The 68,288-nt window shown below is 41.2% G+C and overlaps 1 protein-coding gene and 1 long non-coding RNA gene across 3 annotated transcripts; one reads left to right on the top strand and one right to left on the bottom strand.

Moving 5' to 3' along the window:
• Window positions 1–7,670: 7,670 nt before the first annotated feature.
• Window positions 7,671–37,651, bottom strand: LOC122100114 (serine/threonine-protein phosphatase with EF-hands 1-like). The gene is made up of 15 exons (XM_042670531.1): window positions 37,554–37,651; window positions 35,409–35,469; window positions 31,360–31,523; window positions 30,684–30,798; window positions 28,397–28,443; window positions 25,364–25,530; window positions 22,519–22,555; window positions 21,470–21,619; window positions 19,859–19,996; window positions 17,661–17,846; window positions 16,465–16,607; window positions 13,306–13,412; window positions 10,746–10,909; window positions 9,287–9,371; window positions 7,671–7,837 (listed from the first exon to the last, which is right to left on the bottom strand). The coding sequence occupies exons 1-15, from the start codon at window positions 37,557–37,559 to the stop codon at window positions 7,671–7,673; spliced, it is 1,737 nt and encodes a 578-aa protein (XP_042526465.1). The 5' UTR covers window positions 37,560–37,651.
• An 8,215-nt stretch (window positions 37,652–45,866) lies between these two features.
• Window positions 45,867–65,528, top strand: LOC122100116. 2 transcript variants are annotated; one of them, XR_006146099.1, is made up of 3 exons: window positions 45,867–45,884; window positions 57,075–57,078; window positions 65,433–65,528. It is a non-coding gene; the product is annotated as an uncharacterized LOC122100116 (long non-coding RNA). The 2 variants fall into 2 exon arrangements; XR_006146098.1 differs by lacking the exons at window positions 45,867–45,884; window positions 57,075–57,078 and adding exons at window positions 56,248–56,268; window positions 57,760–57,762.
• The last annotated feature ends 2,760 nt before the right edge of the window (window positions 65,529–68,288 follow it).

Raw genomic sequence — 68,288 nt, 5'->3', positions numbered from 1 at the left:
ACTACACTCATTTCTTTTACTCAGTTGGTTGCTCCAAACACCCACATGAGGTGCTTGTGAATCTCAACTCCGCACAAAGGGGAACCCCAAGAAGCAAACGTACCCAGCAAGCACGAGCTTTTCTCACTCATTTTGAGGGGTCTAGTCTCTGGCTGAGGTCGCAGCAAAAGTGGCCCACTGTGTGAGATGACCAGAGGCGCCTGCAGGAAAGCATTCCCAGTGTCCTCTCTTGCTGGGAGTCAGTTCATGTGGTGCCACACGGGGGGCGAGGGCCGGTGCACTTTGGAGACTCACCGAGGCAGCCGCAGATCCGGGCTATAATTAAACCAGACTGTGAACATGTTGTTCACGCAAACCTTAGCAGAACATGAGTCATGCTGGTGAAGTGAATCAGAGTCTCAGGGTTTCCATTTATATTTGCTGTATTTGGAGCTTTTATATCTGGACTCAGATTTAAGCCCCCTCCCATTTACTCTCTCGGGAACAAAGCCTCGAGGCTGGACATAGCTGAGGGCCCAACTGGGCAGCCAGGAAGGAGGAGAGAGGGGCTGGAGGCTACGCGGGCACCAGGTTAATCATGTCACCACAACCAGGGACACCTATCTCTCCTTAGCAGATGCTTCTGGGCTGTCAGGGACCAGAACAAATCAAAGGAAACAAAATCTGGCCATTCTGAATATTGCCACTGCTTTTAGGAAAGTAAAATTTGGCAAAGGGAAGAAGGTTGAAACTCGGGGTTAACATAAAGTCTCATGATCCTTGTGTAGCATTTGTCTGAGTTCCTAGGACAGGTACCATCTAGCATAAGCTACTGACCCACCCCTACCCCAGCCCTCAGTGACTGACCCAGACCCAAAGCCCTGCCTAACCTCTGTCTCAGTTTCCTCCCTTGTGGAATAGGAGGGATAATGATCCTCTTTCTCTCCTATGGTGACAACCAATGCCATCATGGAAAAAAATACTCTCATAATCTCATCTAGTCATAATCTAAACCTGAAGGCCCCTCCCCCAAGTATTATAGACCTATGAATTTGGAAATTCGGATTCTAACACATGAATTTGGGGTAGGGGGATATAATCAAGCCACCATACCATTTCTATAAAAACCAGAGCCAAGCTGGGTGCTGGTTGCTCACACCTGTAATCTTAGCTACTCAGGAGACTGAGATCTGAGGATCATAGTTCAAAGCCAGCCCAGGCAGGAAAGTCCATGAGACTCTTATCTCTAATAAACCACTAGAAAACCAGAAGTGGCACTGTGGCTCAAGTGGCAGAGCGCTGGCCTTGAGCTGAAGAGCTGAGGGACAGCGCCCAAGCCCAGAGTTCAAGTCCCAAGACCGACAAAAAAACAAAAAAACAGAGCCAATACAGCTTACTGGGCCTTCAGGTAGCTATTGTTTGGTTGAGAAAAGTAAAATGCACAAAATTACACAAATTCATTTTATACAGTACACAATAAAAGCACTTTGTGTAAATGTATGCATATATGTCTGTATAGGTTTATGTGCAGACAAGTGAAAATACCCAAGGCTACACAGCAGGTAAATATGGCTTCCTTACATGCAAGAGAAAAGAAAGGCCATGCGAAAGGTGGGGAGGACAGGTGAAGAAAAAATAGATGGCCATGTTCTTTAATGAATGTATAGGCTGGGCTCTAGTGCTCATACCTGTAACACTAGCTATGCAGGTGGCTGAGATACAAGGATAGTGGTTCAAAGCCAGCCTGATCAAGAAAGTCCATGAGAATCATCACTAATCAGCAAAAAGCTGCCACTAAGGTGTGGTTCAAGTGGCCAAGGGTCAGCCTCAGCCTTGAGTCAAAAAGCTAAGCAAGAATTCAAGGACATGAGTTTAAGGCCCGGTATCAACAGGTGATGTTGAAAAATGTCTTACTGTCCTGAATAAAATATTAATTATATTTAGGTTTTCTCAAAATATCTTCCTTCTCTGAGTGATACACATTTTTTTACCAGGGATACCAAAATTTGGCCAGGGTTACATAATACAGGAAAGAAAGCAACTTCTCTTTCCACATGCAGGCATTGACATTGTACCCAAATGATAATATGAGAACAATGAAGAAACAATGAATGGAAGAATAATTAAAATTAGTAAGCGTAGAATAAACCAAATAAAAAGAAACTGAAGCAAGAGAGTGAAATGAGAAATTGAAACATACTCCTAGACAAACATATATGCATATGAGTGTTCTGAGCAGTGTTACTCATAACAGCAAAACAACTAGAAACAAAAATTAAAGCTCATGGCTGGGAAGGTGGCTCAGTGGTAGAGCGCTTGCCTTGCATGCTTGTGGCCCTGGGTTCGATTCCTCAGCACCACATAAGAAAAAAGTGGCACTGTGGCTCAAGTGGTAGAGTGCTAGCCTTGAGCTGAAGAGCTGAGGGACAGCGCCCAGGCCCAGAGTTCAGGCCCACGACCGGACCCCAAAAAAACAAATTAAAGCTCATGAGCTGACAAAGAAATGTATATTCATACAATGGGATACTATAAATACATGCTAGAACACAAATGAATGTCACCATTATATTCTTGAGTAGCTATGATCATCTTCAATGTACCTTTATACTCATATTCTATGAAAAGATTTTTAGAGTACTTGAACACCATTTATTCTCTCTCCACATTTATTTAGTCTTTGTAAACTTTACGTTACTTGTAAAAACTAAATAGAGAGACATGATGGAAATAAGTACTAAGTTAATTAAGGTCTTTTGACAAAAGGGAAAGAAAATTTCTTCAGGCAGAGGAGAAGGGTTGCTTCTTGGAATGATGTAACTCAAGAGTTTAGGGAAAAGATGTGAATCATAATCTGCCCAGGGGTCCTCATTCCATTCTTTCCCTTAAACGAGAGACTTCATCTTCGTTGAGCTGGTATTAACAGAAAACCAGATTGAATAATTAATACACAATAGAAATATATTTGGCTCACAATTTCATCAATGGTAAGTCCAAAAATGGTACAAACATCTGGTGAGTACTTTTGTGTTGCACTAACCCTGGCAGAAGAACAAGCAAGCACAGGTGAAGCAGAGAACAAAGTCAGGCAAAATTCACCCTTTAAACAGAACCTCCATAACAGCACTCATAAAGGCAAAGCCTCCAACTCTCAATTGCCTCTTAAAGGTCCCACTTCTTAACTCTTACAATGGCAATCACATTTCAACACAATTGGAGAGGACAGTCAAATCACAGCAGAGACCCTGTGGGGTTGGGAATTCAATTTGTATTTTCATTCAACCATTCACAGGCTGAGACTTGGGGTTTGCCTTTCAGAAACCTCAGCCCTCTGGCTATAGTGTCAGAGTTTCTCTCAGGGTAATCATAGAAACTTTCAGCTGGGAATTTAAAGCCTTGTACTGATCACTTGCTTCAGTAGCAATCAACCAACCCAACCAAATGTATTTTAACTAAAATACTCTTAAGGTACCAAATATTCAGTCTCTCAGTGTCTTGCCTTCTGTGGGTTCTTGATTAAAGGTGATCATTTGAGTAAACATTTTGCTCCTTCCTGCCAAGGACTACGAGCATGCTCTTCATTTGTGGAAAATGCTTTTAAATCTAATCATACTTGGGAACTAGTTCCAGAAAACCCAGGACAAATACAGAACACTTATCCTTAAGGTCTGTTGTTCTGAAACCATTCCCAGTACTAAATTCTGCATTTGTGATAGTCCAACCACAGAAGACCAGTAGGCAATAGTCATGTGGCACATGATTACATTCGGTCAATGATAGACTGCACATATGGGGCTGGGAAGGTGGCTCAGTGGTAGAGTGCTTGCCTGGCATGCATGAAGACCTGGGTTTGATTCCTCAGCACCACATAAGCAGAAAAAGCCAGAAGTGCTAGCCTTGAGCAAAAAGAAGCTTGGGGATGGTGCCCAGGTGCTGAGTTCAATCCCTAGGCCTGGCAAAAATAAAATTAAAACAAACAAACAAACAAACAGACTGCACGTATGATCTTGATCCCATAAGATTAGTGGTATTATAGCTCTTAGTTTTTATAAGAACACTGTGAGGTTCACACTATCATGAACTCATCTAATCATGAATTTCTCAGAATATATCCATCATGAAGTGACATATAAACATGATTCTATGTGAGTGCGCATGCTCACATATTCACTGACACAGATTCTGCATATCTAGTAGAAGTGACTTCTGTAAGCATGGAAGACAGTTAAGCAGTCACTGTAAGGTTGTGGTCTCTATATCTGCTGTTTGCATAGCAAGCAGTCAGGTAGATCGCAAGCCAGCTGAAACCCACATGCATGCACTGGCACCCATAGTAAGATACTGAAGCTTATAGCCATTCTTTTGCCTCTGACCTTCATGATGGGGATGTCATACATCATGGCGTGATGCACATATACATAGCCCAGAAATCAAAGAAGCTACAAGGGTAGAGCAATTGCAGGCTATTTCTCGTCTCATGCCAACAAGGTCAGTCCGTAGATCAGTAGGTGTGAGTTACAAAAAGACTACTGATTCCCTTTGCATTTTCAAATCTCTCCAAAATTTCCCTTGTGGCCCACCCTAATCAAAAACTTGTAAGAAGAAAATTCTAAGTTTGTCCTGGCCATAATGACTCACTATAAAAAGCCATCTTGCCAGGAGCTGGTGGCTCATGCCTATAATCAGAAGGCTGAGATCTGAGGATCACACATCAAAGCCAACCTGGGCAGAAAAGTCCTTGTGAGAATCTCATCTCCAGTTAACCACTGAAAAACTGAAGTAGCACTGTGGCTCAAGTGGTAAAGTGCTACCTTGAGCACAAAGAGGCTTACAGACAAGGCCCAGGCCCTGAGATCAAGCCCCCTAACCAACAAAAAAGCCATCTTTTATTTTTCAATGGTTGTACTATTTCTTCAGATTCTTTTGTTTTTGACTTTGCTTTAATAAATTATGTTTTCCCAAAGAAAACTGTCCAGTGACCTAGTTTAAAAATGATTGGCATCCTATTATACCCCTAATACATATATAATTTTAAATTTTTCATTAAAAAGTTGGCATAAGCCACGGGTCAGTGGCTTATACCTATAAAATCCTAGCTATGCAAGAGGCTGAGCTCTGAGGATCAAGGTTCAAGGCCAGGCTGGGCAGGAAAGTCCATAAGACTCTTATCTCCAATTAACCACCAAAAATCAGGAAATGGTTCTGTGGCTCAAACTGAGCCTTGAATACAAACATTCAGGGACAGCACTCAGGCCTTGAGTTCAAGCCCTAGTACCAGCACAAAAATAAATCAAAGCTGGCATAAATTTATTCACAAGATTCCTGTGGGGGCTGGGAAGGTGGCTCAGTGGTAGAGCACTTGCCTTGCATGCTCGAGGCCCTGGGTACGATTCCTCAGCACCACATAAGAAAAAAAAAAGCCAGAAGTGGCGCTGTGGCTCAAGTGGTAAAATGCTAGCCTTGAGCTGAAGAGCTGAGGGACAGCACCCAGGCCCAGAGTTCAGGCCCCACGACCGGACCAAAAAAAAAAAAAAAAAAAGATTCTTGTAAAGTACTTTTTTCTGTTTTTTACATTTTCTGGTAGAGCTACAGTTATATTCCCTTTTCATTCATTTATTAGGAATTACCTTCTAATATTTTTAATTTGCATTATAAAGGGAGAATATAAAAGCTTTTGTTATTTGGTATTTCTTGTGCATTTAAAAATATGTGGCTGGGCACCAGTGGCTCATGCCTGTAATCCTAGCTACTCAGGAGGCTAAGATCTGAGGATCGTGGTTCAAAGCCAGCCTGGGCAGAAATGTCTGTGAGACTCTTTATCTCCAATGAACCACCAGAAAACTGGAAGTGGTGCTGTGGCTCACGTGGCAGAGCACTTGCTTTGAGCAGAAGTGCTCAGGGATGGGCGCCAAGGCACAGAGTTCAAGACCCACGACCGACAAATAATAAGAGTAATAATAATAATACTAATAATATGTAGTCAGGTATCAGCGGCTCACACCTATAATCCTATTTAGGAGGCTGAGATCTGAGGATTGTTATTCAAAGCCAGCCCAGGCAGAAAAGTCCATGAGACTCATCTCCAATTTACTTCCAAAAAGCCAGAAGTAGAGTTGTGATTCAAAGTGGGATAATGCTAGACTTAAGCCCAGAAGCTCAGGGACAGTACCTGGAACTGGCCCAAAAATGTAAAATTTTAAATGCAAAATTCTATCAATGTGTATATAAACACACAGTATTCTTATTTCTACATATTACCTACTCATAGCATCAGGTATACTAACTGCTCTATACAATCTTGCATACATACACTAATTTTAATTTTAATGTATATGATCAATTACTAACAAAGGTATAACAATTTTAACTCATGATAGTGTTGTTTTTGTATTACCAATTTTAGAGCATTTATCTTATTATTAGATATATCTCTTAATTATTTTATTTTTGTGGCAAATTATTCCTTCTAGCATTTAGTAATCATCTTTTTTATCCCCAATTACATACCTTCCTTAAAGTCTGTTCTGCCTTATTTTAATATATGCATAATAATCATCTTAATTATATCTTCTATCCCAAAATGTTTTTAAAGTTGCTGTTATGATTTAAGAAGGACATTTATTATAGTTTACTCACTATTTCTAGTGTGGGTAATAGACATGTTATAGGATCTGGTCTGTGTCTAGATCGTGGTATTTAGAACTTTCAAAAAAAATGAAACCTGACTGTTCGGAAGGCTGAAATCCTAGAATCATGGTTTGAAACTAGCCTGGCAGGATAGTCCATGAGCACAAAAAGGTCAGGGACAGCACCCAGGCCCAAGTTCAAGTCCCAACAATGGCACACAAAAAAGAAAGAAACCTGAGCTAGGCACTTGGTGGCTCATGCCGTAATACTAGTTACTCAGGAGGCTGAGATCTGAGGAACACGATTCAAAGCCAGCTCAGGCAGACTTTGAACTGAATTCAAGTTGTAGAACCAGAACTCACAAAAATCTATGCTCTTCAGCAGAAACATTACTATGTTTGATATGTGATCAGAATAGCAGAATACATGATCTGTGGATGATCAAGATCCTATCTTATCAACAAAGTTGTCAGACCATATTCATCACAGGGATCAATCGGGATGTATTGACTTTGCATCTCCAACAGACAAGAAAAAGTAGGGCTGATTCTACAATTTCCCCCCCAAAGATTTGATATGCCTACCATCATATTGTGGTTTCTCCACAACTGAGGATCGCTGGCTTGTGGAATCTCCAAAAAAGATTACACTTTAAAGATGGAAATAGTTTATTCCATTAAGAGTTTGGTATTCCTCCTCCCACCCCTCAGTCCATTGCGCTCAATAGTTTTCTCTAAGGCTCTGTGGGATCTTTTGCAGTGTTTCAAATTTGCTATCTCCTAAAGAGACCTCCGAGAAACCAATGCTAAGTTCCAACACCTATTTCTTACTGGTAATGAGTAGGCCCTAACACTGGGGGCAAATTTTAACAGCTAATATTTAACTTATTGACAAGAACAGTTGGTAAAGGACTTCCAATATTCATATTGACTCTGTTTGTGGTGTGAACTGGAGTCTACTTTTCGCTTTCATTAACTATGGATTTTGAATATTCTCGAAAAGACTGCAATTTTGATTCCAACAAGCCTGAGAGGAACCTTCATTTAAAGTTAGTAAACTTGGGCGTTTTATGTATTCAACTTGTCATGTTTATGCACTACATAGAACGTCTTAAAAAATTCATTTAAATCCATTGTGTTGGCAAGCTCATCAACTTGAAAGTCATCAATACAAACACTGTAGTGAGAACTGAAAATTTTCCACATGGCCAAAAATGTTTTCATGGAGATTAGGCCTAAAAGAATATAGGAGGGGCTGGGAAGGTGGCTCAGTGGTAGAGTGCTTGCCTTGCATGCATGAGGCCCTGGGTTCGATTCCTCAGTACCACATAAGCAAAAAGAAAAAAAGCCGGAAGTGGCGCTGTGGCTCAAGTGGTAGAGCGCTAGCCTTGAGCTGAAGAGCTGAGGGACAGTGCCCAGGCCCTGAGTTCAGGCCCCACGTCCGGACCCAAAAAAAAAAAAAAAAGAATATAGGAGAAAGCATTGAGTGTTTATTTAAATACCACCTAAGGGAGGGCCTTGGAAGCCACACTAAATAGTATGAATTAGAAGCTCTCTAACATACCAGACAATCAAGATACTGAAAGAAAGAGAAGAAAAAGGTTGTAAGTGGAAGAAACAATGTATCACTTTTAACTACTAAGAATCCTAAGATTATTCTAAAGCCACCAAGAGAAAACTCAAGTGAAAAAAACAAGAGAGGGGATAAAAACTATAGGATTAAATGTGGTATGAAAACCTTTCAGTCAGGTGCCAGTGACTCATGCCTATAATTCTAGCTCCTCAGGAGGCTGAGATCTAAGGACTTCGGTTCAAAACCAGCCTGTGAGAACTTCATCTCCACTTAACTACAAAAACAGCAATAAAAAATGGAAGAGGGTCTGTGGCTCAGGGATATCAGCGAGGCCCCATGTTCAAATCCTAGAACCGGAGTGCACACGCCTACATTCACACACACACACACACACACACACACACACACACACACGCAAATTACAAAACCTAAATAAAATTCAAGTATGATAGAAAGATGGCAGATCAGAGAAATATCAAAGCAGAGAAAAAAAGCACGCTGGAAGTCAGTAAGAGAATTCCAACCAATAGTCAGTTGCCTTTTAAAGTCAACAATTAATCTTAATGGATCAACCACTCACTGTTTGATGCTTTTTGGTGTTCAAATATCTCTGCAGCAGAGGAATTTCTGATTTATATGTGTATGCATGGTTTCACACACAATACTGGAGAGGGAACCTAGGGCTTCATGCATTCTGGGCAAGCACGCTACCACTAAAGCTTCATTTCTAGCTCTGATGACTGCCTTTTTAAGTTTGAGAATAAATGTGCATCAGAACTAAATACATAGTTTCCAATGTCTAAAATAGAACCACAATTCTAAGAATAACTACGAGTAACTAAGATTTTAAACTAGAATTACATTTTCATCCCTGCTGGTGATTTATAAATGGATCTGTCCCAGTGAGACCAATGGATACACAGACTTATTGTAGAACTCTGTGTTCTTAAATTTGTGGCCAAACTAAAACATAAATAATGTTAAAGTTTGTCATTTCAAGTTTCATCAAGTTTGGATGAAGAATGAAATAGGTAAAAATAGAATTCTGATTTTGGAGAAACAGACTGCTTTGCTTTATTTTCTACTACTGAACTAGTGAAAGTGTACTTACCTGAGTGATCGCAATGAATGAGATTGAATATTAGTTTCAGATCAGATCGGTACCTGTACATAGTTTCAATTAGAGGCGTTTTCATCTAAAATAAAGATTTTTTTTAAGTGTTAAAACTTTAAGAATTAAGGACAGAGATCAATTATAGCAATTGTAAAAAACACAAAACATCCCCACCAACTTCTCCTTTCCATTTGTCTTGTCCCCTTCTTTTCCTCTCTCTTTTCTCTCTATGTGTATTATGGTAGAAATAGAACCCAAGATCATCTTGTATCCCTATTCTCCAACTGAGCTATACAACAAACCCACCAATTGCAATGATGGGGTTTTAAATCAAATTCAAGGCAGCAAGCTTTCCTTTGGCCCAATCAATCTTCAATCACACTAAGGAGCTTGTTCTTGTGCTCCTTAGGAGAACAATGTAAGGAAGCACTAAATAACAACTGCCAATGTTTACAGAAAGCTTGTGTGGATTATTTCATTTGGTCCTTTACAACCCTAAGGAATAGGAACAGATTGTTTGTTCCATCCTACAGACAAGAAAACATGAGAGACAAATAACTTTACCAACAGTCATGTAGCTATTACATGAGATTTGAGTCTCAGCATTATCAAGCCAATCCCTATGATCTAAATCACTATGGCAAAATGGCACTGAAGTGAAGTTAAACACCTCCTTCCTGGGGATATTTTAGTTTCCAACCATACCATTTTATTTCTCTTCTCTGTTTTTCTCATCAGTCCCCAAATGCTCACAAGTCCTAGCTCCAACAAGCTCAGTGTTATAATTAATTGCTGATGAAATGCTCATCAATAGGGACTGGAATCCAATTACTCTCCCTGAGATACTGACATTTTAATAAGGTACCATACATTTTGAAATTTTTTAATGCATAGACTGGGTTCGGCAACTATTACATGGTTAGGAAATATGTGAAGTATTTCAAATGTGTGTGGCACAAGGAAATAATGTCACATCTGGACAAAAGTTAAAATAAGCAACTCAATGGCAGCGATGGGAGGGAGGGACTGAGTGGGAAAGAGGGAACAGCTGACACTAAGCAAAAGGAAAGAACTGTACATATCACCTGATGTGGAAGAAATAACTATTATCAAAGCTCATAGAACTCAAACTTTATAGACCACAATAAAGACAATTTGCAATCAATAAAATCACAATAAAAAATTTTCTATAAAAAAAAAGAAAAAAAAGTTAAAATAAGAATCCTCTATTCAGCATGGGCTTGCTTTCATTTTCCATGTTGCTCATTCTAGAGAATACATACATTTCCTAAATAGGTCACCATGGAGACACCTACCTTGGTCTTGTCTTTGCCTGCCATTCCCATCCATTACATGAGACCAGCTCTCAACTTTTCAAAGCCTTATGTTGCTTAGAGCTTGTCCAAAGTGTGCATTTCTTACAGCCAGATTTTATCTTATAACAAGTGATACTTACTTTTTCCGGAGAATTTTCGATTTTGACATCCTCAAAGCAAGACATGTAGTCAACATTTCCATCGCTGTCTATATTCACCAGATGTGGACTAAGAGCTCTCCAAGGCAAGTTCAACCCCAAAGTGTTTTCCACAGTAAAAGCCCACTGGGCTACTGAAATTTTTCCTGACAACAGCACAAAAGCCCGTATTATTTGTATAGAATTTGAAAGGAAACATGCAAGCTATCAGGTACAGCCAGAGGCCTAGCTTTGGGTTTGAGACCAGGGAACAGGCTGTTTTTCATGATCTGTCCTGAATAAATAAAGACAGGCTTTAATACTCCACAAATTTTACCTTTCCTGTCCTGTGTAAGAAATCTCATTTGGGATATTTGGGCTATGTTTCTTTTTTCTGATTAAGGGGGAAAAGTTATGCTTATTATAGAACATTTGAAATCAACAGAAGACATAAAATATATATGTGCATACACATATATGTGCAATTTTTATTTCTAGTAATATGCATTGCTTAGTTTATTCTGCTTGCTGTTAATGGAGTTATTCTGGTTTTGTTAGTGGATTCATGGTGTTCTTATATAGTAACTATATATAGTAAGATTTGACTATCTCTTGGATTCTTTTGCAATTGAATAATCTATCAATCTACTATTGTGTCTTTCTAGCAATATATGTATATCTGCTTGCTTTTAAGAATTCATTTTTGCCATTGTAGCTTTAGTCTAAGTGCACATATGTGTGGACTTAATTTTAATATTACTTCTCTTTACTATTCCGAAATTTTCATCAGTTCTTGGATACTCTCAAGCACTCTTATTCTTATGTTCTATTCTCTCCCTAACACATTGATTAGATGTTTGCTAAACTTTCTCATGTTGTTCATATCTCTTTTCAGTTCTTTGATTCTGTTGCTCTTCCTTGGTTTGGTTTTGTTTTTTTGTTTGAGGAGGGGTCTGGCAATCTAGACTCACTGTTTCAAGGCTTTCTCTTTTTTTGTGTGAATATTGATAAGCAAGCAGGGCTATGCCCTAAGCCCTTTGGTTTTTATTTTAAAGACATAGTCTTCACACAATCCTCTTGCCTCTCCTTCCCAAGTAGTTGGGATTACATGCATGTGTCACTATGCCTAGCTCTCACTGTTCATAATGCTTAATCTTTTTTATTTTTGTCGGTCATGGGGCTTGAACTCTGGGCCTGGGCGAGAGCTCTATCACTTCAGCCAGAGAGCCACTTCTGATTTTCTGGTGGTTAGTAGAAGAGTCTCACAGATGGTCCTGCCTGGGCTGGCTTCGAACCGTGATCCTCAGATCTCAGTCTCTTGAATAGCTAGGATTACAGGCATGAGCCACCAGCACTAAGCCTTTTATTTCTTTAGATAATTTATACTTTGTGTTTGATGATCCCAACATCTTATGGCATAGGGGAGCCAAACATCATGTTTTTTTCTAATGACTCTACTTATGTTATTGTTTGTAATCTTCGTAGGTTATGAGAACATGAGGGTTGATCTTAAGTTCTTGGATATACCAGTGCCTAAAATTAAGAGATATTCCCATCAAAGATAGATTTCTTTGCCAGGGGCATTGAGAGTAGAGACAAAATGTGGAAGTCCAATGCAACTATCCCATCTTTCTACTGTATTGGAGTTTGTTCACAGGATGAATCCATAATTATATTAGCAATTGTCACAGGATAATTCAGCTTTGTGTGCTTGTTTGTTGCTCCATGCTTCCTCATATGGTTAAAATCTTTTTTTTCTTCTTTTATTTTACACTAGGTCTCATTATGTCAGACCGACTGTCTGACCCTCTCCATTGCCAGGATTACAGGTTTGTATCACCATGCCTTGCTCAAATAATCTCTTGTAGGAATGGTGATGCAGCCAAAAGACTGACCATACTGTGAAGCTGATAAATTAGTTATAATTCAGCATCTCCCAGAATCAAGCTAGTTATTAATATTCTTCTTGAGGTCTAACTCAGGAATGTTATTCACTTTGAGTTAAAAGAGGCTTACTGAAAAGAGATATATGACTCTTTTGAATGAATATTAGATTAAAAGAGAGAGTATGTTTATACTGGAGCCTGAACTCTGGGCTTCATGTTCATCACTCAACAATCTTTTTTCTAACAGAGATGAAAAAATGAAATTCCGGGGGCTGGGAAGTTGGCTCAGTGGTAGAGCGCTTGCCTTGCGTGCTTAAGGCCCTGGGTTCGATTCTTCAGCACCACATAAGCAGAAAGAAAAAAAAAGCCAGAAGTGGCGCCGTGGGTCAAGTGGTAGAGTGCTAGCCTTGAGCTGAAGAGCTGAGGGACAGCACCCAGGCCAAGAGTTCAGGCCCCACGACCGGACCCCAAAAAATAAAAATAAAAATAAAATAAATGTACAGGAAAGAGCTTAAAATTACCATCATTGATGCAGGAAAAAAGCATAAAACCCTGAGTTCAAATCCCAGTACTGTCAAAAAAAAAAAAATGAAATTCCAAGGAAGCAAAGAAAATGAAAACCAATCTGTATGTAACCTAATATTCTAAGAAATAGAAGAACTTTATAATTTTATCACCTGATTTACTGTAGTCTCGAAGATAGAAGGCAGATATGAGGTCAGATCTTCGTGAAATTATTTTTGCTTTTAATATCCGGATGGCATTTCTTTCCAAAGTATGAATCCTGTAGGAAGTAGAACAAAATTAGGTGGAAGTTACATAAATTACCCTGGTATGTTCTGTTACCATTCCCCACTTTATAAATTAATCACCTTAATTTATACATATCAGATCACTTTTCAGTGCACGTACACGTGTGTGTGTGTGTGTGTGTGTGTGTGTGTGTGTGTGTGTGTGTGTGAGAGAGAGAGAGAGAGAGAGAGAGAGAGAGAGGGCATGTATCTGCATAGATTTTCTGAATTGTTTTCCTAAGTATCCCAAGCTCATCTGGAACTCACAATCCTATGACTTCTGCTTCCTACGTGCTGGGATTATAATCTCCCATTTTACACCAACATTTTAATGTAAAAATTTTATAATACCCATGTTGGTGGCTCATGCCTGTAATTGTAGCTATTCAAAAGGCTGAGATATGAGGACTGCGGTTCAAAGGCAGTCTGGGCAGGAAAGTCTGTAAGACTCATCTCCAATTAACCACCTAAAAATCAGAAGTGGAACTGTACTCAAAGTGGTAGAGCACTAGCCTTGAGCAAAAAGAGCTAGGGACAAACCCTGAGTTCAAACCCCATGACCATCACCACCAACAACAACATTTCGTGTTACCTCAATTGAAGTGGAAAAGCTCTCAATAGTCAGTCATAGACCTTCATTATCATCAGCTGTACTTAAATGATTATGTGATCTGTTGAGTGTTTCCCTGCCCTGCAATTATGAAATAAACAACCCCAACAGCAAATGGTGCTAAAAAAGCAACGTAAAAGTTATGGTAATCCTCCCAGGCCAAAACGGGCTTACAATGTAAGTAAATTAAGTGACAGAGTGAAGTTTTTAGATTTCTTGAAAGGCAGTGTGTCGTTAGTGGAAATTGCACAGCATCTGGGAAAAGTGAGTCAAGCATCCACAGTAGAGTACTGAACTCCATACTCCCTGAGCATTCACAATGTTTCCTAATGGTGGTTCCCTAGATGGTACGAGGGATATCAAAGGTCTACTGGATAGAAAATCCCAAGGAATTCACTATAAACTAATAGACCAAATCAGTATGTTCATTAAGATTGCATAATATGAGATTCATACATGAAAGTCTCTAGATACTGGAAATGAACAATCCAAAAAGAAATTCAGAAAGTAGCTCTATTATAGCACCAAAAGAACGTTTCGAAAGAAATTTGGAGGGTATATGAATGGGGAGAAGAAGTGGGGGAGAATGTAATAACAAAATTCAATATATATCCCACAAAATTAAGAAAATTGAGGGAAGAGGTGGGGGTGGGAGGAATGGGGGAGAATGATGAGAGAATGACATTGATTAAGATTCATGACATTCACAAACTGCTTTCTTGAATGGCAACTCCTTTGCACAACTATTTAAAGATAATAAAAAACTAATACCACTAAACTCCATAAAAACTCCACATCAAGAAAATTTTTAAAAAGAAATAAATTTAACAAAATTAGTCTCAGATTTGTTTATGAAAAGTACAAAACACTGTTGAAGGAAATTATATGTAATCTAAATGAGTTAAACAATATTCCATGTCCACAGATTAGAAGGCTTACTATTATTGAGGTGGAAATGCACACAAATTAATCTACAGATATAACAAATACCCTAATAAAATTGTACTTGGTATTATTTTTTTGCAAGTTGACAAGCTGATTCTAAATTCATACTGAAATCAGGACAGTCCAGTGAAAGGATCTTTGAAGGAATTTTAAAGTTCACTACACATCTCTTAGTTTTAAAACATTACATTTAGTATCCTTCATCCAAAAAACATGACAACAACAATATTTTAGATTTCTGGGATTTTTAACATTTTGGAATATTTCATAGAAATATGTCCATTTTTAAATTTAATTTGTTTGGTTCTTTTACTTTGAGCTCTATGTGTTTCTCTATAGGTAGGAAAGATTTTATAGTATTGTTTGTAAAAGAAAACCTTGGGAGAAATGTGTTGAATATTTAGCTTCTCCACAACTGCTATGACACATATGTACAATGGAATATTATGCATCTAGTAAAATTAAATAGGTTTATGTATCCTAACATGAAGTGATATGCATTATATAATACTTATGAAAAAGTCATTTTCAAAATAGAGGGTATAACTACTTTTTTGTGTGCTGCTACTGAGGCTTGGATTCAAAACCTGATGTTCTCAACTTGGCTTTTCTACTCAAGGCTGGCACTCTACTATACGACCCATGTCTCCCAGGTTTTTTTCCTGGCTAACTGGAGCTAAGAAGTCTCTTGGATTTATCAATCTAGGCTGGCTTCAAACATGTGATATTCAAGATCTCAGCCTTCTGAGCAGCAAGGATTACAGACATCAGTCACAGGTACCACACAGGATGCAATTAAATCTATCTTTGTGAAAAGATACACGTATTTGTCTCTTCATATTAGATAAAGAGAGTTTTGTCTGTTATGCCTACTGCTATGCCCAAACTTGTACCTACTAAGACAGTACCTGCCACGTATGAAAGGCTCACAAGCTATTTTGAACAACAAATTAACAATCTTTTGGCTACTCCTAAAAATAAAAGGACAGGAGAGGATATCTCTTGTATTCATGCTAATTACTTATGAGAAAAGGGATTGAGAAGAGTAACAGGTAATTAGCATTTTATTTATATTTATTTTTTTCTCACTTATTAATAATAAGCATAATGGTTTTGAAATATATATAAATAAAAAGATAATGTTTCAGGAAAAAGGTTAAACAATGAAAATATTGAAAATTTTAGTCATATATATTTCTGGATAAAGAAAGCAAAAGACCAGATGAGGTAGAGAGGGTTGAGGTAGGGTAGAGAAGGTTGTAAGTAAAGGGACAGAGTGAGGATGAAGGCTTTTGTGTTATACTTCGCTACACTTATGAGTAATGGCTTCTTATGAATTGAAAATTGTCCCCTGTGCTATCCAATATGGGTACGTTCACCACTTGTTTGTGTCTTTGTTGATAACTTGTTTGTGTGGCTACTCAGTCACCTGGCACTGCTGTCACATGATCATTAATATTTAATTCTTGGCATTCTTAGAACATACACACCTTTGGGAAAGATGGATTAGACATGATGCCCCAGCTACTCGGTATTGGAAAAATCGAAGCATCATGCCATAAGCCAGTTTGATGTAAGCTCCCCGGTTGCTACTGTCTTCATAATAATTAGAGGCAGAGAAAACTGTAATTACCTAATTAAAGAAAAAGAAGGTAAGCCTCAATAAAATGAGTTCTCAAAGGTCATTCAAGAAAGGCAAAAACAGTTCAATTCTTTAAAAGCAAACAAAGCTCACAGTGCCTGCAAATTATCCAAGTGTGACATGACTTCCACTGGAATAAAAAGAAAGCTTGTCACTCACTGTCTCCAGGATACACAGATCCTAACTACTCATCCAAATTCTCATTGTATGAACAATTGAGCAGGTTCAGAGCCCCACAAAACTAGAGCTTCAAGAGCACAGAAATAATGTATGGACTAAGGGTCCAGTCACTATCTTCAGATGGAACTCGCTGTGAACATGGTAGAAATGACAACCGGTATTCTGGCCCAGTTCTGTGCTACTGAGCACATCACTTCAGATAAGCCACCATGTTTTCCACTTTCTCATAACAAAGAAATCTTACATTCATCTTGCAATGTTAGTATTAGCCCAAAATAAGTCAATAGAATTAAGGAAAGCATTGCTATGGAAAGAAGTGCTATCCAATCTGGAATTCATTCTTATTTGCTGCTGTTCACTATGGAAACAGAGGTAGCCCAGGACACCACTTCTAGCCTTACTGACACCACTGCAGGGGGACATCAGACTCCACTTCAGTGGCCGTCTCTCAACTGACCACGAAGAGCAATTTGTGGGAAACTGCCTCATCAGCCAGTGGAAAGAACTGTGTTTTGGGTCTTCTGTTCTGCACAGGGAACATGCAAAGAGGGGCTTCACTGCTGAGGAAAAGCAGTGGGAAATTGGTTTACAGTTAGTATAGAATGAACTTATTCTATACATGTATGTAGTGTCATGTAATAGAATTTGTTTCTGGGACAAGTGAACATCAGGAAATGAATCAAATCTTGCTTGGGATATAGTGACAATGAGGCTCCTTCAAGTAATCTAGGTGAAACCTGCAGTCTCTAGTTTCTGTTTATCACTGAGGAAGGTATCCGCTCCTGGGCTTCTAGGTCAGACAAAACCAACTGTGCAGAAAGCACTACAGGTGGGTTGAGGGTGTCACCAGTGATGGCAGCTCACCTTTCCATCATGGCAGATATCATACCCATCAGGCTTGCACTCATGAGATCTAATGATCATCTTCAAGTGGTATTTATTAAGAAATTTGGCAGTAACATCTGGTCCAAAGTAGCAGCCCCCTCCTCGACTTGTGTTTGGATAACAACCATTCTTGCCTTTGGGATCACTCCACAGAAGGTCAATAATCTTGGGACAATAAAACCAAATTAGGCTACTACTTACAAATAAGTCTGTCTTGCCAGATTCCAACTTACCTTCCAGAAATTTAACCCAAGGTTCCCAAAGAATATTCTCCATTCTTCCCTCAAAATTGTTTCAGACACTTTTCTTCCATGTACTCTTTCAAGCATAATCATAATGCCCTTTACTACCCCTACTTATCTTTCTTCTCATCTCCAATAACCAGTTTAGCAATGACCATATACTATACTATACAAGGTGGAAACACTTGATACCTGTAAAGATTCAGTGCTTGATTTTTCTTTCTTTGCTCTGAAAAAAATCTAACTTTTTACAACTGATGAACAAAAAGTTATTTTATCTTCAACGAACACATACTAGGGATCTCTGTATGTGTGTGTGTTTGCATATATACGTGCATTTACACAGTACTGGGGCTTGAATTTAGGGCCAGGGCACTTCCGCTTAGCTTTTTCACTCAAGGCTGGTGAGCCACACTTCCATTTCTGGCTCTTTTGGTTAATTTTTAACTCTGGGCCTGGGCGCTGTCCCTCAGCTCTTCAGCTCAAGGTGAGTGCTCTATCACTTCAGTCACAATGCTACTTCCAGTTTTCTGGTAGTTCATTGGTCTCACAGCCTTTCTTCCTGGACTGGCTTTGAACCACGATCCTCAGTTCTCAGTCTCCTGAGTAGTTAGGATTATAGGCATAAGCCACCAGTGCCTGGCTCTTTTGATTAATTGTAGGTAATAGTAGTATAAGACTTCTTTTTCCTTTACTTTTTTCTCTATTTTTTTGGTCACAAGACTCAAACTCAATACCTGACACTTTTGCTTATTGTCTGGTACTCTAACAATTGAGCCATGCCTTCAAAACCCAAGGTTGGTATTTCTTTTCTGTTCCTCAGACTTTTCTGTCTAGGCTGAATTCAAACCACAATCCTCCTTGAATTTCAATCTCCTGAGTAGCTATGATTACAAGCAGCACCTGGCTCACATTAGGCACTCCTGATATGCTCATAGAGATATGTTTTACCACTTGATATATTCTATCACTTGAACCATGTCTCTACTTGGTCTGTTCATTCAATGGAATATGATTCACAAAGAAAAAGAAATAAAAATGTTGACACATGATACAGCAATCAGGAATTTAAAGAATACCTTCCTAACTGAAAGCTACCAGACAAAAGAGTCCATGTCCTTTACATGTCCATTTCAATAACATGCACAGAATAAACAAATTCCTAAATAAATAAATGAATAAATTAGGTAGTGATTATCTAAAAATGGTGAAGGAAGTTGATGGAGTTGAGCGACTGCTAAAAAGTATGGAGTTTGTGCCAGACACTGATAGATCAATCCTGTAATCCTAGCTATTCATACAGCAGAGATTTAAGGATCTAGGTTCAAAGTCAGTCCGGGCAGGAAAGTCCATGAAACACTAATCGCCAATTAACCACCAGAAAATTGAAGTAGAGCTGTGGCTCAAAGTGGTAGAGTGCTAGGCTTAAGCAATAAAAGCTCATGGATAGCACCCAGGCCCTTCGTTCATGCCCCATGAGTTCCCAAAGGGGAAAAAAAAAGCATGGAGTTTGTTCTGGGGTGACAAAACTGTTATAAAGTTAGATTACAGTGATAGCTGGATAGTTGTGAATATACTAAAATCTACTGGATTACTGGCATCAGCACAGATTTTAGCCCCATGACCAACAACAACAACAAAAACAAAACATCAACCCCGTGGAGCTGTGGCTCAAGTAGTAGCACTAGCCTTGAGCAAAAAAAAACAAAAAACAAAAAAAACCCCTTAGGAATAGTTCCCAAGGCTCTGAGTTCAAGCCCCAGGACCACCCACACACACACAAAGAAATTTGGAGTGACTCAAATGGTAGAGCTAGTGAAGAGATAATAGGATCTGGCAATAAATGTAAAGTCGTTTTAAGTTATATTGTAAAGGACAACAGCATCTAAGCTGGTGTTTTGTTTACTACTCTGGAAAAGACTTTTGATTACCTACCTGTTCCCATTCTTGCCTTGGTAACAAATCAGGCGGGGAAATGGTGCTCCCTGAGGTAGTAGCTTCTTCGTCTGAATCAGTCAAGTTAGTCAATCGGTTTCTGCTTGCTCCCAGTGGGGGCATCAGAACAGATTTTAGCTACAAAACAAATATGTGCTTTAATCAAACCATCTGCTTATTGGGTTGCATGCAGACACTTCAGTACCAGATGGGACATGTTCATGTTGTTGTAATTCAGCCGACTGAAAAGCATGGTCCCTTTTTCCATTTCTTCTACTTCCTATATCTTATTGAACCCCTAAAGGTCTATATAAAGTAGGCCTGTAAAATATTGTGCATTTTTCAATTAGAGACATTTTGCTATAGGTCAAGATTATTTTACAATAGAGTTTGTAAGTGATCCCAAAGGCATAGGTATATAGGCTAGATATATTCTTTTATGTTTTACTTTTTTAAAAAATTAAGTAGTTGTACAAAACGGTTTCTGTTCAATATGTTTACTAGTACAATGTATCACCTATCTGTTTCTCTGAGATTCAGGTCCAGCTCTAGAGTCCACCTGCCCATTTTTGTAGGAAGATGACTGACAGTTGTGAGTGGTAATGGTTCAGGTTTTTCACTAAGACCATATACCATCATTAGCTCCACGGCTCCTCATCCTCATGTGGCATTTCCCTTTGTACCTAGACTAGAGGCTTCAGCTTGACTCTGGTAAGGGAGAAAGACAACTCTGGTTCCCCTGTAAGGCCCACCCAAGGATCCCTACACTATACGTGGAAGCTTTACATGTATCACATAGACACATTCCTGAGAGGCTCTATACAGGCTCCTGTTCTGCTTCTGCTGTACTTAATATGATTATTTAGGATTAAAATGTTTCAATAATTATCCCAACCCATTTGAAATATGGGAGAAGTCATAAAATTTTGATATAAATTGTTAGATAATCCTATGTACATGAGTCACCTAGTATAATCAAATTGATAGGGACAGAAAATAGAATATCCATTGCTGCAGCTAGAAGGTAAGGAAGAATGAAGTTATTGTTTAATGGGTACAATTTCAGCCTAAGTAGTTAAAAAGTTCTGCATATTTACAAGGTAAATGTATTTAATGCAACTAAACTACATATACACTTAAAAATGGTTGCAGTAGTGGCGGAGGGAAGGGATAGTGGGACATCAACAAGGGAAGGAGTAAAATTGATCAACAAGTAATCTACTCATTGCCTTAGTCATGTAACAGTAACCCCTCTGGTACAGCATAATTATAATAAAATAAGATTTAAAAATGGTTACAGTAGTAAATTTTATGTTAGATTTGTACAATATAAAGGTACTGAGATTTTGTTTTAAAGATCAGGATTTTTCGCTTTTAGAAACAATATGTAATGCCAACATTTCTTCATTCTTCCACTTTCATTATGATTTGTTAAGAAACTTTTTCCACCTATAGAAATTACCCACTTAGTTTTGTATCATGCAAAGATTTTCTAGGAAAATCTTTGTATTTTCATAATTACAACAATCACTAAAACATAAATCAATTCAAAATGACAAAGAAGCATATACTCCATTTTTTTTAAAAAAGATCCATGCAAATACTACTTACTTTGCTTCTTTGTATTCGGTTGAGTAAATTCAAGTCTGTGGACTCTGATATCCCACCATGTACGACAAGAATTTGTTTGTCAATAATTGTACCCACTGGGAGCCAACTGTAAACTTCTTCCAAGACTTCCAAAATTTTTCTTCCGTGTACCTTTAAGTAAGAGCTTGAGTAAGTTTTGATTTACTGACATATCTCATTTTGAATAGTCAAAATAAATGGACCAAACAAACAACAGTTTTCATATCACTCAAAGGATGTCAGCAAGCAGTTAAAAACCAGCTAACATTTAATAATTACATTTTAATCCTTTATTTATAACACTTTGACCTCTTAAAGCCTTGACCATCCTGAAGATGAGAATGTCCTTCCCAGAGATAGCTAATAGGAATAAGATAGGAATAGAGTATGCAAACCTATCAATTCAGGCTACACTTCCAAGGATCGCTTTATTGAGTTCTTCATGTCAGTGGCTCACCCCTGTAATCTTAACTACAGGAGGCTGAGATCTGAGGATCATGTTTCAAAGCCAGCCCAGACAGGAAAGTCTGTGAGACTCATCTCCAATTAACCACCAGAAAAATGGAAGTGGCATTGTGGCTGAAGTGGTAGAGTGCTAGCCTTGAGCTGAAGAGCTGAGGGACAGCGCCTAGGCTGAGAGTTCAAGCCCCATGACCAACAACAAAAAATTCTGCTTGGGCTGACTTCCTATTGCCTCATGATCCTCATATCTCAGCCTCCTGAGTAACCAGGATTACAGGCATGAGCCACTAGTACCTGGCTAACAATCATTTCTTCGTGTATCTGTTTTACCATACCTGAGTAAAACAAAATCAAGGTGGATACCTTCAAATCAATGGGCTATGTTCATATCCTTGCTGGAGCACACACAAAAGTCAAAATTAAAAATTTTTGAAAAGTCTCTATACCATGACCAGGGCTTCTTGCTGTGTTTCTATTTTATTGACAGATTCAGAATAGCACATCATTACTGGCTCTTTTTCACTTCTATGTATCAACAACAAAAATAATGCAAAAAGTATGAATCTTACCTTGTATTTATGTAAGACTTCTTTTGAGAAACCATATCTAAAGAAAAAGAAAATGAGAATATTATTGTTGATAACTCCTACTCATCTGTGTCATGCAAAAATGGGGAACCATCATGACATTTACTAGCACCAGCACTAGGAACACAAGAAACTAGACTTCAATTGGAACTACTACTTACCAGTCTTACTTGGCATGATGGGAAAAAATAAAAGAAACTATATTATGTCCCTACTTGCAATCAGCTTATAGGATACTTGGGGAAAGGAAACAGATTTTCATGAAACAAATCATAAGGCAAATTAAGAAATAGGTGGTGGTGTAAAGTTATTAAGTGTTTTGAGCTGGAGAGAGCTGTGTGAGCAAAGTCTTTTTCTACACACCAGAAAGTGTAGATCAAATGATGAGAGAAAAAGACAAGATTGAAGAAAACAAAGGAAAGCCTAGAAGATAACTATTTCATTATTTCTTTGATACAGGCCATGTAATAAATGTTGCTGAATACCAAGAATTTCCTAATAGAAATAGTGAAAGGAAATTTTTTCATTTACATTTCCTTGTCTTAGTATGTACTCATAGTACCCAACATGCTAAAGTAGGTACAAAGCATGCACACTCCACATTTTCATACACACCTTACCCTGTTCCCTGTCAGGCTTCTACAGTATAATTTATGTTTTCCAAGATGAATTCCTGCTAAACTCATCAAAGGTGTCCTCATTAAAGGAATGCTCATGACCTAAACTTTCTCATCTTCTCTGAAACACTAAATATTCTCCTGGAAAACTACTGTTAAATTTTGTAAATCAATTCTTGTGGTTTTCCTCCTACCATCCTAGCTGGTATGAAAATTCTTTGCCTTAAATGGTAGCATTCCTTCCAATTTTGTCCTAAGGCATCTCTTCTCTTTAATTTCTTCCTGACAATCTCACTCCTTTCTCGAGTAAAGCCTTAGTTCCTACAAAGTGACACACCGGACTATATTTCTGACCTCCAGACATCTATACAAAACAGTCTATTCAACAGCAATATAAATCAGCTTACCTCAAACTGAACTCATCATTCTCCTTCAAGCCAGCTCATCCTTGATTCCTCAGTCCTTCAAGAACCTGCATTGCCCAAATTCTTGAATCTATTTCTCTGTACCTCCTTTGCCACACTCCAATGGAAATTAGAACCATCATCTATTTCTTCAACTATTCCCTAACTGACCTCCCTGTGTGCACTCTACCCCATTGAAACAACCACAGAGTTACAGTATTCTTCAAAAATATTCTGCCATCATTAGAACAAAGCCCTCATATTCCTTTGTACCGTCATACCACTTCTTACATCTCCAACCATATCAGGTACCATATCCTATTTCCTCATTCTATGTGTCTATGTTGCTAAACTTCTTTCAAATTAAAAAGTCTTGCTTGTCTTAAACTCTGCAATAAGTTGTGTCCTCACTGTGGGACAATGTTACCTATCTTCCCTCTGTGCTTCTCTCTTAATTGACTAGGTCATCCTTTCAGGGTAAGTGTCAAATTTCTATGGGAGGGGCTGGGAAGGTGGCTCAGTGGTAGAGTGCTTGCCTTGTATGCCTGAGGCCCTGGGTTCGATTTCCCAGCACCACATAAGCAAAAAGAAAAAAAGACGGAAGTGGCACTGTGGGCTCAAGTGGTAGAGCACTAGCCTTGAGCTGAAGAGCTGAGGGACAGCACCCAGGCCCAGAGTTCAGGCTCCATGACTGGACCCAAAAAAAAAAAATTTTCTATGGGAAGATTTTTCATTACCTCTCAGACAAGGCTGAATCCCCTCTACCCTTCAAGTCCTCACACTTGAAAAACATGTTCAACATGCCTTTCTTACTGGTGTAAATTATATTTCAGGACTATATCTCTGTCATTGACTACAATAGGCACTATGTAACTATAACTGTCTAAAAAAATAAGTAAATGACAAATGGAATGGGCTAGGAATGTGGCTTAGTGTAGAGTGCCTGCCTAGCATGTATGATGCCCTGGGCTCGATTCCTCAGTTCCACATAAACAGAAAAGGCCGGAAGTGGTACTGTGGCTCATGTGGTAGAGTGCTAGCCTTGAGTAAAAGAAGCTCAGGGTCAGTGCCTAGGCCCTGAGTTCAAGCCCCAGGATTACTAAAAAAAGGATAAATGGAATGCTAACATGCCATTTCAATAGCACTGTTGATCTATTTTATAGCTCAGATAATACTCCTTGCATTATGTTATTCATAGTCTCAACATTTGCATTTATACCTTGAGGCTGCAACTGAAACTCTAAACTAAGGGCAGGTATCAAAACCACCTCTCAAAGGAAAAACCTGAACTCTGAACAAAATATCCAATAGCCTAGAACTAAATGTGTGAGATATGCCATAACCTTTTCTTACTGCACCAGAACAATCTTCTTTTCCTTTTCATCTGCTTTTCACAAAATAACATGAAAAGGAAAAGAAGAATGAAGAAAACCTTTATCACTTATTGTACTTTCAGAAAAAAATTCTTAAATCAATTAATGGAACTTTATTCCACAAATCTCCAGTGTGTGCTATGTTACAGCTATTCTCAAAAGTGTACATGAACTTCTAGGCCAGAAGCAATGACTATTTCTTTAAAGTCACACATCAGTATGAAATTCGGAATCCGTTTCTCAGATAGTATCTGAGGCAAATCAAGAGAATAGCTAACAACAGAACCTGCGACATCTGCAAACCTGGCCTAACAAAAATACCTTCTTCCTTGGGATTTCCCATGACCTCTCCTTCTTTACTCTCACCCATAACTCTAGTGGGGGTATTTTCTAGAGTGAGAAATAGAAGATAAAATATAAAGGCCAAGGTTACCTTATATTCATCATAAAATCTTCATGGTTTCCTCTGTTCAAGTGCATATTATTAGGGTAGACAAGAAAGCTCACAAATAGGATCATTAGGATCTCTATAGAATTTTTTCCTCGATCTACAAAGTCACCATTAAATACATAAGAGTTGGTTTCTGAAGGAAGACCATTCTGTGGAAGAAGGAGAAAAAAGTTAAAATCCCCACCCCTAGTTGGGCTCTATATCTGTGCTTTTATATTCAACAGTATTTGTTTTATGACATTGGATGCCCCAATGTTTAGTGAAAATATGTTAATTTTTCTTGATGGATTGGTCACTTTATGAACATAAAATAATCTTTGTTACTTCTAATTTTGGTTTGAAGTCTGCTTTGTCAGTTATCAGTCTACTGATTGTTTTTGGGTTCCATTTGCTTGGAATACCTTTTTTAAATTTCACTTAATTTTTTAATTATTATCTTTATTTAAGTAGTTGTACAAAAGGTTAGTTTTAATCCAACATGTTCACTTGTGAGTACAATGCATCTTGATCAATGTCACCCCTTCCATCATTCTCCCCCATCTATCCAACTCTACCCTTCCCCACAAGTTACTTGCTTCCATTTTCACATATGTACATTGAGTATTATGGCCATATTCTCCCACACTTTCTCTCTCCATTCATCTGTCCTCCCTTAAGTCCCCACTCTCCCCCATCCTGCCGCTGAGAGACAAAACATGTTTCAGCTTCCTGGCATTCATTTTGTTACACTGTTAGTTAAAAATTGTTCAAAAGAGTTACATCATGGTAATCTACCTCTGCATATAGTCATTTTTATTATGCATCGTCATATATGCCTGTATTTCAGATGTAACTTCCACTTGATAGAAAACATGAATTCTTTGAGCCTGACTTATTTCACTAAACAATTTTTCCAAGTCCATCTATTTCCCTGCAAATTAATATTATTCTAATTCATGGATACATAAAATTACATTGTGTGTATGTACACATACATATATCACATTTTCTTGACCCATTGGTCTGTAACAGGGAATACATATAGAGAGAGACAGAGAGACAGAGACAGAGATAGAGACAGAAAAAGTGTGTAAGTGTGTGTGAGTCATGGGACTTGAGTTCAGGGCCTGAGCACCGTCCCTGTGCTAGTACTCTACCACTTTGAGCCACAGAACCATTTATGATTTTCTGGTGGTTAATTGGAAATAAAGAGTCTCACAGACTTTCTCTGGGCTGGCTTCACACTGCCTCCTGAGTTGCTACCAGTTCATGTTATTGGGAATATATTTTCACTTTAATCCTGTTTGTCTTTACCAGTGATATGTATATTGTAGGCAGCAAGGGCTTGGGTTGTTTTTTAATCCAATCTGCTACTGTGTATCTTCTAATTGGGCAATTGAAACCAATGATATTCAGTGTTAATACTGAAAGCCATGTAGAAATGACTGTCATTTTTTGCACTCTTATGTTTGCATTCTTCTAATGTTTCATCTAGTGAGATTTAATATATCCATGTTGTTAAATTTGTGTTTTATCATCTTCTCCTCTGTAAGATTTCTCTAAGTATCTTCTGTAGTGTTTGTATAATGGTCATGAATTCCTTGGATTTTATTATGGAAGGTTTTTACTTCTACTTCAATTGTAAAGGATACCTTTGCTGGATGCAGTAATTTAAATGGACATTTATTTGCATCAATTGTGAGGAAGATAGAGAAGGCAGAAAATTTGGAACTTAGTATAGGAAAGCTCTTTCATACATAATTAGCATATTTTTATGTGACATGTACATTTCTGAACAAAGTAAAAGTAAGGATGAGTGCAGGTGGCTCATGCCTATAATTCTAGTTACTCAGGAGGCTGAGATCTGAAGATTGTGCTTCAAAGACACCCAGGGCAGTAAAGTCTGTAGGACTCTTGTTTTGGGGGGTTTTATTTTTTGTCAGTTGTGAGGCTTGAACTCTGGGCTGGGTTCTGTCCCTCAGCTCTTCAGCTCAAGGCTAGTGCTCCCCACTTCCAGTTTTTTGCTGGTCAATTGGAGATAAGAGTTTCATGGACTTTCCTGCCTGGGCTGACTTTGAACTATGATCCTCAGATCTCAGCTTCCTGAATAGCTAGGATTTACAGGAATGAGACACCAGTGCTAGGCTTCTCTGTGAAACTCTTATCTCCACTAAAACAACCAAAAAAGCTAGAAGAGCTATGGCTCAAGTGGTAGAGCACTAGCCTTCAACAAGAAAGCTCAAGGAGAGAACCCTGGCCTTGAGTCCAAGCCCTGGAACCAGCACTTAAGCAAACAAACCTGGCATGGTAGTACATGTCTGTAATCACAGGTATGCAGGAGGCAGGGATTAGATGGTTTGAAACCAGCCCAGAATAAAAGTTAGTGAAACCTCTCTCTCAAAGAACAAGATGCATGTGCTGGCTCCGGCCACTAATCCAGACTATCCAGGTTGCATAGAGCATTGTGATATGATGCCATTGCGGTAGATGGAAGATAGACACCATTGAGAAATAACTAAAAGCATAAAAGCCTCCAGACACGCCTCAAGTAATGTAGTGCTCTAGCCTCATTTTATTTTATTTATATACAAACAAAAAATAAAAGACTACTTCCCTCTTTATCAAGTACACTTCACTTAGAAAGCATAATCACAAGTTTCTGTAGTGTAGTGGTTTTCACGTTTACCTCTCAGGAAAGCATAATCACAAAAACAATCAATTAGACCTAAACTGGTGGCTCACGCCTATAATCCTAGCTACTCAGGAGGCTGAGATCTGAGGGTCGTGGTTCAAAGACAGCCCAGAAAGAAAAGTCCATGAGACTCTTATCTCCAATTAACCACCACAAAACTGGAAGTGGTGCTGTGGCTCAAGTGGTAGAGCGCTGGCCTTGAGCTGAAGAGCTGAGGGAGAGCGCCCAGGCCCATTGTTCAAGCACCACAACCAACCAACAAAAAAATTAATACTGTCATCTTCCCTTGGACTACTCCCCACCTACCAATAAAAGTACAAATACTTAGCAAAATAATCATTTACCTTATGGAAGACCAATAAAAGATCATCTAGGTGTCCATGCAAATCACCTGAAATGCAAATGAAAAAAAATCACTATTCTGTAGGAAACAAGATGCAATGCTTATTTTCTTTACAGAAATTTAAACATTCAATACTCCAAATGTTCTCAGAACATTGAGATTTTACCCTATGATATTAATTCAGCTCATAATTTGTTTTCATGTTACTATTTTCTTCTGCTCTCCTGTAGGAGGGGGCAGTATATGCTACTATTCACTCCAGTATTTGCACAGATATTCATGTACTCTGAACCAAAAACTATGATGATGGTTATACTTTCACAATTTTATCAATCCTTATTTTCTATAAAATGAATACTATTTTCACCATTCTTATTTTCCAAATGAGATCAAAAGTAGCTAAGTAACTCTACATTCAGCTACTCAGCTAAAAAATATAAGGGCTGGAATTCAAGCCCAGCAGCACTTTTCATAATTCAAGCATTTAGAGTCTAGACATGGCGGTCCATGCCTGCAATCATAGTACATAGAGGCTGAGGCTCCCAAATGCCAGGCTTACAAGGGCACCATCATACCTGGCTAATACATGACACTTGAAGAGTTTTAGACAATAAGCTCCAGCAAAAGCATATATAATTTAAACTTTGTTAGTAGATAACTGACATTATTTTGATGAGGGAGAAATAGGAAATAAATATGATATAAACTAAAGGAAACCATACAAATATATCAAAACATTGATTAAAAAATAAGAGTGAGGGCTGGGAAGGTGGCTCAGTAGTAGAGCGCTTGCCTTGCATGCATGAGACCCTGGGTTCGATTCCTCAGCACCACATAAGCAAAAAGAAAAAAAGCTGGAAGTGGCACTGTGGCTCAAGTGGTAGAACGCTAGCCTTGAGCTGAAGAGCTGAGGGAGAGCGCCCAGGCCCAGAGCTCAGGCCCCACGACTGGACCCAAAAAAATAATAAGAGTGAGCTAGGTACCGGTGGTTCATGCCTATAATCCTAGCTACTCAGGAGGCTGAAATCTGAGGATCTCTGTTCAAAGTTAGCCCAGGCAGGAAAGTCCGTGAGATTTTTATCTCCAATGAACCACCAGAAAAAAATGGAATTTGCTCTGTGGTTCAAGTGGTAGAGTGCTAGCCTTGAGCTGAAGAGCTCAGGGACAGCACTCAGGCCTCGAGTTCAAGCCTCATGACTGACACAAAAAAAGTGACTATGTGACTCTTGTGATATTTCCAGGAAAATATGTCTCTTTCTGCGTCTGTGATGGCAACTAAAGGTATAATGGCAACTAAAGGTATAACACAGGAGCTGATCCCACTGTGTTGTGGCTGTTACGTATAATCAGATAGTAAGACTAACCCTGGCTTCAGAGGCTTCCCAAAATGGAATGGCTTCGTAAGCCTTATGGCCTCCAATTCTTTATTCTTTAGGCCATCATGCTGAGATGTACCATATGCTAGAGAGCTGTAGTGGCCCCATTAGGTTGGAACTGAACCTTGAGATATTTCAAAAATCTGAGTCATGACATTTCCTGAGGATGTACTGCTATCATCACTATCAGATGCTAGACATGGAAATGGTTTAATTAGATTATCAAATTGACTTTTACCTGTCAGTATAAAGAAGCAAGTTCAATTAATCTGGAAAATAACAACCAGTTTGATAACCTAAAGGCTTACTTAGAAGTTAAGGGAATTGTTCCTTGTATACACCCCACTCGAAAACATTTACAAGCCCACTAAGCACCAAATGTAATGAATTTCAATGTGTACTGTTTCTTCAAGCAATAGCCTGCCAGGTTAGACTATATGATACCAAAATCTCAAATCTTGTTATATAGAAGAACAAGAAACAGATTTCTGGGACATTCACACTCTTTCAAAAGCTGCAGGGACCAAGTAAGAAAAAAGTCTAAAACAGTAGTCAAGGACAGAAAAGAATTTCATCTCAACCCTGCCTTGGGTTCTCTTCCCAACAAAGTGACATGAAACGAAGATAATCAGAGCTAGTCACGGGGAAAAGAGGCTTTCTCCACTCATGGATTATTTTCCATGTTAAATGTTATCCATTCTTTCATTTCTCACATAATTAATTCCTACCAGCTGGTGAAATAAACACAAAATAAAGACAAGATGGGTAACAATAGTATTATAGTAGATAATCTAAACTAGCATTTTCCCCTAACCCCGTTCAAATGATGCACTTTTCAAATCAGGTAAATGATACAACACAGGATCAAAAAGCTCCTGAATATTCATTTGAAATTTTTCCTCTAAAACTTACCACATATTGTTATGTCTTTGAAGGGAGAAGAGTTGGTATATGTCAAATTCGGCATTTTCTTCAGGGCTTTCTTGGTTTCAAATAGCACCTCTAAGACATAGTGGGCATGGAGTACCTGTGAGGGGAAACCAGAGGAAATAGACCTAATGAATACATAGACACAGACACATAGAAAACTCTGAAAATGAAGTAGATGAAGACATTTAGGCCGATGCATTTCAAGATACCCTCTAAATGGTTCCCAAATTGATGGTTCTAGCAAAGTGTATGGCATATTAAAAAACCCGCAGGACGTATTTGTGACTGACTGAATGAGTGAATGTTCTAAATAATCTTCTTGCTTCAGCCCCCAAAGGCCAGGCTGACAGGGGCATCATCAGACTTGGGTCAACCATAGCTGGGTTTTAGAGAATTAGCTCCAGCAGTAGCATGTGGAATTTAAACTAGTTGACATTCTTTCCATGTGACAGTATGGGAAATATGAGATGTTAATATATTTGCATGTTCTTCATGAATATCCATTTGCAGAGTAATTCTGGCTATTCTTGGCCCTTAACAGTCCAGGAAAAGTAATGGGGGAATTGATGCTCACTTGCCCTAAGGAAGTATGCAGCCAAAATAATGACAATAATCATCAGTTGAAAATGAAAATCAGGGCAGCTTCTGTTCAACTTGCCTGTTGGTTTTTGTAGGCCCTAATAAGTACATCAATATCACTAAAAGTGAAAGGAAATTTTAGCCGAGGACCATTGTAGGACTGGGGAACTTGTACCATCTCCACATTGTATTGTCTGTCCTGAAATTCCCGGAAGTTGTTTTCAATATGTTGATCTGCTAATACTGGAAAAGGAAAGACAAAGAGGCACCAGAGTGAGAATCATGATTGCTGTACTTCAATTTAGCAAAGATCTTATATACTTAAGCCATGTAAGACACCGTGCTAAATGTTATGAATATCAAGATATCGCATATGGGGACAATCCTGAGGAACAACTGATTCTGGGATATTCACAGATATCATTCCCCCTCCCATCTCTTCCCACAAGTTACATAAGCCATTTTCTACATACTGTATACTGAATAGCATGACTGCATTTTGAACCCATTTTTAATGTGATTTTCAGCTATTTTCATCAAGAGTCGATTTGCTCATCCCCTCAAAATGGGCTGGGCTTATAACTTCTGTGGGCCTGAAAAATATGGAAGAAGGGATTGTACCAGTTCCACACTTAGGTCTCAGGAAGCTGTGTATAGCTCCAGGCTTGCTCTTTTAGAATCCTGCCACAAGGCCTACGTTAGCCTACCAAAAGGTCAAAACCATGTGGAACACAGGTGAATCATCCTAGCTGAGGCAATACTATATTAGCCAATAGCTAGCAAATCTCAAGTTGATCATGAGTATACTCCAGCCAAGAGCCCTAAAACTGACAAATCAAGTACACCAAAATCTCCAGAAATACTCAGCTAATCTATAGAATGGTTAGGAAAAAAATGTAGTTAATACACTATATTACTACAGTAAGTTATAACTGACTCAGAGGATGATGACATATTCAATACTAACTTCTTTCCAAGACATTCCCTGAAAAGTTTCTATCATATTGAATACTTACAGAGGTCCTGTTTGGAACATATGATGTTAGCACAAGTGGACAGAATAAATTTTTTCACTATCCAGCTATGTAGAGAAATTACAATTAAGAAAAACTTTTTCTAAAGTAGGTCATATTTGGAAACTTTCAAAATTGTTGTATCACCCACAATGTTTTTGATGACCAGACCATAGTATTTGATAACATGTGGATTTTAGGATGAAAAATATCTATCTTCAATTTTATTAGAAAGAGGCCATTTTTCTCATCTAGATTTTGTTTGAAATTTATAACAATTACTTCAAGCTAAAGAATGTTAAAAGCAAACAACTTTCCACCCACTCATCATGGTTGGGTAGTTAACTATTCAGAATGTTTTGATGAAGGGGTTTGGAATTTTTTTTTTTTAGTGGGAGAGCCCTTGCCTGACAAATGCAAGGCCCTGAGTTTGGTCCTCAACTCTGAAAAAAAAAAAAAAGAGCAAGCAAGCTTCAACAAGCCATTACATGCTTTAATTATGTACATACATATGTACTTAGTGCAAATCATGACATTAAAATACCATCCTTGCCAGGCACTGGTGGCACATACCTGTAATCCTAGCTAATCAGTAGGTTGAAAAGTGACAATCATAGTTCAAAGCCAGTCTGGTTAAGGAAAACTCCAATTAAGGGAAAAAAAGCCACAGCTGGGAAGGTGGCTCAGTGGTAGAGCACTTGCCTTGCATGCATGAGGCCCTGGGTTCAATTCCTCAGCACCACATAAGCAGGAAAAAAAAATGCCGGAAGTAGCGCTGTGGCTCAAGTGGTAGAGCACTAGCCTTGAGGTGAAGAGCTGAGGGACAGCGCCCAGGCCCATAGTTTAGGCTTACGACCGGACCTCCCTCCCCCCCAAAAAAAGAAAAAAAAGCCAGAAATAGAGCTATAGCTCAAGTGGTAGAGTGCTAACCTTGAGCAAAAATCTCAGGGTCAGTGTCCAGGCTGAGTTCAAGGTCCAGGATCAGCACCAAAAAAATTGTTATTTTTTTCACTCTGTTGAAGGGTACGTATCAGATTACTTAAACCTAACTAAGGTATGGTTTAATTAAACCAAAATTATTAGCTCAAATGAAAGAAAAATGGGCTTTTAGGTCTATATTCACTTCCAAGATAACCATAGGAAGATCTTTTTTTGTGTGTGTGTGAAAATACTATACAGAGGGGTTACAATTACATGGGCAAGATAATGAGTACATTTCTTATCAAGCATTGTAACCTCCTCCTTTGTTTCCCTTCCCATCCTCCCCCTCACCCAATCCTCCTCCCCCACCACCACCAAAGTTGTAAAGTTCATTTTGGACATAACGACTTGTACATTTCATTGTTGCAATGAGTCCACCTATATCTCTATTTAAACGATTTGTTTTTTCCCTTCCCCTCCACAAATTATAGCAACATCAAATACAGTGAAAGCAGGGGTTATAAGTGGGAGGGACATACAAAGCAACAAAGAAATAATCTTATGAATGTGTTAGAAACAATCGCATGAAAGAAAAAAACATTTGAATACATATCTTAGGGTTCATTTCCCTAACATCAACTTATTTGACTTTTTCTGCTTGACTCAGACATATACTAGTTATTGCAAATAGGGAGACCATGGGACCTATGTTTCTTTGGGCCTGGCTTACTTCACTTAATATAATTTTTTCCAAGTCTTTCCATTTCCTAACAAATGGGGCAATGTCATTCTTTCTGATGGAGGCATAGAATTCCATTGTGTATATATACCACATTTTCTTGATCCATTCATTTACTGAGGGGCATCTGGGATGGTTCCATATCTTAGCTATGATAAATAATGCTGCAATAAACATAGTCGTGCTGGTAACTTTAGTGTGGTCTTGTTTGTGACCACTTGGGTAAATGCCCAAAAGTGGGATTGCTGGGTCATAGGGGAGCTCTATGTGGAGTCTTTTGAGGAACCTTCATACTGCTTTCCAAAGTGGTTGAGGAAGATCTTAATTTGCAGGAAAATGCATGCGTTGTGAATAGTTGTAATTTTAAAACTATTTGTACTACACCTATATTGCCAAGTCTCTGGTTCACAGTAGCCAGGTAGATGATAGAAAAAGAGTGAGGTTATAGTTATTTAGTCAGTTTTTGCTGCTATAATAGAATACAGCAGATTGGATAATTTGTAATGTACATAAATGTATTCAGCTATGGGATCAGGAGACTGGAAAGTCCAACACCAAGGGAGCAATGACTAGTGAAGGCCTTCTTGCCATGTCATAAGTCAGAACATGCATGTACAAAAAAGAGATGACAGGTCATTTCATAAGGACAACACTGTCTAGGCAACAAATTCACTCTCACGATAATGGTATTAATCCATTCATGAGGACAGGGTCTCATGCCTTGATTATCTTCTAAAGGTCCAACTTTTCTGTACTGTTGCAACACATGAATTCTTGGAAGTAGGAATATATTCAAACCAAAGAAGACACACAGACACACAAGAGAAGAAAACAGAAGTATGTCGGTGTCAGTTACATTTAATCTGCCATTTTTAATCTGACCCACCATATGAAGTATTCCAAATATTTTGATTTCTCAGCAGGAGAGTTTTTGAGTAAAAAATTAGATCATACTTCCTAAGCTACTGTTCTGTATCCAAAGATTGTGATTCAAGAGAGATATTCAGCTAATGGATGCTGAATGAAATCTGTTCTCTTTTTTTGGGTCCGGTCGTGGGGCCTGAACTCTGGGCCTGGGTGCTCTCCCTCAGCTCTTCAGCTCAAGGCTAGCGCTCTACCACTTTAGCCACAGCGCCACTTCCAGCTTTTTTCTTTTTGCTTATGTGGTGCTGATGAATCGAACCCAGGGCCCTCAGGCATGCAAGACAAGCGCTCTACCACTGAGCCAACTTCCCAGCCCATCTGTTCTTTTTTTTGAAAAGTAAAAAATAATAAATCAACTTAGCAGACACCATACAAAAAATCCAGTCAAGGTGATTTCACTAGTTGTGAGGTGTCACATAAAGATAGGAGAAAGCTGAGAAATGAAAAAGATAGCCTTCTAAAGGAACTGCATTTCTTAATGAGAATAATTCAGTATCTAATGACTAGTTCAAAACATAACTTTTTGCTTACCTCTATTTTCTTTATATATAGGTGTATAATTTTCCAACATGAAGGAAAAGATACTCGATAACTGGATAAAATAAAAATGTATAAATCAATTAATGAAGCCCAAACATCTACTGTGAAAAATGCTGCCAGTTCCCTGCCAGTTTTCTACTCTGAGGCATTCACCTACCTGCTGCTACAGAGGCTCAGGTGCCACACATCCCTGCCCTTGTAGATGGGCAGCACCATACTAAGCAGCACGGGATATTACACGTCCATCTCTGCTGGCAGGATGGCCATAGACAACAAGTGACAGAGGCAAAAGCACAGCAGCCCCTTCCCCCACCTTCTGCCTACGCATGAGACAATCTGTAATTCATTTCACACTTGAGGTCTCCCGATGAAATCGGGCTGAGTCATACTTCTCTGAAAGCTTCCCCTGCCATCCTAGCTTGCTTTCCTTCCTCACTCCCTTAAAGGTTTCTCCTGAGAACATTCTTTCAGTCTCAGTAAGTCGCTTATATCAGACTCTGTCTCACTCTGCCTCCAGGAGATCTAACCTAAGATAAACTTTTTGCTTATCTGTATTTTCTTTATATCTATCTATCTATATCTATCTGTAGGTATATATAGATAAATAGATAGATAAATCTATTTATACAAATCTATATCTATCATATATATATATATATATATATATATATATATATATATATATATATATATATATATATATATATCTCCAAGTGGGACTGCTGGATTAGTTGTGACTCTTTTCTCTTTGATGGTGAGATTAAGTAGTGTTTAAAAAGACAGCCAACTGCCGGGCACTGATGGCTCACACTTGTAATCCTAGCTACTAAGGAGGCTGAGATCTGAGGATCGTGGTTCAAAGCCAGCCCAGGCAGGAAAATCCGTGAGACTCTTATCTCCAGTAAATCACCAGAAAACCAGAAGTGGCACTATGACTCAAATGGTAGAGCGCTCACCCTGAGCTGAGTTCAAGCCCAGAGTTCAAGCCCCATGACCGACAAAAAAATTAAAAATAAAAGACAGCCAACATTGCGAGCTCTTAATCAGGAAAAAAAGGATTCTTTGACTAAGTCCCAGTGTATCTTTTTAAGAGCAGACAAGAAGAAGCCCACCCATTTATCTTGTTTTCAAACACCAACTATTTTTTAAAGATTAGAATCTGTTACTAAAAGTGACAAGTCCTTCTTGACATCCATATTTACCCATCAATACTACTCCCAGAACTAACCATAGCAAACAAATTTGCTGGATACCTCTTTCCACATTCTCCCTGTGCGTTTAATTTTCTTTCACATCTGTGGGATAAAGTCTACATGTGATTCTACAAGTTCATTTTCTTCATTAACAACGATACTGGCCCTCTGTCTGACATCTTCTCTACTGCTAAAAGTGCCCTTTTATTAGCGAGTATTAAAGAGGGATTTCTGAATTCATATTGGAGGCTTTAAAAAGGTATTCCTCCCTCACACATATTTTTTTCTTATAGAACTTAGGTAAATTTATTCACAGGAAATTCTTTCATTTTTTTTAATCTTAAAGTATCCTTTCTTTCCATAAAGTAACAACTTTAGTTCCCACTAGGGCACATACCCAAAAATAGGATAAGGCTATCTCTATTACTTAGCTAGATACTATGAAGTGCTCTGGAAAAAAATCAACTTCTAAACTGGAAACCACCACTTTCTTCCCAAATGATAGTCTCTAGTATTAAGAAAATGTGGCTCCTTAAAAAAACACTAGTTCGAAGACAGTGTTGGGGGGGGGGGGGGTTCGGTCGTGGGGCTTGAACTCTGGGCCTGGACACTGTCCCTCAGCTCTTCAGTTCAAGGTGAGCACTCTACCACTTGAGCCAAGCACTACTTCTGGTTTTCTAGTGGTTTTCTGGAGATAAGAGTCTCAACAGACTTTCCTGCTGGGGCTGGCCTTGAACATAGATCCTCAGACTCAGCCTCCTTTGTAGCTAGGATTACAGGCGTGAGCCACCGGCACCCAGCTGATGCTACCGTCTATATTAAAGACTCTAACCAAAATTCCTCAGCTTAAAATGGACCCAAACTTCCATTCTTTCAACAACAGGAGGCAAAGAGAAGCACTTTAATAGTAGGGAGCAGAGAGAGACAGCCTTGCAAAACAGACCTGCATTTGCCGTTGTTCATCAGCATATTCAAGGGACTGGAATACGGCAAGGGCACAATACTCTCTGGCCTTCAATCGAGCTCTGTAACCTCGATACCTCTTCTGGATGACCAATGCAGCTTTCACCACTGCAGACCCACAGGATATGAAAGTCAGAAAAAATACAGTTAACATGCACACAAATACATGCTTCAGTAAAAAATGAAATCATTACAAGATTCCAAAATCATAACTACACAAAACACTATAACAATGAGTGTGATCATATGTCTCTCCAAGTTATTTACCTTGCATAAACTCACCTCTCTCAATCCAAAATCTGGGCCAGTTACTTTATCCCCTAATCCTATCATATGTTCCCTCCCTTAGCCACTATTTACTGAATGCCTACTATGTGCCTGGCACTAGCTGGACACTTCACATGCATTATCCTTTCTACTCCCCCCATACACAGGAGGAGAGGGGTGCTCATTCCCCCACTTCCATCTTTGCCTGGCTCATGTTCAACTCCTTGCAGGAATCCCTACCCCAATTTCAAAAGGAAGTCAGTGCTTAGTTTGGTAAGCAAGTAACACATTCAATGTTCTCTGTTCACTGGACTTTTTTTTATTAGTAGTTGTGAGTAATACGTTTTTGAAAGTAGACAGCCATGCTTAGTTATCTGTTTTTCTGTTTTTGGTCAGTACAGTACTCGGGTTTGAACACAGGTCCTAATTTGAGTGGGTTTGAACCCATACTGACTAAGCATAAATTCTACTGCTGAGCCTTAATTTTAGCCCTTTTTTATACTAGTTAGTTTGGAATGAATGAATAAACATAATATGACATTCCCACAATGGGGTTATTTAACAATATAAAGGAATGAAATACAGTTACATATAACAACATAGATGGAAGCCATGAAAAATACAAATTTAGATAGAATGCAGCCAGGAACTGAGAGAAGAAGGAAATAAAGAAGGGCTCAGAGAAACAGCGCGCAGGCCCAGAGTTCAATCCCCATGACCCACCAAAAAAAATAATAAATTCAGAAACTGTATAATCTGAGTGTGCCCTTCTAAAGCAAGCTCTCTAGGTATTGCTAAAGCTCCTCCAAATTAGTTTCCCATCATGCATTCTAGGCCTACTCTACTGACCAGGGGTTTTTATCAAAATTTCTCTGTAGTATACTGTCTCAAGACTTTTGGGGGTGTTTTTCTTATCTGGGGAACCTCAAAAGTAGTCTGACCAAATCAATTTATATCTTTTAGTATAAAAGTCAGAGCACAACTTTCTGTACAGTCTTCCAGATATATCTATTTTTTTTTGGGGGGGGGGTCGTGGGGCCTGAACTCTGGGCCTGGGCGCTGTCCCTCAGCTCTTCAGCTCAAGGCTAGCCCTCTACCACTTGAGCCACAGTGCCACTTCCGGCTTTGTTTTTTTTCTGCTTATGTGGTGCTGAGGAATTGAACCCAGGGCCTCATGCATGCAAGGCAAGCGCTCTACCACTGAGCCACCTTCTCAGCCCCTATATCTATTTTTTCATTACTACCATACTCAAAGTTGGAAGGATTCAACTCTACTAAAGAAAGAAAACAAAATGAGCAAAAATAAGGCTGGGGCATAACTTAGTGGTAAAGCATGTGCTTAGCATGTCTTATGCCCTAGGACTAAATATATATGTTTATATGTATTGCCTGTATGTGTACACACAGCATGAGCATATTTTTAAAACAATAACTTTAATAACTAAGTTTTCTGACCAAGACCTGGCCCAATTACATATTGAATTAATTAACTCTCTTATCCTTTGAATTATTTTAATTTTGGTAATTTTAATGTTTACCATGTCCTTTTTCTCTATATCATAATATCAAAAATGTTTATAAAATCAAGTCTAAAGGCAAAAGAAGCCTTATGGCATTCTACTTTAGATCATTCAGGGTCACTACAAATCTACTACCCACATACTACACGCTCTGAGCATATTTGTTCAGGAGAAGAGAAGAAGAAGAAAAGGAAGAAGGGGAGGAAAAAGAAGGGGAGGAAAGAAAGATAGGATTATTTTGGAATGATATTTAATAGAAGAATCAGGCATTTAAAGCTGCTGAAGAAGCCATTAAAAGTATCTAGTATTTACACAATATGAGAGGAAGTTAACAAACTTGCCTAATGCCACACAGACCTGCGGTTGTCAAACTTTATTATCTATTACAATCATTCCTCTGGGTTTTATCCCTTCCACCTTGGCTCAATGGGGAAAGGGACTCCTAAAATTTCACATTTCTGGTTAGTGAGTCTTCAGGTCTGATCTGTAAGCTCAGCACACAATGTATCCTATACTAAGTCCTTCTTCAAAGAGCTTTACTTAGTCATCTCTGGAAGCTTCCAGAGGAAAATTATAGAATGATGTATTAACAAGTTACCTTGACAACCACACAATGTAGGATGTAGACATGATAGCAGCTGCCAACGGAATGTGAGCAACACAATCTAGATGAGAGACCTCTCATCAGGCAGATTCTACGTTCACTTTTTCTCTTGCCCACCACTGACCCTTATCAACCATTTTTGTGTTCATAAGCAGGGAAAATAATGAACAGTTTGTTTCTTAGGAGAATGTCAAAACTACTAGCTAAAGCATAGCCGGAGAAAGATCCATAGCTTTCTTCTCCAAAATCTACCTACTACTGCTTTAGATGGCTAAGAGTTCACAGGCAAGCCTTTGGAGGACATTTTTAAAGTATTTTGTTTTAGGAAACTTACTCTCACTTTGGTTTCATTCATGTATTCAACAAACAGTTGTGCATCTATTTTGTACTCAGTATTGTTCCAAACGCTTCAACAAGACAAACTGACAACAACTAGGCACCGGTAGCTTACCCTGCCATTCCAAGCTACATAAGAGATTGAGACAGGAAGGATCGTTGTACCAGGACAGATAGGGCAGAAAAGACTATGACAGTATCACTACAGAACAAAAACCAGATGTGGTAGAAAAGATTGTGACATTATCTCCAAGGAGGGAAAACTGGATGCAGTGGCACACACCTATGACCTCAGTTATGATGAGAAGCCTAGAGTAGGTAGATTACTGCTAAGGCACACACAAAGGTGGGAAGAGCCTATCAGTAAAAAACAAGGCTGGAGGCATGACTCAACCATATTACACCAGATTCACTAATGCAAGGCCCTAAGTTCAAACCCTACTTCCAGCTAAAAAAAAAAAAGCCTGATAGCCAGGTGATGGTTGCTCATGCCTGTAATCCTAGCTACTGGGGGGCTGAGATCTGAGGATCATGGTTCAAAGCCAGCCGGGGCAGGAAAGTCCATGAGACTCTTATCTCCAACTAACCTCTAGAAAACCAGAAGTGGCGCTGCAGCTCAAGTGGTAGAGCACTAGCCTTGAGCTAAAGAACTGAAGGGACAGCTCCCAGGCCCAGAGTTGTTCAAGTCCCACGACTGAAAAAAAAAAAAAAAGCCTGACAACCATCTTGATGGTTCTAGCCTGATAAAATTGAGTAATTTTACAAGAATGTGAAAGTGCAAACGACAAGTAGGTAGACTATGAGAGGAAGTCAGGAGTAGGTAAAGATGCCAATCATTGGGCTTCAGTACAAATGGGGTATTGTTGGGGCAATGGGATCCATGTTGTGAAACAAAATCAAAATATATCACAGATACTGTGTGTGTGTGTGTGTGTGTGTGTGTGTGTGTGTGTGTGTGTGTATGGATGGATGGTTAGGATCCATGTTGTGAAACAAAATCAAAATATATCACAGATAGTGTGTGTGTGTGTGTGTGTGTGTGTGTGTGTGTGTGTGTGTGTGTGTGTGTGTGTGTGTGTGTGTGTGTGTGTGTGTGTATGGATGGTTAGAATAATGAAACCTACCAGTGCTTTTCAATGTACAGGAGAAGGGAATAAGGGAATATAACACTGTGAATTAGTGCAAAATGCACTGTATACATGTGTGGAATTTTCATATGAAACCCCTTTGTACTACTTATTACTGAACACTAAACAATACATAAAATGTGAATGACAATATTGAAAGGAATTATTTCAGTGGAAATATCTTCATAAACTACAAGGCATTAAACTAATATTAGCTTCCACGGACTGGGAATGTGGCTTAGTGGTAGAGTGCTTGCCTAGCATGCATGAAACACTGGGTTTGATTCCTCAGTACCACATACACAGAAAAAGCCAGAAGTGGCGCTGTGGCTCAAGTGGTAGAGTTATATTCTTGAGCAAAAGAAGCTCAAGGACAGTGCCCAAGCCCTGAATTCAAGTCCCAGAACTGGTAAAAAAACTAATATTAGCTTCGCTGTATAGAAGAGACCTACATTTCAGGAGTAGATGCACATCCTAGAGAAGAAATACGGTGTGGCTCATGGATCAGGTGCATGTAGGAACAATACAAAATTAGATTCTAAAGTCACCTTGTTTGGATTCCAATTCTACCTCCACTACTTAATAGCTGTGTGTATAAATCAGATAAAATCACAAAATCTTTGTGACCACCACTTGATCTACAAAACTAGTACGAATCATAATAGCACTGACCTTATTGGGTATATAAAAAATGAATTCATACATATTGTGGCAGTCACTGATAGTAGCCTAACCAATGTCCATTCTCCCTTTTGCCTTACCAACAATACCAATTTTGTTCAACAAAACTTGATTTCCTAGTAGTCCTTGAAGAGTGGATATGTGGCACCATTCTAACCAGTGAGATATAAGCAGAAATCTATTGGCTGAAGCCTTGAGGAAAGTTTCTCCCCAATAAAAAGGCAAAGTCTCAGCTGGTAGAAGCCTTTTCCAGTTCACCATTCCCCTATATTCTGCCTGGAAATTGGATGCAATACCTGGAGCTACATCAGCTATCTTATGACCATTAGAGAGAAAGCCTCACACTGAGAATAACAGGGAGATAAAAGGACAGGATGAAGCTGCTTTCTGCTTTCTTTGTTTCCTATTATGTAGGATTTTAAAAATAGTTTGCATTACACTTCTGCTATGAAATTTGATTGTATATAGCCAGATAATCTAACCAATGTTAGTACATTATAAAGTGCTTTGGGTAGTACCTGGGTCACAGGATTCAATAAATACTCATTATAATTATTACTACTATTATATTGCATCATATTGTGTTATTGAGCCAGCATTCTGTTAACAAGGTGACTAGCAAATATTCTCTTAATCGCTTTATAATAGAACCTTAATATTCCTTTATGAAATCATCCCCCCAAAGAGATAGCTCTAGTAAAGCACTTGAACATATGAAAGGCCCTAAGTTCAAACACAACTCAAAAAAAAATCCTTTCATGATTCCCAGTGCTGTGCTTTGAATGTGATAAATAACAATCACCTTTCTGAATATGTGTCCCAAATAACTTAAACCAATTTGCAAGCAACAGTGATTGCTCAGAAATAGGCAGGTAAACTAAAGCCAAATGCTAACTACATTAATGCTAACTACACAAATGCTAACTACACTAAGGCCAAATGCTAACTATACTTTTTTCTGACAAAAGAGTGTCTGATCCCTCCCCCATGGTATAACCCCTGTTTTCACTGTACTTGATGTTGGTATAACTTGTTGAGGGGAAGGGAAAAAACAAAATGTTTAAACAGGGATACAGATTGACTCATTGTAACAATGAGATGCACAAGACGCTATGTTGAAGAACTGTACAATTTAGGGTGGAGAGGGGTGGGAAAAAAAGAAAAAGAAAAAATTTAAAAGAGTGTCTGAGTGAGCACATAGGTAAAGACAAGAAATATGACTGAATCTCGGGGCTCCAAGAGAGAGTGCTGATACACAGATTCACTCATCTCCCCCAGTTATAGTTGTCTAAGCAAGGCTGTCACCATGAAGCTTGCCTAGAAGGTGAACTTATGCCTGGAGAAGGGAAGAACAAGAAGTAGTCAGAGAAAAGGAAATGGATCATAAATTTCTAGGTCAAATCTTACCTTGCAGATTTGCTAATCAGATTTACGTGAAATTACCTTTGCAGATTCAGTTTGGGTTGGAGCTTCTGTCACTTGAATGACAAAAGATCCTTTCAGAAATTGTTAGATGAAAAAATACATAATTTTAATGTATGAACAACACACTATAGGAGAACTTTTCACTCTAGTCCAGTTCATCAATTTAATAAAAACCTACTGCCAAGCACAATATAAATCCATATCCAAATTTTTCTCTAAGAGGAAAAAAAAAGAGGGATGGGAAGGGGAAACTGGGAAAAAAGGAAAGGAACAGGTGACATTGTCCAATAAAAAAATTTACTTATTACCTGACTTATGAAATGGTAAACCCTTTGCACAATGCTTTCATAACAACAACATTATTATTATTATTTTATTGTTATTGGTCATGGGGCTTGAACTCAGGGCCTTGGCATTGTCTCTGAGCTTTTTTGCTCAAGGCTAGTGCTTTACCACTTTGAACTACTGCACAACTTCTGATTTTCTGGTGGTTAATTGGAGATGAGTCACGTGGACTCAGTCCTCAGATCTCAGCCTCTTGAGTAGTTAGGATTAATGACATGAGCCACTGGTACAACATTATTTTTTTTAACTTTTTAACAAAATATTTTAAGCACTGTGGGAATTGCTTTACTTTGTTCAATTACCTTCAGTTACAAGACAGGATGCACTTGGGAGAAAAATCCCTGTGGATGTGACAAATGTGGGAAAGCCTTCACTTGTCCCAGTTCTCTAAAACAACATGAGAGAATCCACACTGGAGAGAAACCACAGATGCAAGGAATGTGGGGAGGCCTTCAGTTTTTTGAGTCATCTTCATACCCATGGAAGAGAAACTCTATGGATGTAAGCAAGTGAGGAAATATTTGCTTATTGAGGTGGCCTTCCTAGACACAAAAGAACTCACACTGGAAAGAAGCCCTACAAATGTGATGACTGTGGGAACACTTTCATTTGTTCTACTTACTTTCAAGTACAGTTAAGAACTCACACTGGCTAAAGACCCTATGGATGGAAGCAGTGCAGGAAAGTCTTTCTTCTGGTCCCCTTAAAAAACCATGAAAGGAGGGGTAATAGGAGGGTGGAGGGAGGAGGGGGAGATGGGAAGGGATGGGAAGGGGAAACAAAGGAGGAGGCAACAATGCTTGATAGAAATGTACTCATAATCTTGTCCATGTAATTGTAACCCCTCTGTATGGTATTTTCACAATAAAAATTAAATAAAAACCATGAAAAGCCTTTTCTGCCTCAAATCACATGTAAGAACTCACACTGGGGAGAAGCCTTCTGCATGTAAAGATTGTAGGAGAGCCTTTACTACATTCTTAAAACACATCCTTAAAACACATGAGAAAACTCACTTTACATATTGTGTAGGCATGCTGCAACTTTTGCCATAGTTGTGTTTTTACTGCATATGTACCACTAAAAATCATGACAGTTTGGGAGCCTGAGACTTCTTTTGAATCCCAGATATAACCGCTGTGTCATTTACTACCCCTTGAAGACTTACCATATCTTGTACATATTAAGTTTATTGCTATATAGATTACATCTTATAAGGATAATTGGAATCATTGTATTTCAGCAATAAACAAAGATCTGATGTTCATTTTGCTGTCCAGAAACACTATTTTTCAATAGTCAGACTCCATGTGTTTTGGAAGAGTGCTAAATATAACTTACTATTGTTTCATTAAATGACAAACCTGTTTGTTTTTTTTAAAAAAACAAAGCACATTTGATTTGCAATTGTGTCAATACATTTAAATTTCTTCCAATAGTCTCCATGATAGGCTTTTTCCACACAGATAAAAGGCAGGAGAGTTTTGTGGATGATATCTTATAATTGCTCCCATTTTTTGACCAACATAGGAAGCAAAGTCAGTGACTCTAAACCAAGTTGGGGAAGGTGGTACCGGAGGTTTAGGGAGAGAATATATGGAACTGACACAGGAAAAGGAGAGCAAATGGCCAGGAGAAATAGTCTTGAAGTTACTCTCCATGAATGGAGTCAAACAATGGTGAAATCCATGAGAAACAGGAGGACTAAAAAAATAAACTTTGAAGTGACTTCTAATCTGTTCATATAGTTTTCTCATAGTTGTTTAGATGCTAATGTGTATGCCTAGGGGTGCCAAGTATAACAGTGCCCATCTGAAGCACTATCCCTAAATCTTCATGGCTTCAAGATGAAAGTCACCAACAGTTTTTTCTCTAGAAGGCTCACAGGTTTCTTTCTTTCTTTTTTTTTGGTGCTCATGGGGCTTGAGCTCTGGGCCTGCGCACTGTCCCTGCGCTCTTCAGCTCAAGGCCAGCGCTCTACCGCTAGAGCCACAGCGCCACTTCTGGTTTTCTATTGGTTTATTGGAGATAAATAAGGGTCTCACCATCTTTTCTGCCGGGGCTGAAGTATGATCCTCAGATCTCAGCCTCCTGAGTAGCTAGGATTACAGGCATGAGCCAACAGCGCCTGGCTCACAGGTTTCTACTTTTGAGGATTTTGTTTTGAAATTACAAAAGGTAAAAAATTGTCCATTTTTTTCCTTTTTTTTTTTCGGTCCTGGGGCTTGAACTCTGGGCCTGGGCGCTGTCCTTCAGCTCTCTTCAGCTCAAGGCCAGCGCTCTACCACTTGAGCCACAGTGCCATTTCCGGGTTTCTAGTGGTTTATTGGAGATAAGGGTCTCATGGAGTTTCCTGCCCGGGCTGGCTTTGAACTGTGATCCTCAGATCTCAGCCTCCTGAGTAGCTAGGATTATAGGCATGAGCTACCGGCGCCCGGCCCAAAGTGTCCATTTTCTTTACTAGCAATGAAAAGCAAGCAGCTTTGAGGAAGCCATTGTAGTGAAAGTCCAAGCAACCTCTGAGACCACAGCCCCAGAAGCACGGGCAGGGTTAGAAGTTTCCATCTATGCAGTCACGCGGGGCCAGTGATGGATTCGATCACCGCAGATTTCATGTCTGCAGTTTGGGATTCTCAGGAACCTGTGACCTCGGGAACCTATCGTTTTCATATCACAGGACCTGGGGATCCTCAAATTTCATGACCTGCCCTAAAGCTCCCCTGGCCACCATAAAGAAATGGTGGGGCTGGGCGCTGGTGGCTCACACCTGTAATCCTAGCTATTCAAGAGGCTGAGATCTGAGGATCACACTCAATGCAAAGCCAGCCCTGGCAGGAAATCCATTAGACTCTTATCTGCAATTAACCACCAGAAAACCGCAAGTGGAGCTGTGGCTCAAGTGGTAGAGCGCTCACCTTGAGCTGAAGAGCTGAGGGACAGCGCCCAGGTCCTAAGGCTAGCAAAAAATAAAATAAAACAAATTAAAATAACAAAAACAATGGTCCTCAGAACGCCTCCCCAATCTCACGGCCAAAGCGAGCCAAGGCCGGAAGTGGGGCTGTGACTCAAGTGGTAGAGCGCTCGCTTTGAGTGGAAAAAGCTCAGGGACAGCGCCCAGGCCCGGAGTCCAAGCCCTCCCTGCCCCCCCCCCCCCACTGAGCCGCCCACCCCACCCCATCCCGGAGCTTCAGGAACCTTCCTTCCCCCTCCCAACCCCCCCCCCCCCCCCGCTCTGGACTCACCCCTCCAACCGAGGCCGCGGGGAGTGGGGCCTTCTCGGGGACTTTCTCACCTCAGACGCCCCACGTCAGTGGAGTCCAGGACCGGGTTCAGGTGGCTTCTGGGCAAAACGAAAAACACCGGTCCCTCAGGAGCTGGCGAAGCTTCCAGAAGGCGCCTGTGTTCTGGCAAGGCGGGGCCCACTTCCACCCTTCCCGATGCCTGGGCTGAGGGAAAGTTTGGGGAGGGGGGCAGGAGGGGCCCAGGAGGCTGAGCTGGGGGCTGAACCAGCCCTGGCCACAGGCGGCGGCGGTGACTTTTAAGGGGGAGGAGATTGTTGGGTCACAAAGCCTAGGATCACAATCGCCTGCGAACTTGGCAGGGAGGGGTGGGGCTAAGGCAAGCAGGGCGTGGCTAGGGTAATTGGATAGTGTGGGAAGGGGCGGTGCCATGGGAGGGAAGAAGAGTGGGAAAGTTCAGGAAAGGCTTAGAGTATAGGAGTTAACCCTATGAATAGACAGCCGCAAGAGGGCCCAGCATGAGGCTTCCATAATGTGGCGTTTGTCAAGTGTCCCTTACATGCAAAAACATCATTGGTTCAAGTCACAGTGGTGTAGCGGTTTCTTTATGGTTTTGTTTTTGTGCTTGATCACAGGGTCTGGGAGCTGTCCTTGAGCTTTTTGTGTGTGTGTGTGTGTCGGCCAAGGAGTTTGAACTCTGGGCCTGGGCACTGTCAGCTCAAGGCTAGTGGTTTACCACTTGAGCCACAGCACCACTCCTATTTCTGGTGGTTTTTAGTGGAGATAAGAGTTTCATGGCTTTTCTTGCCAGGGCTGGCTTTGAACCGTGATTCTCAGATCTCAGCCTCCTGAGTAGCTAGGATTACAGGCGTGAGCCACTGCCACCCAGTTTGTCCTTGAGCTTTTCTGTTCAAAGATAGAACTCTACCACTTGAGCCATAGCTTCACTTCTGGCTTTTGTGGGGGTGAACTGGAGGTAAGAGTCTCTTGAACTTTCCTGTCTGGGAGCTGTGATCCTCAAATCTCAGCCATCTGAGTGGCTAGAATGACAAATGTGAGTGACCAGCACCAAGCCTTTTTTCTTTTTCTTTTTTTAAATATAATTTTTTGGTCGGTCTTGAGGCTTGAACTCTGGGCCTGGGCTCTGTCCCTCAGCTCTTCAGCTCAAGGCCAACACTCTACCACTTGAGCCACAGTGCCACTTAGGGTTTTCTGGTGGTTTACTCGAGGTAAGAGTCTCATGGACCTTTCCTGCCTGGGCTGGCTTTGAACCGGGATCCCCAGATCTCAGCTTCCTGAGTAGCTAGGATTACAGGTGTGAGCCACCAGCACCCAGCTCTTCCTTGTTGAGGCAAGTAACTATGTAGGCTAACTTATGAGGCTCAGACAAAGACCTAAGAACTAGAGTAAGATGCTTAGTGAGTCCAATGCTCAAATTAATCCCCTGCTCCTGGGCCAGCTCTCCTCTGAAGTAAGACAGAGCTGCAGCCAAGGACAAGAGGAAAATGTCACCCACGATACAAGACTTCTTGTTATTACTTCTGTTTGGCTATGAAGGTACATACAATTCAGCCATTGACATTCCTTTTTTTTTTTTTTTTTTATTGTTTTTTGGGTCCGGTCATGGGGACTGAACTCTGGGCCTGGGCGCTGTCCCTCAGCTCTTCAGCTCAAGGCGAGCGCTCTACCACTTGAGCCACAGTGCCACTTCCGGCTTTTTTCTTTTTGCTTATGTGGTGCTAAGAAATTGAACCCAGGGCCTCATGCATACAAGGCAAGCACTCTACCACTGAGCCACCTTCCCAGCCCCTTTTTTTCACCTTTTATACTTAATATCATAATTTAATTCATAATTTTGTAGATAAATCAAAAGTAAATTTGAAAAATCAAAAGAAAACTTAATAGACTAATGTTTGAGTATGATTGCTGATACTTTGCCACGAATTTTCAAATTGTATATGCATTCCATGTCTAGAAGTACGGAGGACAGAACACTCTTAAATTACTAATCTTTGTGAATAGCTGCACTTAGTTTATAATCCAGATAGAGAAAAAAATAGCTAACACACATGGGAAAGATACATCCCATTAAACAACTGGGAAACATTAAGGTTCTTCATCTGCTTTACTCTGTTATTTCTACACTTCAGTGGTACTGGCTCCTTATTAACATGAACTAAGATAAAGGGATTGGTTTTACTTCCATACTGGACAAAAGTTCACATTGGAATACATACACCATCACAATAAGATGCTGCCATGTCACAGAACTGAGGCTTCTATTTGTTTTCACATTTTAGATTCTATGTCCACTATGATTTTTTAATGTTGGTCATGGGGCTTGAACTCAGGGTCTAGGCACTGTTTCTAATAATTTTTACAAATGTTGGGCCTGGGGCTTTAACTCAGGGTCTAAGTCCTGTCTCTGAGCTTTACCTCTGAAGGCTAGTGCTCTATCACTTTGAACCACAGTGCCACTTTCGGTTTCCTGGCAGTTAAGTAGAGATGAGAGTCTCAAGGACTTTCCTGCCTGTGTTGGCTTTGAACTCCTATCTCAGCCTCCTGAGTAGCCAGGATTACAGGAGTCACTGGTGCTTGGCTAATAATGACTTTTTAATACATCATATTCAGATGTATTTGTCCATAATTTGGTCATGTTTGCCATAGAAACATCAGAATTTGGTAAAAATTGTAAAGTGTACAAGTCAATAGTTTTGAATAAGTTTCCAGATTTGGAGCCCATACAATCTAATTTTAGAACTTTTCCTTCACCCTAAACATTAGACAGGGACTCCCTGTTCTCTCCCAACTTCCCCCAGCCCCTGGCAAGCACAAATCTACTAGTTTCTATAGAGATGCCTCTTCTGGATGTTACATTTACATGGAATTATGGCATGTGGTCTTTTGTCTCTTGCTTAGCATATGTCTTCGTGGCTCATCGATGTGGAAGCATGAAGGATAACAGATTTATCCATGAATAAGCCTACTGCCTAAAACAGTAATACTTTCACATCAAAATCAATCTTCCCTTCTTTCCAAGAGGGACAACATCACAGTCTCCTGCCTTTCTCCTGTGCTTTACCCATGTTTCTCAAGTAGATTAGAGGCTGGTTACAGTTTCTATCATTCATACTTCCACATCTTTCTCCTTAGCTTCATCTGTTTCCCCAGGAAGGAAGGCTCCATATCTAGTGATATCCCATCAAAGAGACTAAAAGAGCCTTTTCTAGTTTCTAATGCAGACTTTTCCTCTTGGGCTTGTCAGGCTCATTGGAGAGTCAGCCAGCCTTGAATTTTCTTGCTGTGGTAACAAGGGTTTCCCAGTAGGGTGGCCCTTTGGATAAGAGGACAGTATGAGCTCATAGTGCACAAATCTAAGGCAGGAGAGTGGCAGACATCTCATATAACATGTGCAAGACTCGTGAAAATAATCTTAACTAGACAGAAAATATGTGCAACCACATAATCGAAATCTCTGTTTTCCCTCGCAAAGCTACTGTTTTTCTTTGTCTCCTTCCAACAAAGTTATTTTCTGGTATGACAATAACTAGGTGGTCGTCAAATAATGCTCTTGCTTTTGTTCTCTGGTTTTTAGGATTAAATCATTTTGGGGAAGTGCAGCAGCCACGTTGTTGCTGCTCCCTTGGTGACAGTGTTTTCCTGTAAAATGCTGGCTGTTCCTTCTGTCTCTGCTCATTTCCATAAAGCTCTGGCACCTCACAATCCCAGGCTGCCTGCAGACAAATGCAGAAAATAAGACCTACCAGAAATCCTCCCAAATCTGATGAAGCTCAGAAGTTAGCTCTGCATCCAGACCTTCCTTCATGGCCTCTTCCTCCTCACAGGGGCACAGTGGCTGAATTTCCCCCAACCCACCGCTCCATGGACCACCAATGGACATGGAGAATGCATATTTCCCCTAAAGACTCCATGTAAGAGTTGGGCAGTGGTGGTTCGCGCCTGTAATCCTAGCTACTCAGGAGGCTGAGATCTGAGGATTGCGGTTCAAAGCCAGACCAGGCAGGGAAGTCCGTGAGACTCTTAGTTCCAATAAACCACCAGAAAACCAGAAGTGGCGCTTCTCAAGTGGTAGAGCGCTCACCTTGAGCTGAAGAGTGCAGGGACAGTGCCCAGGCCCAGAGTTCAAGCCCCACAATAACAACAAAAAGACTCCATGAAAGGTCCCCACATTATGTTGCTGAGCTGCGTAACAACTCTGCATTTCCCCCTTATGCAGCTAAAGAGACTCTATTTGGTCGAAAATATAGCCTTTATGTCACATTGATTTGGTTGTTAAAACCACACTGTCAGTAGCCAATACCTATCACTTTTGGCTCTTCTCCACACACCACCATCTGGCACAGCAAAATATTTTTATCTTATTTTTTTGTTCCATTTTATTGTTCTTAGTTTCTTGGCATCTGTAAATGTCTTTTTCTGTCAGATATGTGTTTAGCTTAACTTCTTCCAGAAGGGGCCTTGTGAACATTCATGTCAAAATTATCCTTTACTTTTCTATTTAATAAATGATTTTGTCCAACTTCTTTTCTTTCTTGATTTCATTTTCCCTTTTTTTGCCACAGTGAGATTATCTTCTACAGAGGTATGTTACAAGACGGTTAGAATTTACCTGGATACTGCTTTTGAAATTTTCTTAGCCAAAGTGAATGTATTGAAGGATTACTTTTGCTGTGCTGAGGATGGTGGGTCTTAACACCTTCAGCATGGGTTGAAACACTGGGCAAAGGACTATTTTAGTCAAATGTACTTCTAAGGTATTTTTTCTATGTTAGCAGCAACAGCACATTTTATCTAGCAAGCTCCAAGTTTGGCAGGTTTCATTTTTTTTTATTTTTAATTTAATTTTTCTGAACTTCAGAAGAACATTACAATTTAACATGTCCATCTAAGTGTCCACTGCTTTCTGTTCAGGGTCACTCCTTCTATCATTCTCCTCTAGTCTGTTTGTTCTCTTCCCCTAGACTCAGTTCACATTTCCTTTATCACATAGTAACCTTGGGAATTCTTGTTGTATTTGTCCAATGTTAATTGTTTTCAATGGTTAAGGCAGGGTGTCACTATATAGCCCAGGAATATACAACAACACCCAAGAACTACAGTGGTGTTTTAATGATAATAAAGGAGAACCAAGTTTTAAATCAGATGGTGCATTTCTGAATCCAGTGCCTTTAAAATTGAATCCCTATATACAAACCCCCCCAGGTCTGTGAAGAGTCCAGCATTGCATCCGGTGTCCCCAATGCCCAAGTGCTTGAATATTGCCCTGGAAGGTTATCAATGGTTGCCCCTGGTGGCAGACATTTGCTCATTTTGAATCCAAGATGAGTGGCACTTGTGTGCATCCAGGCTCAAATAACAAGTCTGCCATCGGAACAAAGCAACCATGAATGATAGATAAGGAGCAAGTGTGACTTTTGAAAACAAACTTTCTAGTGGGTTGACTAGTTGTCTGTGACTGTGACTGTTCTGGTTTTCTATCCTTCTAGCTACCTGCTGGGTGAAGCTAAGAGCCCTTGGGACCAAAATCCATACAAGTGTGATTGCAAGGAAGGGCCCAATGGTCTGTGGTCTGCAGATACCATTTCTTTAGGCTGCATTCCAGGTGAGATCAAGTGTCCTTTATTGAGTCCTGTCCAACCTGGCTGAATTAACGCTGTGAATGGTTGGCTCTGGCTTTTCAACAGCTAGCTTCTGAGCTTCAAATCTCACTGGCCACTGCTCCAGCCGACTGTTCTAATGCCATTGTTCAGAACCAACTTATTAGATCTCTACCAGGCCTAGTTGAGGTGCTTAGAGGGGACTCAGCAGCCAAGGAACTGGAAGAGTACAACCACTGAAAATTAAGTCAATGATAGGCAGTATGGAGCTTTGAAAAGAGCATGGGCTCCAGGGCCAGAAAACCCAGAGCTGGCATTCCAGTTGCATCACTTCTGGAATGCGGCTTGGTTCTTTTTCTGCCCAGTGGAGGATAGCAAGATGCACACCACACAGCCATGTGCTTCTCCCACACAAGCAGAAGCAGCCCAAGCCAAGCAGGTCTCTTCCCAAGCAAGATACTGAAAGGCCAGCTCTCAGCTCTGGGCTCTCCCTTTTCCTATCATGAAGCCAGCTGCTGACACAGCAGCTTCTGCTTCAGCTTAGTCCCTCGATGATTAAGTGGAGTACAACCACCTTGGCTAAGAAAACTTCCAAAGCTTTATCTGTGTGAATTCTAGTCTTCTTGCTATAACATTCCTCTACAGATGATCATTCTACTGTGGCTAAGCAAAAGAACAGCCAGGGAAAATGAAATCAAGAAAAAGAAAGAGAAGTGTGACAAAATCATTTCATTACATGGAAAATTGTAACATGAATGTTAACAGGGGTCCTTCCAGAAGAAGTCAAGCTGATGCTGAGAAACTAGAAAGAAAAAGAGAGAAGGAGACCCTAGAAAATCAGCACACAGACATACAGAGCTGGCAAGGAAGCCTGCAGGTGCACACTGGTTGTCAATACCAGTGTCCACACCCACAGAACAGAAGGTGAGGTGCATTATAGCCTTCCAAGGTTTGGTGAAAGCTATTAAAATGCTAATATTGTCAGTTCCATAGCTGAGCCAAGATTAGCCTGGCCCTCTGACAGTAGGTCATAGGGTAGGAGGGAATTTAAAGGTGTAAGAAATACAATCATTTGGTAATGCTTCAATTAATTCTGATTTTATACTGTTTTACATTCAAGTGTATAATCTGTCATATATTTAAGTCTAATATATGCATATATATAGCAATATTTATAACTTATGGAATCACTTTGTCAAGGATGACCTCAAGCCAGGCATTGGGGGCTCACACCTCTAATCCTAGCTATTCAGGGGGCTGAGATCTGAGCATGGAGGTTCAAAGCCAGTGTGGGCATGAAAGACTGTGAGCCACTTATCTCCAACTAACTATCAAAAAAGCCAGAAGTGGTACTGTCGCTCAAATAATAGAGCACTAGCTTTGAGTAAAAAAAACTCAGGGACAGTGCCCAGACCCTGAGTTCAAGCCTCAGGACTGGCACACATGCACACATGCACATAACTGCACACGTGTGCACGTGCACATGTGTGTGCACACCCACCCACACCCACACACAAAATAGGGAGTATATGATGGTTAAGGGAAACTTTGCTTTCTGACTTGTGGCCTGTGTCCCCACTTCCAGGGTTTAAGGCCTGTCTTCCATACTGGAGAGAAGTTGGGGGCCTAAGCCACTCATGAGTTCACTGCCCTCAGAATCCATCAGCTCACGAAACACTTTTCTTGATGGCCAAGGTTTTCAAAGTACACACTGAAAGTATGCTTTTTAAAGACACACCAGTCTGGGAATAGACTGCTGAAATACACATCTTTTCATTAAGTGGGTTTGAACTCAGGACCTTGGGCATGTTCTCCTGTTTATTTTTCAGGTAGGGTCTTATACTTTTTTCCCTGGAGCTGGCTTCAGGCTCCTCTCTTCCCAATCGCAGCCTCCAAAGTCACTTGCATAAACCACCACTCCTGGCCTGAAGACACCATAATTAACAATCTCCTCTGATCATCTGGCCAAACTAGGCATGATTGAGTAGTCATAAAGGGCTGCTCTCTTCTCTTCCAGGTATTGATATGATTTTCAAATTCTCAAGTGTGATGGAACTTGATAAATTACAAATATTGTCCCATTCTACTAGCCACAGGAGCTACAAATACTTCAGTGCATTATGGAAGAAAGCTGAGCCCTTCTGACCCTGGGGCATAGCTCTGTCCTTCAAGCTTCTGGACCAGAGCATGAGTATCTCTCAGTGTTCTGGAGCCTCGGCATGATGGCCAAGAATGATGGCCAAATTCTTTTTATTTTTAGGGTGGTTGTGGGGCTTGAATTCTGGGCTTGGGCGCTGTCCCTCAGCTCTTCAGCTCAAGGCAAGCACTCTACCACTTGAGCCACAGTGCCACTTCTGGAGTGGTTTATTGGGGATAAGAGTATCAGGGACTTTCCTGCCTGAGCTGGCTTTGAACTGTGATCCTCAGATCTCAGCCTCCTGAGTAGCTAGGATTACAAGTGTGAGCCACTGGCACCTGTGTGTGTGTGAGAGAGAGAGAGAGAGAGAGAGAGAGAGAGAGGGGGGGGGGGGGGGTATGTGTTCTGGGACTGGGAGTTGAACTCAGCCTGGGTGCTATCCTTTAGCTCTTTTGCTCAAATTGGTGCTACCACTTGAGCCACAGTTCCACTTCAGCCTTTGGTGGTTAATTGGAGATAAGAATCTTATGAAGATGGCGTTGGTGGCTCATGCCTGTAATCCTAGCTACTCAGGAGGCTGAGAACTAAGGATGGCCATTCAAAGCCAGCCCATGCAGGAAACTCCATCAGACTCTTATCTCCAATAAACCACTCTGAAAACCAGAAGTGGCACTGTGGCTCAAGAGGTAGAGCGCCAGCCTTGAGCTGAAGAGCTGAGGGGCAGCGCCCAGGCCCAGATTTCAAGCCCCATGACCGACAAAAAAAAAATCTTATGGATATTCTACCCATGCCAGTTTGAAAAGGCAATCCTCAGATCTCAGCCTTTTCTTGAGAAGCTAGGATTACAGGTGTGAGCCAACTCGCTGGTCTCCTTCTAAATCTTAAATGTTTATAAGCCCTCTTTCTGAGAGTCTACAGGGTGCATTCTTCACCTCAAGAATTAGCATATGTTTTGTGGCAGAATGCATTCTTTCCTGGAAAGGATACCCAAACAACAGCCAGGAACTCAGAAAATATGACACTAAGAGTGATTAAGAACAAAGATAAACACCTATCTTTGCATAACTTTAAGTCAGACCCCCTGCCTTTACCATATAAATACTCCTGCTCTGTGGCCCAGAGTTCAAGCCCCACAACTGACAAAAAAGTCTGTGCCTCTGCCTTTCTGCTTCTTAGTTTTCTTGCTTACTCAATAAAGCTCTGTCAAGTTTTTCTGCCATTATGACTTGTCCAGAAATTCTTATTTTGTGATTGGAGTCAAGGACTTTAGGTGGAGTCCTTACTTTTCTTTTTTGTCGGTCGGTCATAGGGCTTGAACTCTGGGCCTGGGCGCTGTCCCTAAGCTCTTCAGCTCAAGGCGAGCACTCTACCCCTGGAGCCACAGCACCACTTCTGGGTTTCTGGTTGTTTATTGGAGATAAGAATCTCACAAACTTTCCTGCCCAGGCTGGCTTTGATCCTCGATCCTCAGATCTCAGCCTCCTGAGTAGTTAGGATTACAGGCGTGAGCCACCAACACCCGGCGAGTCCATACTTCTAAAGAGAGATTTCATAAACCTTCACCTGGACCTGGTAACTACTTGACTCTCAATCAGGAGTGAAAGCAGAAAGTATTCTAGAAATACATATCATTTCAATTATACCACTGTACTTTCCTCTAGGACTTATACGATAGTATCATTGAAGTAAGCGATGTCTCCAGTGTTTCATTAGTTGAGCCCTTTCCTTCTATTTCTATACTTCTCTTTTAAGTTCCACTGTGGTTTGAACTGAGGGTTTCCCACTTGTTAGGCAGGCACTTCACAAGAACTTGACTTCAGCCACTGTGTTTGCACTGGTTATTTTGAGACAGGGTCTGGCCCCACCCATGCATTTTATGCTTCCCGCCATAACAGGGAAGAAAGCAAGTTGTCTCCACACCCAGCTACTGGTTGTACTGGAATCTTGGGAATTTTTGCCTGGGCTAGCAAGATCCTCCAGTGCTCAGCCTTCTATCTAAGTAAGATACGATTATAGGTATGAATCATGACCATCTGAAATTTTGGTTAAGCTTGATAGGTAGGCAAACTTCAGATGGTTCAGAGTATAATCTTGAAAATGTGAGTTCTAGATCAAAGGTGTGCAACTGTCACTTTTTTTTTTTGTGGGTCGTGAGGCTTGAGCTCTAGGCCTGGGTGCTGTCTCTGAGCTCTTCAGCTCAAGGCCAGTGCTCTATCACTTGAACCTCAGTGCCACTTCTGGTTTTCTGGTGGTTAATTGGAGATAAGAGTATTAAGGACTTAACTGCCCAAGCACCCAGGTCGTCAGATCTCAGCCTCCTGAGTGGCTAGGATTACAGGCTGCCCCCCCCCCCCCCCCCCCCGCTGCTACAATCACTTTCTAATGATGTCTTTGTCTTGCTTATTATCTCCATCCCCTGGCTTACAAACAATGCAGAGAATAAGTTACACCTGAAGGAAAGACTTGAGGACAAGCAAAGGAGCTGTAGCAATGATTAGCTGTCCAGTTAAATACATAGTGAGCCAGATAAACAATGAATACTGGGCCTAAGGCAAACAACTGCTAAGTTTGAAGTTAAAGTCCTGCCCGGGAGCTGTAAGCATAGTTGAGGAAGCCGCGCACGTGTGGCAACGGCAGGGGCTTTGGACATCACGACCACAGCTAGGGGTCACTGTCTTGGCCTCCCCTTTGCCTTCCAGGCTGGGCTCCACTACTAGAATTTATCTTGGCACCTGGGCTGGGACCGGGACAGAGCCAGGGGCCAAGTTTCAGCCACTAATTGGGCTAGGGGAGGTGCTGTGGCTGTCAGCTGCAGATGGACCTTCACGTGGGTGTATTGGACTCACCTCCCTTCTGGCTCGGGTGGCTGGGAGGGCGGGCGGCGAAGCCAGTTTCTCCGCAGCTCCAACAAGCCAACTTGTCCATTGCACAGAGGAGGACGCTTCTCGGCTTCGTCGGGCAGCCCCATTGTCCAGCCTTGGTCTGGCCACGCCCATTAAGGATTCCGCTCCGGGTGGAGGCGGGGCCGGGGGCGGGGCCGCGGCTCTTCCCCAGGCAGCCGCGGGGCGGGGGAAGCGGAGCGGGGAGGCGGGCTCAGGAAACGCTGGAGGTGGAGGCCCAATCCTGCTAGTCGGGCTGGCCTGGGCGGGAGGGGCTCGAGGACGCCCAGTGGCTCGGGCCCAGCGTGGGGTTCTCGGCTCCACCCGCGGGCTGTTCCCGTTTTCTTTCCCCTCAGGCCACGAGCTAGAGACTCCCATGCCGCCCGGGGTGAGGGGAGCGGAAGGCGGGAACTCCGGTGGTCCAGACCTCTCTGAGAGTCCGCTTCTCCGGCCTCGCCTGGGACTGGCGGCCGCCTGGAGGCCGGGGCTGAAGGGGCCACTTGCCTCCCGCCCACGGCCAGGTCCCCTTCTTCCGTTCCCAGGGGCAGGGGCCGGGATGGGGCGGCGGCGCCCGGGGACCGAAAGTCTCCGCCTGGCTCCCGCCCAGGGCCGGGCTGTCCGCGGCACTCGGCCCGTCCCCCTCTCCAGCCGCCAGCCCGAGAGCTTCGTCCCGCCGTGGAGTTGAGGGCGGAGGCGGGGCCGAGGGCGGAGGCGGGGCCGAGGGCGGAGGCGGGCCTGTCGCCTAGGGGAGCTCGCGGCCCATTTCCCCTGCCCCAGGGCCGCCTCGCCACCGCCTGCGGACCTGACCGCTGCGGCTCTCGGTTAGGACCCGGTTCCCGTCAGAGCCACGCGGTCGCCGAATCCAAGACCCTGGGTGGTGGGCCTGGCGAAGGCGGGGCCGCCGGAGCGCCCGCCCCCATGCGCCGCCCCGCCCTGCGAAGGTCTGGTTGGCTTGTTTTGCAGTCTGTACTTGGGTTCTAGCATTTCGAAAAGCCCAGGACCTCCTCCCGCCACGCCCATCCCCATGCTGAGAACTGTGTGAAGCTGGGATCAAGGACTTGGAGGTGCCTGGCAATCAGGGGGGGGGGGGATGCAGAGCTGGAGCATTTCCCAGGTCCACCTGAACTCGTAGTCAAGGCTGGTGCAGCAAACCATCCTGTATCAGAAAGACCGCTGAGCAGTTTTTACACCCTAGAGGTACTACTATGTATGTTTTAAAGTATTACAAATGGGGTTGTTGGCGTCAGTGAGTTACCATGTGTTATAGTTTCTTAATGCTGACAACTTAAGGTCAAAGTACTTTGGTTACAGAGAGCAGCACTTTCATTCTGGATAAAATATTTTATTCACTACATATCACTTCCTACAAATTAATACCTATTAGAAATAAGAAATCTGAGCGTTTTTGCATGGTTTTGTTTCACTTGAGTCGTTTCTTCTAAAATTCTGTGCAGAGATTACACTAAAGAAGACCAAAATATGAATGTACAAAGCTATGGAGTGGGGAGCCTTTGGTAAGCCATATTCATGTTCCATCATGCCTACAGTAATATACAGAAATCATTTTTCCACAGTACTTCTCCTATACTTTTTCTCTCCCAGGATTATGGAATGTGGGAGTGTGGAGATAAGACTAACCAGGGCATTCCAGAATTGAATGCAAGCTCTGTGGGAATGGCCAAGGTGACAATTCTGTTTTCCCTTCTGTATATTTTCATTGCTTTGCTTGGGTTCTCTTCATTAAGTTTGGCTTTCATCTGATTAGCACATTTCTCAAAAGTCAACAGTATGTGAAAATCACATGGCACATGGACTCCAGAGAATGGAAAATGTACATCTAGAAGGTGGGATTCCTGCTGGATGCTGGTGGCTTTTACCTGTAATCCTACCTATTCAAGAGGCTGAGGGCTGGGAAGTTGGTTCAGTGGTAGAGCGCTTGCCTCTCAGGCATGAAGCCCTGGGTTCAATTCCTCAGCACCACATAAGCAAAAAAAAAAAAAAAAAAAATCAAGAGGCTAAGATCTGAGGATCATAGTTCAAAAGCCAGCCTGGGAAAGGAAGCTTGTGAAACTTTTATCTCCAATTAATTTCTTTAAAAAAATTGGAAATACTGGGCTGGGAAAGTGGCTCAGTGGTAGAGCACTTGCCTTGCATGCATGAGGCCCTGGGTTCGATTCCTCAGCACCCCATAAGCAAAAAGAAAAAAGCCGGAAGTGGCGCTGTGGCTCAAGTAGTAGAACGCTAGCCTTGAGCTGAAGAGCTGAGGAACAGTGCCCAGGCCCAGAGTTCAGGCCCCATGACCTGACCCAAATAAAAATGGAAATAAAGTTGTGGCCCAAGTGGTAGAGGACTAGCAAGTTAGACTTGAGCAAAATAGCTCAGGAACAGCATCCTGGCTCTGAGTTCAGACCCCAAGAAAAGCATAAAAAGGGGAGGGGCGAGAGGGAGAGAAGAGAGATTCCTATATTGAAATGGGCTTGTGGAAGAAAATGTTTTCTCTCTTCTAGCTGTCCATTCTGTCACCATCAGTCTGACCTTTTACTGTTAAGAAGCTACAGGCTTGAAGTTGTCTTCCTTTCTGGGTTTTAGAGAGGGCTGAAGTGAGGAAAAGCAATTGAGCCTAGGATTTCAACACCAAATTGAGCAACATAGTAAGTTTCCCATCTCATAAAACAAAATATATCCAAAGGAAGAAGGGAGGGAAGAGACTACGAGGAGGGAGGAAAGAGAAAGAAGAGTAAAAGGGAAGAGAAAATAATTTTGTATGTATGCTGGGGTTTGAACTTAAGGACTAACCCCTTGTTTGGCTTGTGTTCTACCACTTGAGCCATGCCTCCAGCCCACCCTTTTGCTTGTGATTTTGAAGATGTAGTCCTGCAGATTTCCCTACCTGGTTTGTGTTAGAACCATGGTCCTCTGGATCACAACCTCCTAAGTAGGTAGGATGACAGGTGTGAGCCACTGCCTTCCAGCAAGAATATACTCTATAAAGTAAAACAATATACACCTATGAGGTCAATCCAAACAGTGGTTTGTATGCCTTAGACATTCAGCACTCCACCTTCCATCTCTCATTGTCAAGATGAAAATATATTTTTTGGACAGAATCAAGGATCTAGAGCCAGAATTCTTTTTACAAAACAATTTCATATCAATATGTCAGTTTATGAGTACAGTGTATCTTGGCAACTATCCTATCTATATATCTATATCTGTCTGTCTATGAAGGAAAACTGTTAGAAAATGTACTTTAAGATTCATTTTCTGGCCTGTAATCCCAGCTACTAAGGAGGATGAGATTTGAGGATTACAGTTCAAAGCCAGCCTAGGCAGGAAAGTCCATGAGACTCTTTATCTCCAATAAACCATGAGAAACTTGGAAGTGGTGCTGTGGCTCAAGTGGTAGAATGCTACCCTTGAGCTGGAGAGCTGAGGGACAGTGCCCAGGCCCAGAGTTCAAGCCCCACAACCTACAAAAATAAAAGATTCATTTTCTGGCCAGGCACCAGTGGATCATGCCTGTAAACCTAGCTACTCAGGAATCTGAGATCTGAGGATTACAGTTCAAAATCAGCACAGGCACACAGTCCGTGAAACTCTTACCTCCAATGAACTACCCTTAAAAAAAGAGCTACAAGGGGGACTGTGGCTCAGGTGGAAGAGCACTAGCCCTGAGCAAATGTAGTCCAGGGAGAGCACTCAGGCCATGAGTTCTAGCCCCAGGACTGGCAAAACGCACATGTGCGCGCACGCATGCACATGCACACACACACACACACACACACACACACACACACACACACACACACACACACACACACACACACACACACACACACACACACACAAATTCACTTTCTGATATGCCAGAGTGCTCATGGTAAAAGCTAACCTGTTGATGAAAGAAAAGCCAATCTTGAATTTAATGCACACATACATGATGCTATGTACCTGTTAGAATTTCATTGTTTTATTGGAATGTATGTTTATTAGTAATTCCTATCTATGTTTCTAGGCAGCACCTGAGACGGTTGATGAACTGGATCTTTTTGGAGCCCATGGTGGACACAGGTCAGTGATCCACGTCCTTCCCAATAAAATCAAACACTGCCAGGTAACAGTTTCAGAGAGTAGGGAAGGAGAATCCCCAGAGGAAAGGCCCAGGCTCCAGTTTAGAATCCCTACCTTCCTAGCTTGCTCTGCTGACTTTGCGTCAGATTTCTTATCAACAAATGAGCTTATTGTTTGTTCCCCTCCCCTGCTACCTTACAAGACAGTTAGGCTAGAGTGGATGAACCCAGACAATTTATTTAAGTGGTTTACAGCCAGAAAGTACTGTGCAGACATAAGACACAGTGCTGCTGTGTATATAAAGTTGGCAATCAAATCAACTTTATTTTGCTGGAGGCAAAATCTATTGCTTGTCCTTTCAACACTCAAGTGGTTTACTGAGGTTTATTTCATACTTCACAAAGCACTGAGTTGGGTAGGGCTTGATGAACAGAATGGGTAGTGAAAGGGAGAAGAGATGGGAGAAATGCACATTAATAGAACCTCCTTGAAGTACAGATTACAGAAAGGAATAACAGTTGGACACTAGGGGACTCCATTAAGCAGATACTAGTCCATCATCAAACTCTTCTCCAATGTAGGCTAGTGCTGCAGTCAGCCTCATACATAAAAACTTGTCAATGGAGAGTATCTGGTGGAAGCTTCTGTTTCCAGTCAGAAAGAGCTTAAGGGGAAGGACTATAGCCATGAATCTTATAATGACATTTGGTCAGTGAGGGACCAAATTATAGTAAGCTACACCTTTGTGTAAGTGTACTCTATGATGTTCATCTAATGATGAAATCACCTAATAGTGCATTTTCAAAATGTCTTCCTGGTATTTAGTGACTGTGGTTAAAGAACCAGGCCCATATACCAATAAGCAATAGAAAATAAAGTTTTACAACTCAGGTGTATCAGTGGAAAAATTTTATATGGCATATGCAAGTCCCTGAGTTTGAGTCCACAAACAAACAACAGCAACAGCAACAAAACTTTATTCTGAAGCTAAATTGTGCCACCTTTTTTGGGGGGGGGGGGAGGTCAGTCATGGGGCCTGAACTCTGGGCCTGGGTGCTGTCCCCTCAGCTCTTCAGCTCAAGGCAAGCGCTCTACCACTTGAACCACAGCGCCACTTCCGGCTATTTTTTTCCTGCTTATGTGGTGCTGAGGAATCGAACCCAGGGCCTCATGCATGCAAGGCAAGCGCTCTACCACTGAGCCACCTTCCCAGCCCCTGTGCCACTTATCTTTACTCCACCTTCTACTTCTCTGTATCTTCCCTCAGAAAAAATAGTCATTAATAGAGAATATGATATTTCTTGGGGTTTTGTTTAAGAAAGACATGGTAGTATGAATGTATCTTAACAAATGTGTCATTTAATGGAATATTGTGCACTTTCTGGCCAGCAGGATCTCAGAATCCACTGCATCAATTGCTGGCTACCTGCCCTTAGGCTCAGATCTCTATGACTCTAAGTCTCAGAGTCATTATGTGTAAATTGTACACATAATTCCTCATATGGAAGATGTAATTAGCTTATATTTGTTGGAATCTGGTCTCATGTCTGTACATGTTAGACCTCAGCATTGGCTCCTGTCCCTACCCAAATATTTCCTTATAATTCTAGCTGCCTTCCATGTTCACAATGCCTATTACAGCCACTTACTCTGGTGTCTTTAATGATTCTAGGGCTAGAATAATTTGATCCTCATTTTGCTAAAGCATTCATGAGGTTTTCTGAGTTTGACTCCTTTAAACATTTTTTCTGGGTCACTCAAATATACTAGGCCTATCTCACAGAAGCAACCATTTTTCATTGTTGGTCCTACATGCATGTTCTTTTCTAGGTTGTATCTTTATAGACAGAACATCTTAGCCTGCTGACATAGATGGTTCTGTAGTTTCTTCCCCAACACTTCCTAAAGATCCAGCCAACTGGAAGAGATGAATAGTTCTCAGCATCAGTTCCAGAATAACCCATGCTCTATCCAACCCCTCCATATTCTCCAACAGATAGGAAACATTGGTTTCCAGGTGCCATGTTTGTAGGACAAAGCTTTACTCCAAACTGGCAAACTCAGATGAATGTCCTCTTGGGGCTTTGGGGATGGTTCCTAGATAGCACATTTAACTACGGGTAATTCTATAGGTTAGGCCTCCTCTTTGCTTTTCATTTCATCTGTCTTGTTCTCCATGTTGCCAAGAGCATCAACATCTAAAGAGATTGACGCTGGACTTCTTTTTCCATTGTTTCTTTCCCAGCCTTTGCCATGGAAGATATGAACCTTGTGAGTTTGACCAGAAGTTGCCAAGATAGTATCACAGATGAAGTGTCATTTGGAGAATATTTTAACATAACTGCAGTTTTAGATTGTATAAAGCATATTTTCTTTGCTTTCAAAAATTACTGTATAGCATATATTATGTAAATGTGTATATTTATATATTTAAATGTAAGTAACCCATTTTAGAAACTCATTCCTTTGATGTACACTAGGTGACACTGTTGCTCTGGCTACCTCACATCCTAGTGGCCTGATTGTGGATGATGTATCCTTCCTCCATTTAATGCTGTCTTCATATGTTATAGGGTTGAAATCCCTTTCTTCTCAGATAGGTAGGAATCCAACTAGCCACAACCAATTTTATATCTGCATATTTAATGCCACAATACTACTCTCTGCTCAAGAAATTTTTACAAGATTTAATAAATCCTCGCTGGTCTAATGAAGCAAATCAATTCATATACTAGAGGAAAAAAATCAGACCTTGCAGTTGTTGTAAATAACTGGAAATTATTCAATCACAAATCAACTATTCATGGATTTTAGAGGACAAAACAGGCTTCGGGGATTGCTGTAAATAACTCCAAATTATTCAATCAAATATCAACTATTCATGGCTTTACTAATCAAATCTGAACCATGTCCAACCATGCAAAATGTACTTGTGTTAAACATTTGCAAAACAGAAAAAAGTCTGGCAAATATGAAAATATCCCCAAAGTTAATTTTCACCTGAAGGAAACACTGTTATTTTAAGAAGAGAGAGCAGTACAACATAGGCAGGGCCCAATTCTGAATTCTAGGTAGCATTTTTTCTGTAAAATACACATGAACTGTAACATGGGTTCATTCCAGATCTAGCTGTGCCAAATGCAATATGTGCCATGACAGGTTGCACATTTGCTCACTGCTCACTTTTGCATAAACAACATGTATATATACTATGCCGTGTGAACTGAACATGTGATCTACATTTTTTTTTTTGGTTGCTCAAGGGGCTTGAACTCTGGGCCTAGATACTGTTCTTGAACTCTACAGCTCAAAGCAAGTGTTCTGCCACTTGAACCACAGTGCCGCTTCCGGTTTTCTGGTGGTTAACTGGAGATAACAGTCTCTCGGACTTTTCTGCCAGAGCTGGCTTTGAGCCACAATCCTCACATCTCAGCCTCCTGAGGAGCTAGGATTACAGGCCTGGGCCACTGGTGCCCAGCTCAAATTTTATATTTGTTTCTTTTTTCTTTTTTGTTGATTATGGGGCTTGAACTCTGGCGTAAGCACTATCCCTCAGCTCTTCAGCTCAAGGCTAGTGGTCAACCACTTGAGTCACAGTGCCACTTTCAAGTTTTCTGTTTATGTGGTGCCAAGGAATTGAACTAGGGCTTCATGTATATGAGACAAGTACTCTTACCACTGAGCCACCTTTCCAGCCCCTAGATTTTTATATGAAGAAGTTCTTATGTCAGTTTAACAATTGTGGGAAGTGAATACGGATGTAAATAAGAATTATTTACCTAAGATTTCTTTAGGTATTTTGATATGCTTTTAAGCCTTTAAATTTGGAGTTACACATTGAGAAGTACCTAATATTTGAAAACAAAGAACTCAATGATGTCGGTTACTTCTGACATGGAGGCCAAAGGGCAAGTATTGACCCGGCAAGAGCTTGGCTCCAGTGAGCACTTGAGGCCTGGTCTCCATGCTTGGCTTGGATCTCTGCGCTGCCTCTAGGTCATGGGCAGCCTGCAGCTGTGCTTCCCTGGTGGAGGCCAAAGGAGTCCAGCCTCAGGCAGGGAGGTGGGAAGATGGTCCCTTTCTCTCCCAGCAGCAGAGGCTGTCCCAGAGGAGTCACCAAGCACGGGGCCCAATGTGAGGATGAAGCCCTGGGCCCAAAACAGGAAGCGAAAATGAAACTGGAAAACATTGGTGGAAAGGCCAGAAATCTCAAGATTGCACCAATAAGCAGATTCTTTGGCTTGATTTTTTTTTCCTTCTCTACCTTTCCTGGTCATTTCCTCTAGTATTATATGTGGCATTCTCTGTTGCACTCATCCTACAAGAAGGATCATGTCACTCACTGCTTTATGGAACTGCCAGAGTAAACAGCGGACACTCTGTGTCCACTTCCCCAGGCTGTGAGCCCGAGGCTCACCTGCTCTGAGGCTGGCATATCTCTCGAAGCTCTCCTGCAGGCTACTTGCCTCACTTGAAATGAATACACAAAGTGCTAGGCCAGGGTCCTGGGAGGAGCAGCCCTCAGGGTGACAGCTGCCCCCATGAGCACTCAACGCAAGCCAGCATGCTCTCAGCAGTTTCTGAGCCCCTTCACCAGGTGAATGCCCACACAGAACTTCCTGGAGGAAGGTTGGCTGAGTCCCCATCAGGTACAGGTAGGTGGGCAGCAGTTGGTGCTAGTATAAGCCCAGCCAGCCTCAGGGTGGGGTACTGTCATAGCCAGTGTTAATTGGGAGTTGTTGTACAATGGTCTGACCTCAGTGACTACACCTGTCCCTGCCTGGTCTGAGCCCTCTAAGCTCAGTGTCCAGAGGCCAGTACTCTATTGAGGGTGGGCTGACAGGGGGGAGTTAAGTAACACACCAGAGCATGGGAGATTAATCTAGCAGGTGGCACACAATGTGGAATCAAGGAGCCATGTTCCTTCTGGGTAAGGGGCACCTGGTCATTTGGATGAGTGCTCTGTGCCAGCTTTCATGCTGGAAGCAGTTCCAAAAGGATGCTTGCCAGGTAACCCTTGAGGTTTCTGAAAGGCCATGTGTTACCTGTCTTGCAGAGGAAAGGAACAGCTCCCCATGCTCACACATCAGACTCTGGAGGACATCACATCGACCGGGGGGAACAGCAGGAGCAGTGGCTGCACAGGAGAAGGCTGGATGGCGCCATCAACAGGGTCCTGGTAGGATAATACCAGAAGGTGTGGAAGATCCTGCAGAAGGTACGCTGGGTGCTAGGATGGTTTGGTGCTTTGGGTCCAGGGACAGAAATCAGACCCCCTGTCCCCGCCTCTGCCTACCTGTGTGAGGCTCAGTATGAAATACCAGGTAGCAGGTAGCAGATGGCTGCAGAACAAACAAACACAGCATCCAACCATAAGTAGCTCAGGTGAAGAACAGAGTTTCTCCACCTGGTCAGGACTGACATCGCTGGCTGAGTTTTTTTTCCATGCACTAAAATATGTATACCATACTTCACACACCCAAACACAGGAGAACATGGCTGAAACCAACTTCCAAAATGATAATAGCATGAGAAAACAGACCCATCTCTTCTCTGTACCCTACAATCTGTCTCCTCCCACAATTGCTCCTGGTTATTCATACAGCTCTGGGGCCCCACTGAGCTTGTGCTGCCTCTACCATGCAGCACCAGTATGCTCCATTTAAAATTGTCTATGCAAATCAAGACTATTTTTCTAATGTCTTTTTAGCTCGTTTCACAGTAGGAAAGAAGAAAATATTCCCAAATGAGAATGTACTCGAGCCCCTCTGTACAGCAACATTACCATTTCATATGTATTCTTTTGGCCTTAGGGGCTCCTGGCAAGGCTCTAGATGGTGGGATTAAACAACTGAGGTCTTCCTCAGGGTGTCCACTGTTACCCACTGGTGCCTTTGCAGTGGAGCCCTTTGAATCTATAGAGGTCCATGGTCTATCACTCTCCCTATTTATTCAGGAGCCTGGAATGGGGGGAAGGCAGCACAGTTGCTTCCAGCTGGGGCGTGGGGAGGTGAAAATTGGCCAATTACACTAGGCCTAGCTATTCCTAGAAAATCTCCCCGCTCTTCCTGGGGTAGCACACACTTCCGTTCAGACTCCCACTGACACGAACCAAGACACTTGTATGATGAGAAAGCAGCATGTTGTATGGAGCCCACTTGGTATTTATACACACGGGTGAGCTTGTCTGTGCATGTGCTCCAGTCCTTTGTGATTGGAGCTTATTATAGAATCTCGAAAATAGCCGCCTGCACAAGCACAGACGCATCACTTCACCAGCAGGAGCACAAAATCGTCCATCATGGCACTGAAGGGGGCCTGGCAGGTACCGGAGCCCAGATGCCAAGTCAAGGCAGAATCTCCAGGGAGCAGGACATAGCAGGCAGCACCCAAGGGCATTGCTCTCCCATGATCTGAAAGATGCCTGCCCTAGAATTCTTCCATGCAAAACACAAGCCCGTGGGCA

This window comes from Dipodomys spectabilis, unplaced genomic scaffold, assembly GCF_019054845.1.
Source record: "Dipodomys spectabilis isolate Male_0828 unplaced genomic scaffold, ASM1905484v1 ptg000564l, whole genome shotgun sequence".
NCBI lineage: Eukaryota > Metazoa > Chordata > Mammalia > Rodentia > Heteromyidae > Dipodomys > Dipodomys spectabilis.
This window is presented reverse-complemented; position numbering and strand designations above follow the sequence as displayed.

Excerpts from the sequence above, each read along its gene's own strand:
- LOC122100114 (XM_042670531.1), bottom strand. Across the intron at positions 25,531-28,396 it reads TTTTATTGGTCTTCCATAAG|AATGGTCTTCCTTCAGAAAC; the intron begins GTAAATGATTAT and ends CTTCTTCCACAG. Across the intron at positions 7,838-9,286 it reads CATTCATTGCGATCACTCAG|GCCTAATCTCCATGAAAACA; the intron begins GTAAGTACACTT and ends ATATTCTTTTAG.